This window comes from Sycon ciliatum, chromosome 3 (assembly GCF_964019385.1).
Source record: "Sycon ciliatum chromosome 3, ocSycCili1.1, whole genome shotgun sequence".
NCBI lineage: Eukaryota > Metazoa > Porifera > Calcarea > Leucosolenida > Sycettidae > Sycon > Sycon ciliatum.
In genome coordinates, this window is record NC_088645.1 from 45,656,183 (window position 1) to 45,728,271 (window position 72,089).

Genomic DNA, 72,089 nt, shown 5'->3' on the forward strand with positions numbered 1-72,089 from the left:
TTCTTCGATTGAAAATTGGCCAAAAAGTGTGTGAAATGTATGTGCGCAGATGCATTTCCACTGGCAAGCTAATCCCTCATTACGTCATCAGCGCTCGCTCGGCCGAAATTGAAAAGTCGTCTTCCTGCTCGACTCGATCGCTTCTGGAGACTCGTTCTTGTTCGAGGGGTCTTCTCTTTCACCAACCTTCGTCTTGGCATCGAAAACTCGGCGTCGAAAATGAAGCCGGAGTGCCCCTTTAACACTAGTCATATTGAACAGCGTTCTGCTATGCCAGGCGCGCACACAAAACGCCCGCGCGAGCGCGCATGCATGTACACACCTGGGTGACACACATTCATGCGACTTTACATAACCTGCACTGTCGTTCTATGCAGTCATAGGAGTGATCGTGAGTGCACACACTTATATACATGTATATGTACATGTAGATTGCCTAATTTTGCATACGTAATAAAATTGTATATGTATACACACATGTGCGTGCACATAAAGATAAACTCAACGGCATACGCATGAGTGTGTGCCAATGGGGCCACATGCCAATTATCGGATTAGTCCGTGAAAGTTGCACGGCACGACAAACTTTCGGACAGTCTAAAGATATGACACAATGAATATGGAATACTCTCCAGTGTGTAAGACCATTTCATATCTATTTCGCAGCGTTTGTGATTTTTGGAGCGTCCCTGTTGATATTGATGTCCTCACTTGCCTGATGACAGTCACAAATTATCAAATTCACCTCCAATGCCATCCAATCTGCGTGCCGCGATACATGTACAGTGAACGGTGTTGAGGAAAGCCATGCAGCAATAAAACAGTCAAGACTCCCAAGCAGAGGATACAATTCAACAGCGTATTGAAGTTCGAATTGTTCTAAACAATTTTCAAGACACAATTACAAAATTTGAAGTGCGTCTTGAAACGTGTTTGAAGTGCTTCGATGTATTTACCTTCGATCTCCCTGAATCGATCCATCCACATCTACCTGACGAATTTGCCAGTCAGTGCGGGAGATGATCGAGCAAGTTATATTTGAAGGTCGCGAGATGTCAGTGGCACTGGCAGGAAATCTATACAAGCGTATTCTGAAATAATTTTCTAAGACTCAGGCGTGATTCAAGAGCGGACTTTGATTTCTCCCTTCTTATAGTACGAGCACCAGTCGACATTGCATTCTTGGAAAATCTTCTGCGAGTGCTGCCTTCTCATTTCATAGACAGAATGAGTGAAGAGGGACGACACTAGCAGCAGGTTCTAGCTAGGTCGCCAGAATTGCAGAAATGCGAGAAGACGTTTCCTACAACGATTGATCGCTCAAAAATCATCGCTACCGAAATATTTACTGAAAATCTACACTTTTCAAACGATGCGCACGCAGAGGGTGCGAGCCACCTTATTAATTGCATTTATTGGCTCAGTATTCGAGTTAAGTCCATATATGACATTAGAAATGCATGTTGAGTACTATTTCCCACGCTACTGGTACCTTTTCTAAATACCTCTTCTTCACAAGCGTATACTCCGTGAGAGATCCATTGGTGATGTTGTAATGACCTCGGGTGATCATCAATGGATGTGTCCAGTTCCATTTGAGGACAGTGAGGATGGAAAGAAGGCGCACGGCCCGAATGCAGTTGTATCGATGTTCGATGAGTTCCTAACGTGCCACACCGATGGGAAACGGAACGTTCACTTTCACGCGGACAACTGTGTAGGCCAGAACAAGAATAAAACTGTACTGGCCTACATGGCATGGCGCATTATGTGTGGCATGTCAGATACCATCGAGCTCGAGCTCATGCGAGTGGACCATACTCGTTGTGCAGTGGATGGCTAATTTGGGCTCCTGAAGAAGAAGTTCTGTGCGTTAGAGATGGACACTATGCGAGATGTCATGGATTTCACTTCATCCTCATGTGCCGCAAACACCCGCTTGCATACAGCTGGTCATGGAGAGAATGGGCACTTACCTGAGCACCATCTTCAAGCCTCTGAAAGGGATCAGGCACTATCAGCACTTCAGGTTCGCTTCTCACAGCCCTGGTGTGGTGCACCATGAGGAAGGAATTCCACAGTGAAGAGAAGTCATTCACCCTGTTGAAAGATGAAACCTTCAAGGAGAAAGTTTGGGCCCTCGTGGAACAGGAAGTTCATTTGCCGCTGGCGGGCCTCTTCTGCAATGCCGAATAATTGAACCCTGGAGCGGACCTTGAAATACAGAGAACCGAACTGGCCAGTATGAAATGGCAGTTCAAGTTGCTGGGCAAAATCAAATGTATAGTGAACTTTGCCCTAAGCTTCATACAGTGACGCCTGCGCGCCGTCCACTAAATCTCGGTAGTACTGCCAGAGAGTTGCAGTTTTGATCTCAACGTCTTGTCATGGTTGGAACTGGTGCTGGGCTGGGGGCTGGGGAGTTTATGCTCCTGTGAATGTAATTGTAATCTCAGGCCAAGGTTACAGTTGCAGCTGCCGCAGACGTTGACAGATGTACGTCGTTTCCTTGGTACGGTGATATACCTTGGCAAATTCATACCGCAGCTCTCACAGACAACTGAGCCGCTGAGGAAACTGGCTGAGTACAACCGTTGGTTGTCGTTGTCGTTGATGATGAGCTGATAGCCGCATTCACCGATGCGAAGATAGCCGTGGCCTCGTTGCTAGAGTGCTTAGCGTACTTTAAGCCATCCTTGGGCGTCCAACCAAGGTAACATGTGACGCATCTCCACTTGGTCTGGGTGCTATTCTGTGGCAGCAGAAAAGAGTGGCACTTGGTTACCTGTTACCTGCGCCAGCCGTTCATTGTCCGATGTGGAATCCAGCTATTCCCAGTTGGAGCGCGAGATGCTTGGTATCGTATTCTCTCTGACTCGATTCCGACAGTACGTCCTGGGGAGATCTGTTCAAGTTGTGACCGACCACCAGCCCCTGATCTCAATCGTCAGAAGCCGTTTGACGAAGTACCACCCCAGCTGCAGCGCTGGATGGTCGCTCTCATGCCATATCAGTACACCTTGCTAGCCCGGTGGGTACCTATCTCCGGCCTTCGGCCAAGTGCCGATGGATAATAATAATAATAAGAAGAAGAAGAATAAGCGTCTAAGAGAGTTGCATGCAGAAGGACAAGGAGGTCATGATATTGTTGTAACTGGCTTTCGCTACCTGCTCCCAGTCCCGTGCCATCTCCACACTTGTACAAAGGGACGATGATAACTACATTTAGAAGACTATATTTGTGACAAGCCGACAGAACCACAACTATACATGACGAACTCAAGACGAAGACATGATGAACTCAAGACGAAGACAGCTTTTTGTTACATGCAACCAGGCACTACACAAGACCAAGACACACTTGTCAGATAGTGAAAACTCAAGACTTGTATATCACTCGTTCAGAGCAAGACAAGACAACAAAACAACAGGCATGCGCATATGCATGCAGGCAACGTAAGTAATAAGATAACAGCTTATGACGCGTTTGTACAACGCTTGCTCAGATATCACATCCTCCACCATCAGATGGAAACGACCAAGAATAACAGAAATACATAGACTGTGTCGTGGCAGCAATAATCTGATAAGACGAACTACAGATCAAGGCGGACAGGAGCCTTTACAGAACGAGAACAACTGCGCATAGACACGACAGGACTAGAATCACTAGACTGGTTAGAAGTAGATTCAGGAACAGATAAATCAGCAGTCTCACGGATCTCATCATGTACAATTGAGCCAGGCAGTGACATAGACTCATTCGGCAGAACACTAGGTAGAGCAGTTGAAGACGGTAGAGCTGTGGTAGAAGGTAAAGCTCTGGAATATGGAAGCTGTGGTGCTGACGTAGCAGTTGAAGCATCTTGCACCGACTCAGCAGGAAGGCGTTTCTTCAGTGGTCAGAGTGACGCTTCCAGACTCTGTTATCAACAAGACGAACCGTGAATGTTAGAGGACCAAGCTGTTCTTCCACGGTGCCAGCTATCCACTTCGGTGAGGAGTTGAAATTCATTGCCCAGACGGCATCACCACAATAGAACTGGTATGCATTTGCACCACCACGATCATGGGCAGTGCACTGTTTGTCCAAGACTTTCTTACCGCTGTCCGGGAACACGAGATCCAGACGTGAGCGGGGACGATGTTCCTTCCAAAGTAGCTCAAACGGAGAACGACCCGTTGTTGACTGCGGCGTCATTCTGTATTGGAACAGGAACCTAGCAAGGCGGGTTTCCAAATCAGGGCCAGACATCTTGGCTAAGCCAGACTTCACCGTCTGTACTGCGCGCTCGGCTAAGCCATTACTAGACGGATGATATGGTGAAACGAGAGTATGACGTATGCCATTAGATGAGCAAAGCTCACGAAATTCACTACTTGCAAAAGCAGGGCCATTGTCAGAAAAAATATTATAAGGTAAGCCAAGCAGAGCAAAGGTCTGCTCCAGCTTGCGAATTGCGACAGCAGCAGATGAGCCAGAGCAAACATGTGCTTCAATAAATTTACTATGACTATCGACAATAATGAAGAGCTTCTTACCAGCGATGGGTCCAGCAAAGTCGACATGGACACGTAACCAAGGCTTACCAGGCCATTCCCATGGGTGGACTTGCTGGCAATGCGGCGACTTGGTGACGGTCTGGCACTGCGTGCAACCACGGACGGTCTGTTCGATTTCTGCATCGAGAGACGGCCACCAGACATAGCTGCGTGCCAGGGCTTTCATTCTAGCGATACCAGGATGACCGGCGTGCAACTCGTCCAGCAATGGTGCACGACCCGGTGAAGCAATAACTACCCTGGAACCAATTAGAATGCAGTTATTCAAGACAGACAGCTCACTACGACGACGGGAATATGGCTCTAAACCCTCTGGAATGTCTTGGGGCCAGCCCTCAGACACGAACTTGTATACTAATGCCAGGGACGGATCTTTGCTGGTCCAGCGAGCAACCGATGCAGACGTAACCGGTGTAGTGTTCAAGACGGATAGCGATAGTACAGCCTCGGCTGGCTGTGGCGGTTCCGGTACCAGCGCCGGATTGGGGAGGCGACTCAACCCATCAGTGCAACCGTTCTGTTTCCCAGGCTTGTACTCCAGAACAAATTCATAATTGGCTAGTTTGAGTGCCCATCGCTGAATACGACCACTAGACTGAACAGGAATGGGTCTATCAGGATCAAACAATCCCAGCAGTGGCTTATGATCTGTTTGTAGTGTAAAGTTGAGACCGAAGATGTACTTGTGGAACTTGGAGACACCAAATACCATTGCCAAGGCCTCACGGTCAAGCTGCGAGTAATTCTTCTCACAAGACGACAGCGTTCTAGATGCAAAGGCTACTGGCCGATCAGACCCATCTGGCACAACATGCGACAGAACTGTGCCAACACCATACGGGGAAGCGTCACAGGACACGACAATAGGTAAACTAGGATCATAATGAATACTTATCGGCTCAGAAAGCAGCAGAGACTTGCCTGTATCAAACGCTTTCTGGTGACTATCAGACCAACACCACGACTTTGATGATAACAATTCATACAATGGAGCTAACACTGAGCTTAGATTCTCGATGAACTTGTGGTAATAGTTTATGAGTCCCAGAAAGCTTCTCAGTTCAGGGACATTCTTGGGCTGTTGGGCCTTCACAAGGTCATCCACTTTCTCAGCCGACGGCCTAATGTCGACTGAATCAATAACATGGCCCAGGAACTCAATAGACTGCTGAGCCACGAGACACTTCTCACGATTCAACCTGAGACCCGCGGACGCTAGACGATCCAGGACCAGCCTCAGATTCTCATCATGCTCCGCACGAGTCTTTCCAGAAACAACAATGTCGTCGAGATACACTACGACAAAGGACAGACCTGCTAACAATTGTTCCATCGTGCGCTGAAATATTGCCGGGCCCGCCGACACGCCAAAGGGTAGGCGGTTGTAGACGAACAATCCTTTGGAGGTGTTGATTGTCGTCAGCAGCTTAGACTCGTCGGCAAGCAACGGTTGTTGATAAGCATGTTTCAGGTCAAGCTTGGAGAAGAATGCGTCTTGCGATAACTTCTGATACAAGTCGTCGATGTTGGGCAAGGGGTACTTGTCTACTCTTGCCGACTGGTTGATAGTACATTTATAATCGCCACAGATTCGTATGCTACCGTTCCGCTTGAGAACGGGTACGACTGGAGCTGCCCACTCCGAATACTGGACAGGACTAATGATGTCAGCTTCCTCCAGTCGACTCAGCTCTTTTTTCCACTGCTGCTTGTAACGCATAAGGAACAGAGCGTGCCTTCAGGAACCGGGGTCTGGCGCTGTCTGCCACGGACAATTTGACTTTTCCATGTTGCCAGGTGCCCATGCTACGTTGGAAGAGCTGCGGGAACTCTGACAATATCGAGTGCTCGCGTGACACGTTGAACACGAAGTTCCAATTCAACCTCAGCAGTTGCAACGCGTCTCGACCCAGGAGATTTGGTCCGTTTCCTTGGACAACGACGATCGACAATTCTGCTGATTTACGAGAAGCATGGGTCGCAGAAGCACTAAAGCGACCGACGACATTCAGAATTCCGCCAGAGTAAGTACGCAGCTTCGGCAGATCACTTGTGTCGAGCGACAAATTGACCTTGGATGCCAGCCGATGAAATTCGTTTTCAGACATCACCGTCATGGCTGCACCCGTGTCGATTTCAAACACGACTGGCTGTTTACATAACTGGAGGGTACAACAGTACGGGTCCACGCGGTCCTTGTCACTCTGCGTGCGGTACAACGAATAGTACTCGTCCAGGCCGCTGCTGTACAGACTTGCAGTTGTAGGACCGGATGCAACACTCGCACCAGTACCAGCACTTGCACTATGACTTGGAGCAGGAGCAGGGTCGACTGGCGACATTCCATGTACTTCTTGAGACTGGCCAACCATGTGTACACTGCCACCAGTGCTGGACTGCTGTGAACGGCAAACTTTGGCGAAGTGGTTTGGCTTCCTACACTTCCGGCACGACTTGCCCCAAGCTGGGCATGACTCGCGCTTCTCATGCCACTGGTCTCCACATCCATCGCATTTACGTGACTGGCCACGCGATGACTGCACAAATCCACCCCGTCCAGCTTGCCTGTGACTCTGGTTTCGGTGGTGCACGGCATTTACAAGCATACTACTACTCCCAGTATAACCGGTACGAGACGAAGTAGAAGTGGTTGAGGACATTCCTTCCGACTGGGACTGGGCGTCCTCCCAAACTCTGCACATTTCCAACGCTAGTGGCAGAGTCAGGGCTAGTTCTGACAGGAGCTTCTTCTTCAGCGCTGTCGACTGTGGCTACGATCTGGTCGCGTATAGCTTCCGCAGTTTGTCCTTCATTCTCGAAAGAACAAAGCCGAGCTTGCTGCCGAAGCTTGGTGCAGTACTGCACTGTGGACTCTCCCTGCCGGCGAGTGAGTTGACGGAAGACGTGCCTTTCATACGTAGGGTTTGCAGGAGCACCGAAATGAGCTTGCAAGGTACGCTTGCACTTGAGGAACTCATTGTCATTCTGTGTTCTCTGATCTGGTGGAAGGCTGTCATCTGGGTCGGATAGGTCCTCGAATAAATCCTGAACTTCTAGACCCGCGAAGTGCAAGAGCAGTGCTTTTGAACGCTTCTTGTTCGGAATGTCCTTTCCCGTCAGATAATAGTCAAAGGCTCGAACCCATTTTGTCCACCTCAGAGCCACTTGAGATGGGGGTCCGGACGTGTCGAATGGTGGAAGACGGTCACGATCTCCCTCCATCGCGCAGGACGTTGTCTTCGTCGCCAAATTGTTACATGCAACCCAGGCACTACACAAGACCAAGACACACTTGTCAGATAGGGAAACTCAAGACTTGTATATCACTCGTTCAGAGCAAGACAAGACAACAAAACAACAGGCATGCGCATATGCATGCAGGCAACGTAAGTAATAAGATAACAACTTATGACGCGTTTGTATAACGCTTGCTCAGATATCACACTTTTCACACCACAGCAACACGCGCATGCACCAACATGACGTACACACGACGTACACAAAATATCGTACTAAAACATAACTCCCTCCCAAGAGTAGAATCGTCCTCGATTCTAATAATAAAACAGAGTAAAAAGAGGAAAAGATCACACAAATCACTCAATCATACCACACCAGTCACACCCAGAAATAAAATACCTGCACTGCAGATTACAAAAACTCTGTCCGCCCGACCAGAACAGCAGCCACCGAGTATGAGTGACTGGAACGTGTTTCCCGTATGCACCCAAGCCAAGGAGATCACTCACAATCTTTGACGTTTGAGTTTACATGAACCATTCTGTGACTCGAGTCCTGTATGAGGCTGTGATTTGACTCTGTGTGAGCTGAGTGAGAGTGACTTCGACAACCGTACACGGACTACAGTACATGACTTTTGCATGTACGTTCAGACCACAGAAGCTTGTCATTGAAATGGTAGACTCATGAGTTGATTCTATCCACTGCCCGTCGTCACTTGACGACGGGCAGTGGAACTAGTTCCATCACCATTCAGCAGGCAGGATTGCGCTTTCCAGCCCGCGTAATTTGATCTGTCATTGGCCGACTCCAAGGCGACAGTCATGTGACATACGGGAACTGATAACCTCAAAAACTCTAATTTGTCTAAACTGCTTCACTCAACACACCACCTCACGATCACGCAAAAATTCTAAAATGTGAGAGCACAAATCATAGGAATAACAAAAAGAACAAAATCCACTGGCTCTGTGGGGGCCTCTAGTTATCCTCATAGAAGAGCAAATCAAAAAACGAACAGAACACACGCGCTGTGCGGGCGCCTCTTTACCCTCGAGGAGAGCAAATAATAAAGAACAAAATGTTGGGAGAACAGAAATTACAAAACTCACTTACTCATCACGTTCACAACAACACACGTACCCTCTCACCAACGAAACTCCTCACGCCGTCTGCCATGTCGTCCACCATCTCCAGGAGCGCTGCTCAGCGTCGACATCCTCACTTCTGCAGCCTCTTCTTCTCTTCACCTTCCATCCTTCTTTTTTCTTTTCTTTTTCAGTTTTTCTTCTGGGCACAGTTTTACGTCGTGTCCTGGACCATCCATCCTTCTTTTTCCTTTCCTTTTCTTCTGGGCACAGTTTTACGTCGTGTCAGGGACCAACAGTGACGATGACTGACAAGAGACAGGAGAGACGAATGATGAAGGACGAGGACGACGGACGAACTTCTTGAAGATGGACAAAACTGTGACGATAGGACGACTGGAGATGACATCGGAAACTGGGAGCGAAGCCACGCAGGACGAATCCAGAAGTTGAAGTTTACAACAATTTCCATTACCGCTGCCACCAATGTTGTAACTGCCTTTCTACCTGCTCCCAGTCCCGTGCCATCTCCATACTTGTACAAAGGGACGACGATAACTACATTTAGAAGACTATATTTGTGACAAGCCGACGGAACCACAACTATACATGAGCCGCAGCCAGCAAAAATGGTACTATAGGGTGAATTTTTCGAAAACGGTTTTTTTTGCTCCAAAACACTTCTTCATATGTGAATTATCATTCCTGATAGTTTGAACGTATTCTAAGGTGCTGGGGGTGGTTAAATGCCACTATATGTACAAGGGTGTCCAGATTGGCAATTGTTGTCAGCTTACTTCTCCATTAGAGTTAGTTATAAGTCCTCTGCCATGCCCTCGGCCTCTTCTTGGCCTGTGACATTGCTCCAGGGTGCTTCTGAGTCTTGGCCCAGGTATTGCTTGATCTCCTTGTTCAGGTACAGCAGCCTTGTACAGCAGCCCTGATACCACCTGGTGGCAAGGTTGTGGGCAGGCCGCTTGCAGCGACAGCAGCAGAGTTGGTGGACGAGCGCATTTGCCTTATCTCAACCTCATCTGCTTGACAGTGCTTCTTCATGCAAACGACACCAGGAGATTCCCGTGCAAACTTGAAGTGCTGGAAAGTTGTTATGCGTGGAATCGGCGTGAACATCTTGTCCAGGTGTTTATCCCACGCGTACCAGGTCCAGCTGTAGCGTTCTGCTAGGTTGCCTTTGCAGGAGGACTCCACTGCTTGGACGACATCTGCCATCGAATCAACTTCGGAGGCTCGGAATTTCTGCATCAAACAGTACAGCCGAACGTGGCGTCAATACTACATCTAGTATGACCAACTCGCATGAAAGAAATTTGAATGCTGGTATTTAGGCCTGATAGCACACGCCAGCTGAAGTATGCCATGACTGATCGGTTCTTGTTCTGCCCAACGCAGTTATCAGCATGAAACATCAAGGATGGCTCCTTGGAACGATTCTCCAAATAATGGTGGAGCATGCTGATAACCGCGTTGGGACCATGAGCAAGCCGTCCATCACAGCCAATGCTCTCTGCTTCATTGAACAAGTAATTTACTTGCTGATTGCGTGCCTCATCACAAATTCCAAATAGTTGTATCTTAAATCTGGACTTGAAATACAATGGGCCCACCTGGCGAGTGTGCTGAGGTAGCTCAAGCTGTTGGGCGAAGTCGAAAGTGATGTGGGTAGAAGATGCCTGTGTATCTGTATCCGTTGTTTGGCTTAGCTCATCCCTGGCATCACTAATTGATTTGTTGTAGTACTGCCGTTCATCATCAGCCTCCTGCATGTGAGCTGAAAGTTGCTCCATGGCCAGGCGGGTGGTCTCCTCTGTCTTTGCATGCCTGACATTCTCACGCAGCCGCTCACAGCGTGCGCAAACATCAGATCTCTGCTTCATGATGCATATATCTGGAGTATTAGCTTTCCAAAGCCGTTTGAACGTGGTCAGACTAATAGGATGCGCACCTTCAGAATCACAGTATAGACAATGAATTTCTTTCTTTGTACAACTAGCAGGAAGATATGTGGGCGCCTTTGGTGCGCGTCCCCTGGGTGCTGCTGGTTGTGGCATTCCATAACGAGATGCATAGTTTTTGATAAACTGCACAGCATTGTCAGCCACTGCAGTAGGTAAGATATTGGGCGGGGGTTTGCCCTTACTCTTGCTGCTCTGTGGCGTTGTAAGTAGATGTTCAGCGTCTTCTTGTAATTTACGCAGTAGAGTATGCGACAATCCATGTGCATCTTGAAACACTTCACGGCAGACGACAACACCAAGCATTGCATATGTGAACGAAAATTTGCGAGAACTTGCAGTTGCAGCTCCAGCGCTGGGGCAAGATATTTTCATTATCGCTGCAAGTTTGCCTAGCACGTACCGCTTCAGCTCACTCCTCTTCATTGCTCTCAAGTTACATTCCAGTTCCTCGAGCTGGTCCGGAGGTAGCTTGGTCCAATGATTCACTTTGCATTTGCAACCGATGTCCAGTGCGTCGCGTATCATCGCCACTGCCGCTCCACTTGCTGCACTCGTTCCATCGTTAGTGGTATCCTCTGCATCGCTGAAATACTCGTCATCGCTGCTCTGCGACTCCAGCGGTAAACAGGTCCGCTTTTCTGCAGGTGTGTCCGAATCTGAGTCGTCGGAGCCAGACGATTCGGCGATCGTATCACTGCTGTTTAGGCCGTAAAAACTTTCGTCATGTTCCCGTAGCGCAGCGAGGTCGTCAACGCTCGCACCGCAAATTTCTAGGCTTCGTCTTCTACTCGTGCATGCCATGACACTCTGTGGCTTCTCTACTTTCAGTACGCGTCTTGCATGCACTCACACTTGTTGAAAGATGAAGTTGCGCCACTTGATACTGGACAGGAGACTGCACTCTTGAACATTATCCTTTCATGTTGTCACATGTTGCACGTTGATACTATTAGTGTATTGTAGTTACGAATTGTGTACAGAACTGTCACATGCTGCAAGGGCAGTATTGTCAAGACATGCTAGGTCGCTTGCAATATTTGGTGCGTTGCGTATTACTGCTATGTATTTCGCGAGTGTAATAATTATTTTGTTAGTCTGTTAGAATTACATCACGAGTGCATGTCTGTTACGTCTACGTCGAGACACATTTTATTATACAGTAATTGCTATGCGTGTTCGTACCACGCCATGTTCACGAGCGGAATATCTTGTGAATTGTTCTAATGTATTATAATTATAAGTAGAATTGTTGACACACTAATTGGTTGCAATGTACATGTACTTACTAGTACTTGATCCGTTGCATTATCGCCATCCGCGGCAACTCCGCTACAATCTACTTGGCGAAACTTACTCTCGCTGACAGGGTGTGCTGTCACCCTGTCGCTGGGTGCAAGCACCCCTTGACAGACACTGTTTTCACCTCCGTAACCAACAATTCTTTATTCTTTCACTCCAGCACATTGCAAGTCATTATTAGTTTCTGCTTGTTCTGCATTTCAAATTATTGCTTTTCTTTTCGTTGCATGCACTCGTACTCGTCCGCGCTGCACGCGGACTTTGGCAGTCGCCATATTTAGTATCTCTATGGCTACGATGATCATGCATTTTCTGTACGCTGCATTTTCTCTCTATGCCACGTCGTTGTGTGCATGCATGCAGCGCAAGCCAAATGCACGCACGTGTTGTAACTCGCTTTCTCTTCCTGCTCCCAGTCCCGTGCCATCTCCACACTTATACAAAGGGACGACGATAACTACATTTAGAAGACTATATTTGTGACAAGACGACGGAACCACAACTATACATGACGAACTGAAGACGAACACATGATGAACTCAAGAGGAAGACAGCTTTTCATACCACAGCAACATGCGCATGCACCAAGATGACGTACACACGACGTACACAAAATAACGTACTACAACATAACTCCCTCCCAAGAGTAGAATCTTCCTCGATTCTAATAATAAAACAGAGTAAAAAGAGGAAAAGATCACACAAATCACTCAATCATACCACACCAGTCACACCCAGAAATAAAATACCACTACAGATCATTAAAAAAACTCTGTCCGCCCACCCAGAACACCAGCCACGATCGCTGTCACACGTGTGGGAACTGATAACCTCAAAACTCTAACTAATGGTGTAATGCTTTACTCAACACACCACCTCACGATCACGCAAAAATTCTAAAATGTGAGAGCACAAATCATAAGAATAACAAAAAGAACAGAATCCACTGGCTCTGTGGGGGCCTCTAGTTATCCTCATAGAAGAGCAAATCAAAAAACAAACAGAACACACGCGCTGTGCGGGCGCCTCTTTACCCTCGAGGAGAGCAAATAATAAAGAACAAAATGTTGGGAGAACAGAAAATACACAACTCACATACTCATCACGTTCACAACACACGTACCCTCTCACCAACGAAACTCCTCACGCCGTCTGCCATGTCATCCGCCATCTCAAGGAGCGCTGCTCAGCGTCCACATCCTCACACTGCAGCCTTCACATTCCATCCTTCTTTTTTTCTGTTTCCGTTTTTCTTCTGGGCACAGTTTTACGTCGTGTCCGGGACCACCAGTGACGACGACTGACGACGACTGACAAGAGACGGGAGAGACGAATGATGAAGGACGAGGACGACGGACGAACTTCTTGAAGACGGACGAAACTGTGACGATAGGACGACTGGAGATGACATCGGAAACTGGGAGCGAAGGCCACGCAGGACGAATCCAGAAGTTGAGATTTACGAATTTCCATTACCGCTGCCACCAATGTTGTAACTCGCTTTCTCTTCCTGCTCCCAGTCCCGTGCCATCTCCACACTTATACAAAGGGACGACGATAACTACATTTAGAAGACTATATTTGTGACAAGACGACGGAACCACAACTATACATGACGAACTGAAGACGAACACATGATGAACTCAAGACGAAGACAGCTTTTCATACCACAGCAACATGCGCATGCACCAACATGACGTACACACGACGTACACAAAATAACGTACTACAACACACGCTGCACGTTTTGCTCAGGACAGCGATTTGGCGATCGTTGTTCGGTGTGTTTTTTGGTGTTCTTGTTGAAACGAGTGGTAATGTCGATTAAAGGAGTTTCTGGGTTTTTGTGGTCTGCCTGACGATGGTTAGTTGCGGGACCAAGTCGCACCGCAACATTTGGTAGCAGAGGATGGTTATCGAAGTAATAGTTGTAGTATAGTAGTCACGTCTAGGCAGTAGTACTAGAACTAGTAGTAAGAGTAAGACAGAGACTCAGTAACTGAAGCAAGAATGCCAGAAACCACGAAGAAGGAAAGAACACTGGCAAAGGCCCAGTTCACCAACAGCAGAAGAGCGCTGCTAGTAGAGATCAACAAGGATGAAGCGGACAAGAAGGAGATACTAAGGGCACTGGATGGCCTCAGTGCTCTTGCCACATCCACCATCGCCTGTTGTGTGGAAGGTGATGCCGCAGACTGGTATGAGGAAGTCCAGCTGTTGGAACAGCAATATGCCGAAGCGGTATCGAGAGCGGGGGATGTGCTGGAGCAGCTGAGAATAGAAAGGCCCAGCAAAGCCACCAGCATCAGCCACAGCCCCGCAACCAGAGAACGTGCGGCAAAAATCAGAGAAGTAAGGTCGTTGTTGAAAGAGAAACTGTACGACGAAGATGATGAAGAAGAGGAGGTACCAGGTGTGGATGTAAGTGAGAGTGCAGGTGTCTACCAGAGTAAAGTAAAAAACAACGCACCTGTAAAGCGTACATGTATGTCTGACACGCCCGCAACGTCAACCCAGGGAAGGGTCACGTCATCGTGGTCGGCGGTTACTATGGCAACGGTGTCGCCAGATCCGAAGGCATCTGAGCTTAGCCAAGCCAGAATGAAGCCAGAGCCATTAATAGCCAGAACTATGGCACCAAGCAGCACGGGTTCACAACGGGTACCCATGGCAACGGGTTTCGTGACTATGGCCACTGGCACAGCAGTCATACAGAGTACACCAAGTACATCAGCTACTACTAGGGACTTCACCCGGCGTACAGGTGCGCCATTGGCGTTCAGCCAGCAGTACCCCGCACCGAATCCGGCGTACACTGCACCGAATCCGGCGTACACAGCACCGAATCCGGCGTACACTGCACCGAATGCGGCGTACACTGCACCGAATCCGGCGTACACTGCACCGAATCCGGCACCGCAGCAGCAGGCTCAGTTGGCACCGCAGCAGCAGTCTCAGTCGGCATACACGTATACGCCTCTACAGTATGCACCGCAGCAGCAGTCCCAGGCAGCATACACGTACACTCCGCAACAGCAGCAGTTCCCGCCGTCATACACGTACACTCCGCAACAGCAGCAGTCTCAGCCGTCATACACGTCCACGTCGCAACAGTACCTACCGCAGCAGCAGCAACAGCTGCCATCGACGTAGACGCCACAATATCAGCCGCAGAACGTGCAACAGCCACAGTACCTGCGAACAAGTCAGCCACAGACAGACATCACCAAGCACATGAAGAAAGTTTCTATTGCCACGTTTGCCGGCGACAAACGGGAATACGAGGCTTGGAAGGCGGCTTTTGATGTATCCATTGATCAGCAGGCAACTTCAACAGAAATGAAGATGCTGCAACTTAGGCAGTACCTGTCTGGCGAAGCTCTGGCGGTCGTACAAAACCTGGGTTTCACGCCATCAGCATATAGTGCGGCACGCAGACGGCTTGAGAAGAGGTATGGCGGACAGCGGAGGTTGGTGGCCGTCCATATGCAAGAACTAGAGGACTTCCCTGCAGTAAAAAACAGAGCAGCAGACTTTGAGAAGTTTGCAGATTTGCTAGAGGTGGCGGCGGTAAAAATGACGGATGCCGGCATGACCAGTCAACTCGGTACGGGTACTTTGTATACACGTATGCAGAAGAAGCTTGTAACGGAAAACCTCGTCCAGTATCATCGCTGGGTGCAGGAGACCAATGCCAATGAATCTGTGACGACTCTTCTAGATTGGGTGAACCGAGAAGCCGAAATAATGGCTACAGCATCGGAAACCATTGACGGCATCGCCAGTACTGCCAGCAGCAGACAGCGACGTGGTGGTTTCAATGACCGGAAACCGAGAAACGCAGAGTCGTCCGGAAGAGTCTTCCTAGCAGAGAAGAAGAGCGAGAGCTGTGCCGCTTGCAGCGAGCAGCACCCCGTCTGGAAATGTCCGTCTTTCAAGGCAAAGACCATGGATGAACGATGGGACCTGGCAAAAGAGAAAAGGCTATGCTATCGATGCCTTGGGTCAGGTCACTGTGGAGCGCAGTGTCCCAGAACCAGACAATGCGGTGTGGATAAGTGCAGCGACACCCACAATTGGTTGCTGCATCGTAAACCGAAGTTCGACAAGGTACACAGCGAACCGGACCGCAGCACTGAAGGGGAGCGACCTTCAAGGCACAACGTCGGCAACGTTATGTCAGCGAGTATCGTCAGCGCAGCTCCAGGGTCACTGCGCACTGTGCCAGTGTTGTTGAGCAACAACGAGCGGACCACACGGGTCAACGCGTTCCTGGACGACGGCGCGACGCAGACGCTGATCAGCGCAAGTGCCGCAGGTGCACTTGGTCTCCGCGGGGAGACGAAGAGGATTACAATGTCTACTCTGAATGGGCACCAAGAAACTTTTCAGAGTATGCCAGTCACCGTCACACTGTCTGACTTGACCAACAAGACAAGCGTGGACATCTGTGCTAACACTGTACCAGCAGTATCTCGGTCGCTAACACCAGTAGACTGGGAGATTGTCAAGAAGAGCTGGCCACACTTGGAGAATGTCAAGTTCCCGAAGCTCAGTGATTGGTCGACAGTTGACCTTCTGATTGGTATTGACAACAGCAGCCTGCATGTATCGTTAGAAGAAGTCATCGGTGGTCCAGGTGAGCCAAGTGCCCGGAGAACACCACTCGGCTGGACATGTGTGGGTCCCATCAGTCAAACGGCGGGAGGCTCCCGGGTATCGGCCAGCGTGCACCATTGTCTGATGACTCAGTCAGACGCCGACCTCACTCAGCTGGTGAGGAAGTTCTGGGAAGTAGACAGTCAGCCCGCGGCAATTGGAGCGGCACTTCTAACCCCAGATGAGCGACATGCACAGGAGACGGTCGCAAAGTCGATCAAGCACATTGGAAGCCAATACAGTGTTGGCATTCCATGGAAGGATCACCCACGCGGAGCTAATGCTAGCTACCACACTGCTCTGAAGCGTTTGGCCAACACCGAGCAGCGGCTGAGGCGAGACGCAGCAGTCGGAGAAGTCTACGCCGCTACGATAGCGGAACACATCAGCCAGGGCTATGTGCGCCGGGTTGACGCCGCAGACGTCAATGACGGAAACGCGTGGTACTTGCCCCACTTCCCGATAGTCAAGCCGGACAAGACCACAACAAAAGTACGCATCGTGTTCGACGCCGCAGCGAAGTCGAACGGCAAGTCATTGAACGACTTCATCTTGCCCGGCCCCAAACTACAGCAAGACCTGGTGAATGTACTGGTTAGGTTCCGTCGTGAGCCGATAGCACTGGTCTGCGATATTGCCCAGATGTACCTCCGTATCAGCCTAAATCCAGACGACCGGCGCTACCATCGATTTCTGTGGCGCACAGACCCAAGTAAGCCACCGGAAGTTTACGAATTCTGCAGCGTGGTGTTCGGTGTCAATGCTTCGCCATTCCTAGCGCAGTACGTGTCGCAGCAGCATGCCAGATCGCTCAGCTCAGAGATGCCGCAAGCCGCTAGTGTCGTGCTGGACTCCACATACATGGATGATAGCATGACGTCAGCACCTGATGTTACAGCAGCCAAGTCCTTATATGCGGATTTGTCGGATCTCTGGGGCCAAGCGAACATGCACGCGCGGAAGTGGCTCTCTAACTCGGCGGAGGTTCTGGCGGAGATCCCACAAGCGGATCAGGCAAGTCAACTGGAGCTCACGGACGAACAGCTGCCGAACATCAAGACGCTCGGCGTCCTCTGGCAGGCCGAGATCGACATGTTTACATTTCAGTACAAGGTGCCAGATTTCACACGTCTGACGAAGCGGCAGTTTCTGCGTATTCTGGCAACCATATTTGATCCGCTCGGGTTTCTAGCTCCGTACATCGTCCGAGCCAAAGTCCTGTTCCAATCCATGTGGATCGAAGGCTTCGATTGGGACGCCGACTTGCCAGAGGATCTCGTCAGCGCAGCTGAAGCGTGGTGCGCCGAGCTACCGGATTTGAAAAGAGTTCAAATTCCGAGGTGCCTGCGACAATCAGCAGCGACAACAGCAACTAGCAGCGTGGAAGTGTTTGTGGATGCCTCCGAAAAGGCGTTCGGCGCAGTCGTCTACATCCGGCAGCAGTTCAGCGATGGCAGCGACTCAATGCGTCTCGTCGCGTCGAAGATGAAAGTCGCCCCGCTTGCTGTCCACAGTATTCCTAGGTTGGAATTGATGGCCGCAGTTCTGGGTTTGCAGCTAGTGAAGTCTCTTCTACCTCCGCTTGATCTCACAATGAGTACTGTCACGTTCTGGTCTGACAGTGCTGATGTCCTCTACTGGATTCGTGGACAGAGCCGAAAGTACAAGCCGTTCGTTGCCCACAGAGTCGGCACGATTCAGACAGCGAGTGATCCCGACCAGTGGAAGCATGTAGCTACTACCCGCAACCCAGCCGACCTGTTGACGCGTGGTATGTCTGCAAGTCAGCTCGCAGATTCCCAGTTCTGGTGGTGCGGTCCAGACATGTCCGGGTTACACACGCCGTCCCCAGGAAAGGCATTGTCAGCAACAGCGGCGGCAGAGCTGAAGAAGCCTGCAGTTGAGATAGCTCATTTCAGTTATCTGGCGATCGCCGCCTTGCCCGCATTGGATCCAGAGCGCTACAGCAGCCTCCTCAAGCTGGCCCGGGTCATTGCCTGGATCAATCGCTTCTCAAGCAACGCAAGACGCCTGAACACTGAGCGAGTGTCAGGCCCCCTGTCCGTAGATGAGATCCGCAGCGCCGAGTATGTCATCATACGTCAGTGCCAGCAGTCAGCCTTCCCAGAGGAAATCAGTGCTCTACAGCGGGGAAAGCCTATCTCTCCTAAGAGTGTGCTGAGCAGCTTACAGCCGCAGCTCGACGAAGATGGTATAATGAGGTGTGGTGGTCGGCTGCGCTATGCAGAGCATATTTCGGATGATGCCAGGTGCCCGATCATTCTGCCCCGCTCGAGCAGAGTAACCACTTTGATAGTGAAACGAGCACACGTCCGCCTGTTTCACGTCGGTGGAACCAACCAGACCTTGGCAGCGCTCAGCCAACGGTTTTGGATAGTTTCGGCCAGAGAAGCTATTCGTGAGTATGAGCAGCAGTGTCAAGCGTGTCGACGGCAGAAAGCAAAGACCCTGCAGCAGGTCATGGCTCCTCTACCGAGTCACCGTACGAAGCCGTCATTGAGTGCGTTCGCTACAACCGCGGTTGATTTCTGCAGACCATTCTTCACGAAGCAGGGTCGAGGACGAGCCCAGTGTAAGCGGTACATGGCTGTCTTTACTTGCACCGCTACGCGAGCAGTTCATCTCGAGCTGGTGAACGACCTCACCACCGATGGATTTCTCAACTGCTTGAGTCGGTTTGTCAGTCGTCGTGGAACGCCTACAGATATCATCTCGGATAACGGCACCAACTTCGTCGGCGCAGTCAATGAGCTGCAACAGTTGGTCGGCGAAGTCAACCACCAGCGAGTAGCCAACAAGTTGTCTGCTATTGGAGTGACTTGGCACTTTAACCCACCAGCAGCACCTCACTTCGGAGGAATTCATGAGTCCATGGTCAAGAGCGCCAAGAGAGCAGCCTACGCCATACTCACCCGAGCAGATATCACCGATGAAGAGCTAGCAACGTGCTTTGCCTCAGCTGAAAGCATGCTCAACTCGCGTCCCCTAACGTATCAGTCAGCTCACCCGTCGGACGACATTCCATTGACGCCAAACCACTTCCTCATCGGCCAAGTCGGTGGTCAGTTCGCACCAGCTTGCAGCGAAAGTAGCTTCAGCCCGCGCAGGCGCTGGCGCGCTGTGCAGGATCTGATTGGTCAAGTGTGGACTCGCTGGATGAGAGAGTGGGTACCTCTTCTCAACCCAGCCAAGAAATGGAGGCAAGAGTTGCCAGACCTGAAGGTCAACGACGTGGTGGTAGTGGCATCTAACGATACACCACGTGGGCAATGGCCGTTAGCACGCGTAATGGAAGTCTATCCCGGTAAGGATAACCATGTACGAGTGGTAAAGCTGCGTCTAGCAACCGGTAAGAGCCTAGTGCGGCCTATTGCTAAGCTATGTCCGTTGTGTTGAAGCCCCCCGCGGTTCAACAAGGTGGGGAGAATGGACAGGAGACTGCGCTCTTGAACATTATCCTTTCATGTTGTCACATGTTGCACGTTGATACTATTAGTGCATTGTAGTTACGAATTGTGTACAGAACTGTCACATGCTGCAAGGGCAGTATTGTCAAGACATGCTAGGTCGCTTGCAATATTTGGTGCGTTGCGTATTACTGCTATGTATTTCGCGAGTGTAATAATTATTTTGTTAGTCTGTTAGAATTACATCACGAGTGCATGTCTGTTACGTCTACGTCGAGACACATTTTATTATACAGTAATTGCTATGCGTGTTCGTACCACGCCATGTTCACGAGCGGAATATCTTGTGAATTGTTCTAATGTATTATAATTATAAGTAGAATTGTTGACACACTAATTGGTTGCAATGTACATGTACTTACTAGTACTTGATCCGTTGCATTATCGCCATCCGCGGCAACTCCGCTACAATCTACTTGGCGAAACTTACTCTCGCTGACAGGGTGTGCTGTCACCCTGTCGCTGGGTGCAAGCACCCCTTGACAGACACTGTTTTCACCTCCGTAACCAACAATTCTTTATTCTTTCAATTCAGCACATTGCAAGTAATATGACGGCTTTGAGCAGCAAAGCCAAGTAACGTTAGTTAGCCCACGCATGCACGTGTTTTGTCACGGGTTCGTCACGCGGCACATGAATAAAAATTATTTTTTCTGAAAATGGTGGATGAAAAAAAAATAATAACCTTGCGTGGCCGCTTTGCCCTGCCTTGTGTCAGCAAAGCAACTTCCTTGTCAACAATTTCTGTCATCCAGTTAGCCAAAGTGACTCAAGGTTGTGTTTTCTCCGTTTTCTCCTTTGTCTCTCCGCCAAGCTGTACAAGAGTATTAGTTGTGCTAGTCTGCGTAGACAAGCGCTGACTCGTGTGAGCTGGAAGCGCTTGAAAATTCACAACTTCAAACAGCGATCGATCGCGCTTGGTTGAAATATTTATTTGTTGCGTGGGCAGATAGAGTAGCTCATGGTCGCAGTAGTGAATTTCCTGGAGTTCATGAGGCCAAACAAGAACTACTCGAAGCAGAGGACCAGTTATTTAGGCCTCGACATGGCGAGTGGCGTTGACGCCAACTCAGAAATGGCTGTGATTACCTGTCAAAAAATATAGCCAAAGAAGTAGACAAGGAGCAGAGGCATTTACATGGGCAACGTACGATGGTGGTTTGCAACATGCTATTACTGCTTGAGCGACGTTGAGTGCAGGTGTAACGGATTTCGTCTCGTATTGATTTACGCATGTCGTTGTATTTGGTTCTTGTCTTGTGGAGTCCAGTGTCTGATGTCATTATATGGTCTAGGTGTACGCGCGAGTATGGTGTGATGTGTGACTTTTATGGTATGTGGTGCATGCAAGAGTACGCGTTGTCAGAGTGTGAGGATGTGCTTCCGTCTGTGTGAGAGTGACTGTCAAGTGAATGTTGTACATGCGCAGTGCTAGTTTGGTCTGGGAATGAGAGTCGTGTGTGATTCGTCCGTGGTCTGGTAGTCTTGGTCTTGGCCATGTGTTCTGTACGTATTAGTCCCTGATTGGTCGTCCCGATTTGTCGTCGCAATATTACTGCTTGTTCTTGTTGTTTTCTTGGAGTCTTTTCTGGAGTCTTTTCCCGGGAGTCTTCCCGTTGTCCTTTTTGTCCTCACCAAGTTTGTCTCTCTCCTCCTGCGCCCTCGTCATTTCTTGGTATAATATAAGAGTATTGAAGATACAATCAAGAGTTTGCGTGGTTGTGTGGCGGGGGCCAGGGGGAGAAGACTATTTCCATTACACAGGGACGATCGTTGATCATCTACGTATCAGGTGTGGTTGTCAAACGCTTGTGGCCTTTGATGTGGATATGAAGATGTTATGCCCACTGTGCATTCGTTATGCACCACATCTGCTGTGCACGTTACCCTATCTCAGGGAGAAATCATCAACCCAGTCATTCTGGGTAAAACTATTCCTGATAGCTGTGCAGGCCAGCGCAAGAACCAGTACGCTGCACTAAACAAGGTGCTGATGTTCGTGTGCTTGATGGTCAATGGAATGAGTTCAACTGAAAGCAACGCTTCCGCAGGTCTTTGACAACCTCAGCAAGGTGGTCAGCCCAGCAACAGTGGTGACGGTACTTGGCATAGAAGTCGACAGCGAGGACCAGGTGATGCGGCTACCTGACAAGAATTATTTGCCTTTCTAGCGGCTTTGAGTGAGTAGTCCACGCGCACTAGCTACACAACGCGGGAACTGCTGTCGCTGATCGGAACCTTGTCCTTGCCGCAAAGGTGGTTCCTCCTGGCAGGACCTTCATCCGTCAACTCCTGTATCTTAGCTGGACAACTCTCTCAGTCTCTTCTGTCAGTAGTCAACATCGACACAGAAGCTCACTTGGACATCGAATGGTCGCGCTCCTTTGCCGCAGACTGGAATGGCCAATCCTTCTTCTACGATGTCGAGTGTTCAAAGTCCCCTGACCTTGAGCTATTCACGGATGCCTCTGATGTTGGCTTCTGCGGTTTCTATCAAGGACAATCGTTTTTGGGGCAATGGGCCGCTGAGATGCAGCATGAACCTATTGTGATTACTCGCTTCCGAGGACTGGCTTCCACAGCCAACCAATGCCTGGTGCCAACTCCTCCGCTCTGATTGCTGCCAGCAATGATCTCATGAGCGACTCAGACCTTTAAGCCCGGTATTTGCGCACACATAATCTGATGTACCCAGGTCCCTGACCGCTACTGCCGGCAGCTCACGGCCAGTGTTTGTGTTCGTCGACGGCGGCTACTTCTCCCGAGTTTGCTCGACTAGGATCCTCAACTGCAACTGGGTGAGCTCCCATTCTGTGCGCATTGGCGGGGCCACACTCATGGCTCACCGGAGTACAAGTGTCTGTGAAGCAGCCATATGCCGTGCAGGCTGCTGGCGATGTGCAGCATCCGATCACTATGTCAGGCGTGCAGCCGGTATACCCTCTGTGCAATGGCTAGCAGCAAAGACTGGAACAGCCCACGCCCATGTGGTGTTGAGAACAGAAGTGAGGTACATTTTTAGTGTTGTACAGTGTTGTGCCGTCCGCTTGTTGTGCAGTCCTTGTGCCGGTGTGGCTCTGTGGGTATCACTTAGGGGTTTGCCATGGTTACTTGCAGGAAGTTATGCTAATGAGCGATGCCGTGAGAAATGCTTGGTCGTAAACACTGGTTTTTGGAAGGGTCAAATGCATTTGCCTCTCAGTGTTGTGCTGTACTGTCTCAGTGTTGTGACACCTGAATGTTGTTGTGTGGTTGACCCGCCGGTTTGAGGCATGGGTGGTCAACTGTGTATGTTGTATCGGTGTGTTCCCGTCTGAAGTTGCCGGGCCACCATGTGGTTGACCCGCCGGTTTGAGCCATGGGTGGTCAACTGTGTCTGTTGTATCGGTGTGTTCCTGTTTGAAGTTGCCGGGCCACCATGTGGTTGACCCGCCGAAAATGGAGGCATGGGTGGTCAACCGTGTATGTGTATCATTGAAGTTGCAATACGTTCATTGCTGTGACTCGCTCGATTGCTGTTGCCGGGCACCTACGCATTTATTTGCCTCCTTGTGAAGAGATATCTCTTCTGGTTTATTGCATAAATCTTGGCTCAATGTTATCCACAGTGTCGCTCGATGCAAAGTCTCGTAAATATTTATCAGACAAAATTGAAAGAAAAAAACCTATGGCAAACCCCACTTCCTTGTATTCTATCTGCTTGGTGTACATGTGTCCACGTTTTGTACGTTTGGCACGCACATGCATGCGTGTGTATGTGAGAGCGTGTCTGGATAAATGTGCATATTGATGTTTTGTTTGTTTTAAGTTTTATTGTGTGTATGCGTGCATGCATGTGGGTTAATATTAGTTTCTGCTTGTTCTGCATTCAAATTATTGCTTTTCTTTTCGTTGCATGCACCTGCACTCCGCGCTGCACGCGGACTTTGGCAGTCGCCATATTTAGTATCTCTATGGCTACGATGATCATGCATTTTCTGTACGCAGCATTTTCTCTCTATGCGCATATGCCACGTCGTTGTGTGCATGCATGCAGCGAAAGCCAAATGCACGCACGCTGCACGTTTTGCCCAGGACAGCGATTTGGCGATCGTTGTTCGGAGTGTTCTTTGGTGTTCTTGTTGGAAACGAGTGGTAATGTCGATTTTAAGGAGTTTCTGGGTTTTTGTGGTCTGCCTGACGATGGTTAGTTGCGGGACCAAGTCGCACCGCAACATTTGGTAGCAGAGGATGTTTGCCGAAGTTGTAGTATAGTAGTCACGTCTAGGCAGTAGTACTAGTACTAGTAGTAAGAGTAAGACTAAGAGACTCAGTAACTGAAGCAAGAATGCCAGAAACCACGAAGAAGGAAAGGACACTGGCAAAGGCCCAGTTCACCAACAGCAGAAGAGCGCTGCTAGTAGAGATAAACAAGGATGAAGCGGACGAGAAGGAGATACTAAGGGCACTGGATGGCCTCAGTGCTCTTGCCACATCCACCATCGCCTGTTGTGTGGAAGGTGATGCCGCAGACTGGTATGAGGAAGTCCAGCTGTTGGAACAGCAATATGCCGAAGCGGTATCGAGAGCAGGGGATGTGCTGGAGCAGCTGAGAATAGAAAGGCCCAGCAAAGCCACCAGCATCAGCCACAGCCCCGCAACCAGAGAACGTGCGGCAAAAATCAGAGAAGTAAGGTCGTTGCTGAAAGAGAAACTGTATGACGAAGAAGATGAGGAAGAAGAGGAGGTACCAAGTGTGGATGTAAGTGAGAGTGCAGGTGTCTACCAGAGTAAAGTAAAAAGCAATGCACCTGTAAAGCGTACATGTATTTCTGACACGCCCACAACGTCAACCCAGGGAAGGATCACGTCATCGTTGTCGGCGGTTACTATGGCAACGGCGTCGCCAGAGCCGAAGGCATCTGAGCTTAGCCAAGCCTGAATGAAGCCAGAGCCATTAATAGCCAGAACTGTGGCACCAAGCAGCACGGGTTCACAACGGGTACCCATGGCAACGGGTTTCATGACTATGGCGGGACTTCACCCGGCGTACAGGTGCGCCATTGGCGTTGAGCCAGCAGTGCCCCGCACCGAATCCGGCGTACACAGCACCGAATCCGGCACCGCAGCAGCAGTCTCAGTCGGCATACACGTATACGCCGCAACAGTATGCACTGTTATGAACCCTCTAAGATTCTCTAAATTGTCAGGATCGTACGACCACACGGCACGAGGACAACTCTTTTCCTTTACACAGTATATTTCACTTCATCTGATAATTAACAATGAACACTAATAACACCAGCTATTTATAGCATGCAGAAACAGCGTACATGCAAAACATAAGCATATAAAACTGGACATAACAGCGTATACAGCAAAACGCACACAACGCATATAGCGAATGCCATGCAGCAACATCAGCGGTACGGCGGAGTCGAAATACAACATTTCAACGAATACAATGCCATTAGCATCCCCCCACCTCACAACAGAGCAACCGAGTTTTGCATTAAGCTGGGAGTGCCGATTCGAGCAACTGGTATAATGGCTCGCAGCTGAGCCAGCAAATGACTCCGCTTGGAGCAGGCGAATGACTCCGCATGGAGCCGGCAAATGACTCCGCATGGAGCCGGCAAATGACTCCGCATGGAGCCGGCAAATGACTCCGCATGGAGCAGGCGAATGACTCCGCATGGAGCCGGCAAATGACTCCGCATGGAGCCGGCGAATGACTCCGCATGGAGCCGGCGAATGACTCCGCATGGAGCCGGCAATTGACTCCGCATGGAGCCAGCGAATGACTCCGCATGGAGTCGCCGAATTACTCCGCATGGAGCTGCCAATTACTCCGCATGGAGCCGCCGAATGACTCCGCATGGAGCCGCCAATGCCTCCGCATGGAGCCGCCAATGACTCTGAATAGAGCCGCCAAATGCTAGATATATAGAGATGCATAACCAGTTGAGAGCATATATTCTCATGGACTATACAGATACCGTCATGTGTGCGCCAGAAACATGAGTTGAGCTAGTGGGTGGGAGGGTGGGAAGGAAATTGTTTCGGGAACACCTGTTCCGCAAGTTGCACGCTCGAAAGTCCAAACAGCAATGACATGAAAGAGACATTGTACAGGATATTGAAGGGCGCGTGCCCACGTGACTCGCGCATGCGTGCAGGTTGGGCCAGCTCGCTGGGCTGGCTGCTAACTCGCGTTAGCATGCTAACGCTCATTTAGCATCCCCCCACCTCACAACAGAGCAACCGAGTTTTGCATTAAGCTGGGAGTGCCGATTCGAGCAACTGGTATAATGGCTCGCAGCTGAGCCAGCAAATGACTCCGCTTGGAGCAGGCGAATGACTCCGCATGGAGCCGGCAAATGACTCCGCATGGAGCCGGCAAATGACTCCGCATGGAGCCGGCAAATGACTCCGCATGGAGCAGGCGAATGACTCCGCATGGAGCCGGCAAATGACTCCGCATGGAGCCGGCGAATGACTCCGCATGGAGCCGGCGAATGACTCCGCATGGAGCCGGCAATTGACTCCGCATGGAGCCAGCGAATGACTCCGCATGGAGCCGCCGAATTACTCCGCATGGAGCTGCCAATTACTCCGCATGGAGCCGCCGAATGACTCCGCATGGAGCCGCCAATGCCTCCGCATGGAGCCGCCAATGACTCTGAATAGAGCCGCCAAATGCTAGATATATAGAGATGCATAACCAGTTGAGAGCATATATTCCATAAATCGGCACTCCCAGAGCGGATCACAAAGTGCAGCTACCTGTGATATTTGTAAGCAGTGCAAGCTCGGTAACGATTGACTAACAGGAACTCGATATCATGGGCTGAGGCCATTGCCACAGCCACCCATGCTTTGGCTGCTGGTGGCCTCTGAATGTTACTCGGGCAGACATGGCTTTCCACCTTCCCGCCTCTCTGAATATCGAGTCCGGCAGCTGATTCGAAACGAGTGGCCGGTGTATGACGCCAGGCCATAGCCACAACTGATGAGCAAGATTTTCGCAGTTGCTGCAAAGCCGATCGATTGGCATCTGCTGCTGGTGCCGCTAGCTTTTCCAGGTGCTGCCACAATTGCAAACCACTATTTGCGATTGGCTGGTCTGCTTGATTGACTGTCCATTGCCCTATCCCCGGTTGCAATTGTTTGCGCACCAGCCAAGTGCACCACTTGCATCAGTGAATAGCAGCAAGTTGGGGGACGGCGTCCACTTAGGGTGTAGGAAGAAGGACCGGCCGTTCTACTATTCCAGGAGCTAAGGCCATCAGCGAAGGTATTTGAGGCACTCTTCGGAGAGCTTGATCAGGTAATACGGCTGCCGGTACCAGTTGGCAAGTGACCACAATCTGCAATGTGCGTCCTGGGACTATCACTCTTGCAGCAAACGAGAGCTTTCCCAAAAGATACTCGAGTTGACATTGGGTAGTTGAAGCTGTGTTGAGAGTGGCCCGTAGGAGGTCGTGAAGCTTGGCAAGTTCGTCCATCGGCAGACTGATGTGAGCGCGCGGGTGTCCAGGATGACGCCGATAAACGTCAGGACGTGGGCTGGACCCTCCACTTTTGCTGATGCCAGAGAAACACCGAGGTATGTAAACGCACGGCGCCGAGTAGCGAGTTGCTGGCGAGCTAACACAGGTCCAGAGCATACATCGAGGAAGCACTTTTGCTGACGCCAGAGACACACCGAGGTATGTAAACGCACGGCGCCGAGTAGCGAGTTGCTGGCGAGCTAACACAAGTCCAGAGCATGCATGGAGACAGAAACGTTAGTCGAGGTATTTCCCGTAATGGGAAGATGCCAATAACGTCAGGAATTGAGCTGGACCCTCCACTTTTGCTGGGGCCAGAGAAACACCGAGGTATGTAAACGCTCGGAGCAGAATAGCGAGTTGCTGGTGAGGTAACACAAGTCCAGAGCATGCATTAAGGAAGTAACATTAATTGAGGTATTCCCCGTAATGCAACAGGCGTGGGAGTGCGAACTGCCCGCACACAATCCATTCACTGGCGGATGCGACAGAGTTCCATATAGCTGGCCTGGAGCGTAGTACAGTCTGAAGGGCAGGACGCTCTCATAACAGTATTGATCCTGCCAGCGGTTCAACAAGGGCCACTCCTCCGGGCAGACGGGAATTCGGCAGAATGCACTTTTAACATTGAGCTTAGCAAGATACAGCGGGGCGAGCAATTGTCTAATCATGTTTGCAGCATTGTCATCTTGACATTGTGGAGAGACACGGTCTGCTGGAATGTAATCGTTGACACTTCGACCCTCCAGGCTTTACAAAGGGTGTGTCGTGTGTAACTTCCCGTTCGTCTAGGAACCGCATCTACGCCGGAACAGCACAGAGGCGAGAAAGGGGGTGAAGAACACGGGCCAGCTGTTTCAAGCCTGCTGCAAGAAACGGATCGGCCAGCTGTTTCAAGCCTGCTGCAAGAAACGGATCGTTGCGCAGAAATATAGTCTGGGTTAGCATGTGACCGTGTTAAATTCAATGGATCCCAGTTAGTTGAGTGGTTGCCGATGAAACCTACCACAACCCCACAATTACGACCATGTGCAACATACCTCCGGAGCATAGGATCAGGATGTGAGTCCAGTAATTTTGAGAAGTGAGAAACTGAGTGCTTACACAGTTACTGATGAGGCCTTACACTTTGCCCTGGGATGCTCCTGTCGGCACTGGAGGTAGCACTGCCTGAGCTGACGCGTGCAAGCGCCGTACTCGTAGTAGCGGCATACGGTTGCGGTACGTGATGCGGATCTGTACTGGTGAGTAGGACGAAATGCGCACGGAAATGCTGGCGAGTGCACTGAGCTGCACTGCTGGCAGGCGGGTCGTGCTGTTCCAGTACACCGCGAGGCGCAGTTGCCACAAGTTGATATTGATAACCTGGCTTTGGAGATTTATTTTATTTTCCATTGCTATCAGGTTCGGCTTAATTCCCTCTGTGCTGCGCTGATGAGTCCACAAAGGACGAAACAGTTGTCCGCAGATTGAGTATTGATAACGTCCAGTTTCTAGGTGGCAAAAGCTGGCGATTGGCCGCGACGATCGTGGCCAAATACGTCCACAGGCACTCGTGAAACGCGGTGAGGAACAGTGGAACACAGACCATTCATGAACACTGTCCAGGTCTCAACTCAAGTGCTACCGTCATGCAGCCTACGAAGCGCAGTTCTGGGTTCGGATTCAAATAAATGCTAGTGCGCCAGAAGAGCAACATATGAGGGGCTACGGAGTTGGAACGTCGCCGGAGCTGGACTGACTGCAACTGTATCGGGCAGCAGGAAATCGAAGTCCACGAACTCGCCTCTCTGGACGCGATCGAGAAGGGCCCGTATAGGACAGTCAGGTTCACCTGCTGTTGGTGCTGCATGCGCATATGGCGGTCGTCACTGCACCGGGCTCCCAGTAGGGTCCGGCCTGCTGGCGGCGAGCGGCGATACGGATCCAAGTAGAGCGAGGAGAAGCTGGGTGGCGTTGGTGACGGCAGTGGACAACTCCCGTTATTACTTCCAACAGAAAATCAAAGTCCACGAACTCGCCTCTCTGGATACGAATTACGATCGTCAGGCTCGCGCCTGCTGTTGCAGTGGTGGTGCTGCGTGGCGGCCGTCGCTGCGTTCGCAGTAGGCGGGCGGCGGAGCCAGGTAGAGCGAGGCGATCCGGAGAGGCTGGACGCCGGTTGGTGACGACGACATTGCTTCAAGGCACAAACAAGGGTCGCTGAGATCGCGTGGAGGTACTTCATTTCAGGAAACCTGATGATGGCGCAAGCTAAAAAAAAAAAAAAAAAACCACAGTCGACGTTCCACTGTAGACGACGACATTGTTTCAGGCACCAACAGGCACCAACAGGCGTCAATGAAGTCTGAATTGAAACGCAGAGATACGAGAATGCAAGCTTGAAAGTCTAACGAAAGGAAATTGTTTCGGGAACACCTGTTCCGCAAGTTGCACGCTCGAAAGTCCAAACAGCAATGACATGAAAGAGACATTGTACAGGATATTGAAGGGCGCGTGCCCACGTGACTCGCGCATGCGTGCAGGTTGGGCCAGCTCGCTGGGCTGGCTGCTAACTCGCGTTAGCATGCTAACGCTCATTAAGCGCGAAGGCCTTTCCCAATTGAGAACTGGTGGTTTACAACATTCTCCCCACCAAAGGGCTTCTCACCGCCGTACAACAATGCACACAAGTCAAAAACGATCCGGGGCTCTGACTACGCGCCCAGAACGCGTCATCTCCTGCTACCGTGGTGGTGGTAACGGTGCTGGCGGTTCATACGCTGGCTGCTGAGGGACGATAGCAGGTTGAGCGGTATCGGCAAGCCCAGGAGCCACGTCCTGTGACGATACTTCTAATGGCACTAACCTTTGGATCGGCCTCAACAGGGTACTGGTACTCAACTTAACCTTGGCAACACGACGCTTGCCATCTCGACCAGGGAATAACTCGATGATCCGTCCCAAATGCCAGAACTGTTTGCGCTTGGTATCATCGAGAACAAAGACAACATCACCCACAGCTAAAGGGCACGACGTGGTCTGTTGGTGCTTGTTCAGCTGACTTAGGTACTCCACCTCCCAACGATTCTTGACATGCTTCAGTGTCTGACTGAGGTAACGCAATCTCGCTGACATATGCGTAGCGTCCGGGGTACCTGCTGGCTTCGCTGACGACATCCAAATGTTACCCATCATCATTGCAGGGGTTACTGGTGGCTCATCCAGGCTATCAGACACATAAGTTAACGGACGACTATTCACCACTGCTTCAACCTCATACAAGATGGTCTCAAGCTCCTGAACCTTCAGAAACGCTGTTCCCATTACCTTTTTCAAGGCACTCTTCACTGTACCAACCATTCGCTCATAGAAGCCTCCATGCCATGGTGCAGCTGGAAGATTGAACATCCATGGCACACTCAGTTTGTCAGATGCCGCCTTGAACGTTGTAGCGTTGTCAGACCTGATCCGAGACGGCAAACTACGTCTCGCGACAAACTTCCGAAATGCCATCAAGAATGACTCGGTACTTAAACTATCGACCACCTCCAAGTGAACTGCTCTGGTGGTGGCACACACAAACAATGCTATCCATACCTTCGGAGATGACTCACCACGGCGCACGTACAACGGACCAGCATAGTCGATGCCGGTAGTTGCGAACGGCCTCTCGTGAACAACTCGGTCTTCTGGCAGCGGCGGGCAGACTTCTGAGGCAGCCTTAGCCTTGTAGCGGCGGCATGTAACACATCGCTGAGTAATGTTGCGTAGCGCTCGTCGACCACCGATAATCCAGAATTTCTGACGGATAAACGACAAGACTCCTTCTACACCTTGGTGCATCCTTTCAACATGCATTTTCTCCAACAGCAAATCGGTCAGATGATGTTTGCTTAACAGGACTGGGTGCTTGGCTCCATACGCCAACTCGCTGTGCTGAAGTCGTCGCCCGGCTCTGAGCACTCCATGCTCATCCAGAAACGGTGCAAGCTGATACACCTTCGACCCGGGCTTCACTGGTTGACCTTGCTTGATCAGCTCAAGATCCTCAGCGAAACATGCGGCTTGAACGATGCGGTACAATACGTTGTCTGCTGCAAAATAGAGTTCAGCACGAGGCTCAGTGTGCTTCCACTGCAACATCCGAGTCACCATGCCCTGTGCCCTCGACCATTTACTGAATCGGAGCCACCATTCCTTATCAGATTCTCGACTACAGGTGGTGGCTGACACTCGTACTTCTACACTGGACTCATCTGTAGCTGCGGTTGAGGATGCGGTGGGCCAGTCATTGGGCTCCGTGATCCAGGTTGGTCCGCCCCTCCAGAACGGACTACGGATCTGCTGTGCACTACTCCCATGCGACGGTAAATCTGCTGGGTTGTGAAGGCCCGGGCAATGGTTCCACACAATGCCGACCTTCTTCGATATCTCTTGGACTTGACTGACGCGGTTAGCCACAAATGTTTTCCATTTGTACGATGGATTACTGATCCAATGAACGGTAGTGAGACTGTCAGTCCAGCCATAGACTTGCGTGACGGTAACACACAGCTCCTTCACCACAAACTCAGCGTAGCGAGCCGCTAAACATACTGCTTGTAACTCAAGGCGGGCTAACGTGGGCGGAGACACAGGTGACACTTTGGCCTTGGCAAATACCAAGTGCGACTGTCCATTGACGACTGCATACAAACAACATCCAAACGCTTTCTCACTGGCATCGGCGAAGGCATGAAGCGCAATCGGCGTGTCAAGATTGCAGCAAATCCAACGTGGTATGTCAATGCTCACCACTTCGGCCAACTCTCCCCACCATTGCGCACATGCGGCTGCGATGCCATCAGGCAACATATCATCCCAGTCGCCTCCGACTTTCCAGGCTTGCTGTAGCAGTATCTTTCCCGGCACAACTGCCGGTGCTGCTAGACCTAGCGGATCAAACACTGATGCAACACACTTGAGGAGGGATCGCCGGGTCCAAACAGACGGCCTATCGGACTCGCCTAGCGCTGCTAAGCTGAGCAAGTCATCAATGGTTTTCCATTTCAGACCGAGGACTTTATCTCCGGCCTCTGGATCGCACGGGATTTCGTTGCCTCGCCACTTGCGTAACTCCATGCCAGCATCCGTAAGCACACGCACGCTGAACTCTTGCATCTCCTTGGCTTCCGAGGCATTTGACACACTAGAGACCAAATCGTCAACGTAGAAACTCGTGAGCAAGAGATCAATACGATCTCGCTCTTTGGGTGCAGACAACGCCCGTAGCTCCTTCAAGTGATGCTGAATCACCGCAGTAAGCATGTACGGCGAGCAGTTTACGCCAAATGGCAGTTTCGTTAGCCTCCAGGTAAACAGTTCATCGCTGTCGCTTCGACCGGGCCACAAGAAACGCAGGTACGGACGGTCTTCGGGATTAACCGCGACCATGAAGAAAGCCTTGCGGATGTCCGCTTGCAGCGCGCTCTTATATTCACGGAACCGTAATAGCATACCTGCGAGACTCGGCAATAGCGACGGTCCAGGGTCAACCATGTCGTTCAACGACTTGCCATCTGGAGCCGTCGCCGAGGCATTGAACACCACTCTTAACTTCGTGGTTGCAGCGTGCTCGCGGAATACACCATGATGCGGTACATAGTACCCGGCATCGCTCTCACATGGCTCCAGCTCAATTGCTCCAAGCTCGCGGTACTCCCTGATCAGCACATCATCATAGAGCGCACGCTTCCCATTCCTCTTCAGCTTTTCAAGAAGCCGCGTTGCGATGACTCTAGCTTGAGCAAAGTTATCCGTTGGGCGACGCTCATTTCGCCACAAGAGACCCACTTGGTACCCGCTGCCCTGGCGACATAGCGGGAAAGATGGCAGGTGCTGATGTTGTTCTGGAGGTTCATCCAACTGCCATAGTTGTTCAATGTGGGCTGTGACACATGACACGGTCACCGGCTGACTGTTTCGACTTGGTGCAGACGCTGGACCAGATAATACATTACCAATCTCTGTGTTCCACACCGTCTCACCATTAACTTCCTTCTTGCTGTGCAGTACCGCGTTGATATAGTCTGCACCAATCAGCATATGTATTTCGTCTGATGTCCCTTGTTGAGGCTTGTCACTCAGCTCTACTCCCCAACTGTGCCACTGGGCAATGGTCTGCGGACTTGCGCACTTCAGGTCCATCTCAAGCGTTGGTTTCACGAACGCGCGTACCCGAATGCTAGCGGAGCTACCCTGGATCGTGATGGCGTACTTATCCATGCGCTGTTGGGTTGGTTCCGCGCCGAACGGCTTCACCTCTACATTTTCAACCCCAACGTGTTCTGCATCGATTGCTGACACCAACGCTGCAGTCACGAATGACGCCTCAGCACCCGAGTCCAGGAACACGCGAACCTTCGCGTTTCGAGTTCTTCCCTCAACTCGTGCCACTCCGGTCATCAGCCGCACACTTGTCGAGTGTAGACAGCACGACCCAACATTCTTCTCCGTAACTATCTCAGTCGGTTTCTCCCGGCTGTTACCTGCTCTATCCAACACCTCATGTATTAGCAGGTGGTGTTTCCTCTGGCATTTCGTGCATCTCGAGCCTGACCGACATTCTCTGGCCATATGGCCATACTTAAGGCAGTTCCAGCAGAGTCTCTCTCGCTGCAGAAAACCCTTTCTCCCTTCCAGTGGCAGCGACTTTAGCTGCTTCTCTGCATCTGCGACCGATATCGCCATGCACTGTGCCGACGCCGTGGGCCTTGGCACGGATCGTTCTACTGGCTTCCTGGCAGTATCACCCTGTCGTCCGTGCGCGACCTGGTAAGACGCGCGGTGCTCCTGTACCTGGCGCAGTGACATCCCGTAGCACTGCCGTTCGACCAGGTACGTCTTCATCTCAGGTCCGCATTGCTCCAAGATTACCTGCTTTGCCATTGCTTGCAGCACCGGGGACATTTTACCTATATCGGCGCTATACTTGGTGTCCACCTCGCCATCTTCTGTCATAGCGAGTGTGGCCCACACTTCTACTTCTCGGCAAACACGGACAACGTATTGGTGAAACGACTCATCTGACCGCTGCTTGCCTGTCAGCAATGTCTTCCACGCTTTATCCGGAGTCTTTCCGAGCGAGGCGAGCAACTCTCGCTTCGCTTCCTCGTAATTATTGCATCCAATACATATCCTCTCCGCTTTGCTACCCGCTAGCGCGATGCGCAGTCGCAGCAGCCATTCGCTTTCTTCGAACTCGTTCTTGGAGCAGATGTCCTCGAACAGGTCAAGATAACGCTCCAATGGCTGCGTTCCATCATATGAGGGGATTTTCATCAACGGTTGACGCCCCCCGCTGTTACTGGGAGCTTCCTCTGTACCTCCCATCGCGGCTTTACTATCACCCTCATACGCATTGGCGATGCGCTCGTTAATCTCCTTTAGTGTTTTGTCAAACTCGGTGCGGAGCGCCTCCTCTCGCCGTCTGGCACTGCGCTCCTCACGCTCCTCGTACTGTTGGAGCCTCTGCTCCACATGTTCCATCAACAACTCGCCTTCTAATCCTAACCGAACTCCATTGGCGATAAAGCTGGCTTCCAAATTGTGTAGTTGCTCTGCCATGCTCGCTCCTTTCCTGGCGTGGTCGCCAAATGTTATGAACCCTCTAAGATTCTCTAAATTGTCAGGATCGTACGACCACACGGCACGAGGACAACTCTTTTCCTTTACACAGTATATTTCACTTCATCTGATAATTAACAATGAACACTAATAACACCAGCTATTTATAGCATGCAGAAACAGCGTACATGCAAAACATAAGCATATAAAACTGGACATAACAGCGTATACAGCAAAACGCACACAACGCATATAGCGTATGCCATGCAGCAACATTAGCGGTACGGCGGAGTCGAAATACAACATTTCAACGAATACAATGCCATAAGCGCGAAGGCCTTTCCCAATTGAGAACTGGTGGTTTACAACATGCACCGCAGCAGCAGTCCCAGGCAGCATACACGTACACTCCGCAACAGCAGCAGTTCCAGCCGTCATACACGTACACTCCGCAACAGCAGCAGTCTCAGCCGTCATACACGTACACGTCGCAACAGTACCTACCGCAGCAGCAACAGCTGCCATCGACGTATACGCCACAATATCAGCCGCAGAACGTGCAACAGCCACAGTATCTGCGAACAAGTCAGCCACAGACAGACATCAACAAGCACATGAAGAAAGTTTCTATTGCCACGTTTGCCGGCGACAAACGGGAATACGAGGCTTGGAAGGCGGCTTTTGATGTATCCATTGATCAGCAGGCAACTTCAACAGAAATGAAGATGCTGCAACTTAGGCAGTACCTGTCTGGCGAAGCTCTGGCGGTCGTACAAAACCTGGGTTTCACGCCATCAGCATATAGTGCGGCACGCAGACGGCTTGAGAAGAGGTATGGCGGACAGCGGAGGTTGGTAGCCGTCCATATGCAAGAACTAGAGGACTTCCCTGCAGTAAAAAACAGAGCAGCAGACTTTGAGAAGTTTGCAGATTTGCTAGAGGTGGCGGTGGTAAAAATGACGGATACCGGCAGGACCAGTGAACTCTGTACGGGTACTTTGTATACACGTATGCAGAAGAAGCTTGCAACGGAAAACCTCGTCCAGTATCATCGCTGGGTGCAGGAGACCAATGCCAATGAATCTGTGACGACTCTTCTAGATTGGGTGAACCGAGAAGCCGAAATAATGGCTACAGCATCGGAAACCATTGACGGCATCGCCAGTACTGCCAGCAGCAGACAGCGACGTGGTGGTTTCAATGACCGGAAACCGAGAAACGCAGAGTCGTCCGGAAGAGTCTTCCTAGCAGAGAAGAAGAGCGAGAGCTGTGCCGCTTGCAGCGAGCAGCACCCCGTCTGGAAATGTCCGTCTTTCAAGGCAAAGACCATGGATGAACGATGGGACCTGGCAAAAGAGAAAAGGCTATGCTATCGATGCCTTGGGTCAGGTCACTGTGGAGCGCAGTGTCCCAGAACCAGACAATGCGGTGTGGATAAGTGCAGCGACACCCACAATTGGTTGCTGCATCGTTAACCGAAGTTCGACAAGGTACACAGCGAACCGGATTGCACCACTGAAGGGGAGCGACCTTCAAGGCACAACGTCGGCAACGTTATGTCAGCGAGTAACGTCAGCGCAGCACCAGGGTCACTGCGTACTGTGCCAGTGTTGTTGAGCAACAACGAGCGGACCATACGGGTCAACGCGTTCCTGGACGACGGCACGACGCAGACGCTGATCAGCGCAAGTGCCGCAGGTGCACTTGGTCTCCGCGGAGAGACGAAGAAGATTACAATGTCTACTCTGAATGGGCACCAAGAAACGTTTCAGAGTATGCCAGTCACTGTCACACTGTCTGACTTGACCAACAAGACAAGCGTGGACATCTGTGCTAACACTGTACCAGCAGTATCTCGGTCGCTAACACCAGTAGACTGGGAGATTGTCAAGAAGAGCTGGCCACACTTGGAGAATGTCCAGTTCCCGAAGCTCAGTGATTGGTCGACAGTTGACCTTCTGATTGGTATTGACAACAGCAGCCTGCATGTATCGCTAGAAGAAGTCATCGGTGGTCCAGGTGAGCCAAGTGCCCGGAGAACACCACTCGGCTGGACATGTGTGGGTCCCATCAGTCAAACGGCGGGAGACTCCCGGGTATCGGCCAGCGTGCACCATTGTCTGATGACTCAGTCAGACGCCGACCTCACTCAGCTGGTGAGGAAGTTCTGGGAAGTAGACAGTCAGCCCGCGGCAGATGGAGCGGCACTTCTAATCCCAGATGAGCGACATGCACAGGAGACGGTCGCAAAGTCGATCAAGCACATTGGAAGCCAATACAGTGTTGGCATTCCATGGAAGGATCACCCGCCCGGAGCTAATGCTAGCTACCACACTGCTCTGAAGCGGTTGGCCAACACCGAGCAGCGGCTGAGGCGAGACGCAGCAGTCGGAGAAGTCTACGCCGCTACGATAGCGGAACACATCAGCCAGGGCTATGTGCGCCGGGTTGACACCGCAGACGTCAACAACGGAAACTCGTGGTACTTGCCCCACTTCCCGATAGTCAAGCCGGACAAGACCACAACAAAAGTACGCATCGTGTTCGACGCCGCAGCGAAGTCGAACGGCAAGTCATTGAATGACTTCATCTTGCCCGGCCCCAAATTACAGCAAGACCTGGTGAACGTACTGGTTAGATTCCGTCGTGAGCCGATCGCACTGGTCTGCGATATTGCCCAGATGTACCTCCGTATCAGCCTAAATCCAGACGACCGGCGCTACCATCGATTTCTGTGGCGCACAGACCCAAGTAAGCCACCGGAAGTTTACGAATTCTGCACGTGGTGTTCGGAGTCAATGCCTCGCCATTCCTAGCGCAGTACGTGTCGCAGCAGTATGCCAGATCGCTCAGCTCAGATATGCCGCAAGCCGCTAGTGTCGTGCTGGACTCCACATACATGGATGATAGCATGACGTCAGCACCTGATGCTGCAGCAGCCAAGTCATTATACGCGGATTTGTCGGATCTCTGGGGCCAAGCGAACATGCACGCGCGGAAGTGGCTCTCTAACTCGGCGGAGGTTCTGGCTGAGATCCCACAAGCTGATCGGGCAAGTCAACTGGAGCTCACGGACGAACAGCTGCCAAACATCAAGACGCTCGGCGTCCTCTGGCAGGCCGAGATCGACATGTTTACATTTCAGTACAAGGTGCCAGATTTCACACGTCTGACAAAGCGGCAGTTTCTGCGTATTCTGGCAACCATATTTGATCCGCTCGGCTTTCTAGCCCCGTACATCGTCCAAGCCAAAGTCCTGTTCCAATCCATGTGGATCGAAGGCTTCGATTGGGATGCAGACTTGCCAGAGGATCTCGTCAGTGCAGCTGAAGCGTGGTGCGCCGAGCTACCGGATTTGAAAAGAGTTCAAATTCCGAGGTGCCTGCGACAATCAGCAGCGACAACAGCAACTAGCAGCGTGGAAGTGTTTGTGGATGCCTCCGAAAAGGCGTTCGGCGCAGTCGTCTACATCCGGCAGCAGTTCAGCGATGGCAGCGACTCAATGCGTCTCGTCGCGTCGAAGATGAAAGTCGCCCCGCTTGCTGTCCACAGTATTCCGAGGCTGGAATTGATGGCCGCAGTTCTTGGTTTGCAGCTAGTGAAGTCTCTTCTACCTCCGCTTGATCTCACGATGAGTACTGTCACGTTCTGGTCTGACAGTGCTGATGTCCTCTACTGGATTCGTGGACAGAGCCGAAAGTACAAGCCGTTCGTTGCCCACAGAGTCGGCACGATTCAGACAGCAAGTGATCCCGACCAGTGGAAGCATGTAGCTACTACCCGCAACCCAGCCGACCTGTTGACGTGTGGTATGTCTGCAAGTCAGCTCGCAGATTCCCAGTTCTGGTGGTGTGGTCCAGACATGTCCGGGTTACACACACCGTCCCCAGGAAAGGCATTGTCAGCAACAGCGGCGGCAGAGCTGAAGAAGCCTGCAGTTGAGATAGCTCATTTCAGTTATCTGGCGATCGCCGCCTTACCCGCATTGGATCCAGAGCGCTACAGCAGCCTCCTGAAGCTGGCCCGGGTCATTGCCTGGATCAATCGCTTCTCAAGCAACGCAAGACGCCTGAACACTGAGCGAGTGTCAGGCCCCCTGTCCGTAGATGAGATCCGCAGCGCCGAGTATGTCATCATACGTCAGTGCCAGCAGTCAGCCTTCCCAGAGGAAATCAGGGCTCTACAGCGGGGAAAGCCTATCTCCCCTAAGAGTGTGCTCAGCAGCTTACAGCCGCAGCTCGACGAAGATGGTATTCTGAGGTGTGGTGGTCGGTTACGCTATGCAGAGCATATTTCGGATGATGCCAGGTGCCCGATCATTCTGCCCCGCTCGAGCAGAGTAACCACTTTGATAGTGAAACAAGCACACGTCCTCCTGTTTCACTTCGGTGGAACCAATCAGACCTTGGCAGCGCTCAGCCAACGGTTTTGGATAGTTTCGGTCAGAGAAGCTATTCGTGAGTATGAGCAGCAGTGTCAAGCGTGTTGACGGCAGAAGGCAAAGACCCTGCAGCAGGTCATGGCTCCTCTACCGAGTCACCGTACGAAGCCGTCATTGAGTGTGTTCGCTACAATCGCGGTTGATTTCTGCGGACCATTCTTCACGAAGCAGGGTCGAGGACGAGCCCAGTGAAAGCGGTACATGGCTGTCTTTACTTGCACCGCTACGCGAGCAGTTCATCTCGAGCTGGTGAACGACCTCACCACCGATGGATTTCTCAACTGCTTGAGTCGGTTTGTCAGTCGTCGTGGAACCCCTACAGATATCATCTCGGATAACGGCACCAACTTCGTCGGCGCAGTCAATGAGCTGCAACAGTTGGTCGGCGAAGTCAACCAGCAGCGAGTAGCCAACAAGTTGTCTGCTATTGGAGTGACTTGGCACTTTAACCCACCAGCAGCACCTCACTTCGGAGGAATTCATGAGTCTATGGTCAAGAGCGCCAAGAGAGCAGCCTACGCCATACTCACCCGAGCAGATATCACCGATGAAGAGCTAGCAACGTGCTTCGCCTCAGCTGAAAGCATGCTCAACTCGCGTCCCCTAACGTATCAGTCAGCTCACCCGTCGGACGACATTCCATTGACGCCAAACCACTTCCTCATCGGCCAAGTCGGTGGTCAGTTCGCACCAGCTTGCAGCGAAAGTAGCTTCAGCCCGCGCAGGCGCTGGCGCGCTGTGCAGCATCTGATTGGTCAAGTGTGGACTAGCTGAATGAGAGAGTGGGTACCTCTTCTCAACCCGGCCAAGAAATGGAGGCAAGAGCTGCCAGACCTCAAGGTCAACGACGTGGTGGTAGTGGCATCTAACGATACACCACGTGGGCAATGGCCGTTAGCAAGAGTAATGGATGTCTATCCCGGCAAGGATAACCATGTACGAGTGGTGAAGCTGCGTCTAGCAACCGGTAAGAGCCTTGTGCGGCCTATTGCTAAGCTATGTCCGTTGTGTTGAAGCCCCCCGCGGTTCATCAAGGTGGGGAGAATGGACAGGAGACTGTGCTCTTGAACATTATCCTTTCATGTTGTCATATGTTGCACGTTGATACTATTAGTGTATTGTAGTTACGAATTGTGTACAGAACTGTCACATGCTGCAAGGGCAGTATTGTCAAGACATGCTAGGTCGCTTGCAATACTGGTGCGTTGCGTATTACTGCTATGTATTTCGCGAGTGTAATATTTATTTGTTAGTCTGTTAGAATTACATCACGAGTGCATATCTGTTACGTCTACGTCGAGACACATTTTATGATACAGTAATTGCTATGCGTGTTCGTACCACGACATGTTCACGAGCGGAATATCTTGTGAATTGTTCTAATGTATTATATAAGTAGAATTGTTGACACACTAATTGGTTGCAATGTACATGTACTTACTAGTACTTGATCCGTTGCATTATCGCCATCCGCGACAACTCCGCTACGATCTACTTGGCGAAACTTACTCTCGCTGACAGGGTGTGCTGTCACCCTGTCGCTGGGTGCAAGCACCCCTTGACAGACACTGTTTTCGCCTCCGTAATCAACAATTCTTTATTCTTTCAATTCAGCACATTGCAAGTAATTATTAGTTTCTGCTTGTTCTGCATTCAAATTATTGCTTTTCTTTTCGTTGCATGCACCTGCACTCCGCGCTGCACGCGGACTTTGGCAGTCGCCATATTTAGTATCTCTATAGCTACGATGATCATGCATTTTCTGTACGCTGCATTTTCTCTCTATGCGCATATGCCACGTCGTTGTGTGCATGCATGCAGCGCAAGCCAAATGCACGCACGCTGCACGTTTTGCCCAGGACAGCGATTTGGCGATCGTTGTTCGGAGTGTTCTTTGGTGTTCTTGTTGGAAACGAGTGGTAAACTCGATTAAAGGAGTTTCTGGGTTTTTGTGGTCTGCCTGACGATGGTTAGTTGCGGGACCAAGTCGCACCGCAACAGATACTGTGCTAACACCTTACAATACAATCTAGGCACAAAACTCATCCTGGGCAGAACCATGGTCATGATTATTAGAAATAAATTTCAACACGGGTTAGACAGAATTATACGATCACATTTGTTGTTGCACCAATGGTTTGTGTATTCTAGACCTTCATGATTATTCATACAAAGCAGACGGCTTCTTTCCCCCAAATTCTTAGGGCATGTTCGATTGGTAAGGATCGGGATCGGAATCCAGATCTCAGATCCCTCGGATCCTTCAGATTCAACTGAACACTTTATCTTGGACCTTGACTGTTGCCATGTTGAAAATGGCGCTCACAAGGCACCCAAAAGGGTGAACGTCGTACTCATCGCGTGCGTTGTACAAAAAGTCAACAAGCTCTATCTCCATCCACGTGTGCGTACCACAATGTGTACAAAAATGATTTTTACCCGCCATATACGCACAAAGGTCACATTTGGATCCGTTGGATCCGGTCAACTCTGCTCCCCGAGGTGGGTTGACCGGATCCAAATCCGAAGGATCCGGATCCGGATTCGACCAATCGAAAGGGTGCGAATCCAGTGGATCCGGTGGATCGGGATCCCGATCCTACCAATCGAACATGCCCTTAGGAACAGACCCGTAAATGATTGCAGGACTTAAGTGGGCCATTACCAAAGATGCATCCATAGAAACTCACCTGCTGTGCTTGTTGTATCCGTTACTTCCGTCGCCTCGTTAGACATGTCACCAAGACCATTCGTGACGTGTAGTCCAGTAAATTTGTACTCTGTATCCTGGTCCAAACTGTTCACAGTTACAGTCACAAGGTGCTGCTTCGGACCAGAAGACTGATCCACAGCTATAGTGTTAGAAGCAGTTCCTGTAGAGACTGAAGTAACACATTGTGCAGCACTCGTCATCCCTGGTGGACCCTGGCCAGATGTTGCAATGAGTTGGTAGGAATAACAAACCTGATGCAGATTATAATCACCTGTGTTCACTTTGAATTTCAAATCAATGCTGGTAGCAGTAACGGTTGATGTCACCGTTGGTGTAGGAGGACCTGTGAGCAAATATATGCAAAACAAACACCAACACAAACATTCTGAAACACATTATATGCGCATCACCGGAGGTGATGAAAGCTGAAATGCGTTCAAAGCTGAAGTGACTAGTGGCAGGACTGCACCATGAAACAAGTTGCGTTCTGAAGCACGCTCCCGAGACGCATGCTCCGCTCGGGCAGTCACAACGCAATGTATATGGGACACGTCCTCGTGAGATCGTGAGCAGGATGGTCTACATGTGCATCTACTACTGAACAAGGTATGCGTTCTCAGGGTTCTTACCAAAGCGACATAGCAGCAAAACAGTATTATATGAGTCATTGCATCCCATAATCATCGCTCAGTACCTCTGAAAATCATACTCATGGCGGGTTCCAGTGGGAGCTGAAGAAATACATGGAATGAAAGTTGGTCGGTGTTTTTTTTCTTTATTCTCACGATGGCACCATCGCCAACAAGGGCTGTGGGTTATGCAGTTGGAAAGTAATTTACATCACTTTGAATTCTACAAATATGGGAGAGAGTGAGAGCTGCAGGAGCAGATTGAGTTAACCAGTGTTATAATGTATGTGCATGGTCATTGAAGTAAAGAACTGCCCATCAGCTGTTACTGAAGATCTTTGGCAAACATGACCAACTTCCAGCCATCACCACCACCAGACTCCAGCGAAGGGCAGTCAATAGGAGTATTCTATACAACATAATAATGGTGTGGATAATGTTGTTGCCGATTGTGTGTCCCGTTTGCCTGCAAACCTCTCTAGTGTCCAGGAGAAGCAGCTGAACAACTACACCAAGTCCGTGAACCGTGAGCCATGTCACGATATTCCGCTGACTTGCGGATCGCAACCCAGGATGACCCGGTACTGAGTAAGGTGACCCGCTTTATTACAGTCCATTCATAAAAAGATGGGCCCTGGCTCTGGCGAGCTCCCGTATTTGGCGATTTGTCGTGATTTCATTGTACACAGTGTAGTGCTGCGAAATTTGAACTTTGAAAAAGAGTCCAAAAAGGGTACCTGAACTGGGGTTCGAACCCCACAATGCACTGTTGCAGGTGGGGTCAAACGGCCTGGATTTTGATTGTTTTTCCCAATTCAATGCTTTTGGGGCAAAACCTGGCCGATATCCTATTCTTGTTATGGCTTGCTTTTTAGACAAATAGACTTCAGAAACATAATTGGAAGAGGATTCCTTAGGGGATTGCAGAAAAAATTCTAAAAAAACTCAACGTTTGACCCATTTATGGCCAAAAGCTAGAAGTCCATCTTTTTCTGAATGGACTGTAAGAATGGTTGGCCGGCACAAGTGCCAGATGAATTCATGACGCATTATCATATCCGAGAGCAATTGTCAGTAGAACAAGGCTGCATTATCTGGGGCATGCGTGTTGTCATTCCACTTGTCTTCCGCACCAGTCTGTTGCAAGAATTACACACTGAGCATGCAGGCGTTTCTAGGATGAAAGCAGTAGCCAGGTCGTTCTTTTGGTGGATGCACCTTGACAGTAACATAGACACTTTAGCAGCCAGTTGCCAATTGTGTCAACAGCAGAGTCGCATGCCTGACAAAGCATCCATTCATCATTGGCTTTATCCTAATCGAGCATTTGAGGGAGATCACATTGACTCTGCGTAATATGCAGGACAGCAGTTCTTGTTGATTGTAGACACTTTCTCCAAGTGGGCTGATGTCTTTGTTCTTGGTAAATCTGCAACAACCGAGGAAACACTATCCTGCTTGCGTCGATTTGTCAGCTATGTGGGCATACCGCTCATGATGGTATCGCACAATGGTCCTCAATTCACCTCCTCCCTCTTTGCAGTGTTCTGCGAAAAGAACGGTATCCGGTGTAAGAAGACGCCACCATATCACCCAGCGTTGAACGGTCAGGTAGAACGACATGTTCTAGAAATGAAGAAGTAGTTGCGCAAGTCATCCGATCCTATTACTGACGTCATCTCCAAGTTTTTGTTTAGGTACAGGAATACGCCTCACTCAACTTCCCAAGTCACTCCTGCTAGCATCATAATGAAGTATGTGCCTGTGACTCGGTTTTCGTTTCTATTTCCCACCGGCACATGCAGAGTAAGCAAGAATCCGGCACTGCTGTTGTAGTAAGTTATTTTGTGTACGTCGTGTGTACGTCATGTTGGTGCATGTGCGTGTTGCTGTGGTGTGAAAATCAGTCTTCGTATCGAGTTCGTCATGTCTAGTTGTGTTTCCGTAGTCGTCTTGTAATAAACAGTCTTTCAAATGTAGTTATCTTCGTCCCTTTGTATAAGTGTGGAGATGGCACGGGACTGGGAGCAGTTAGAGAAAAGGCAGTTACAACACTGCTACCAGGTAATCGCTCCCAGTACACCCCCAATGTCCGGCACCCCTCCACATACAGGGACTGGGGCAGGCCACGACGACGGGGCCACCACCATTGCCTCTGACGATGCGGATTGGATACCCTACGGTCCTCGTCGTCGCCGACACAGCCACGGCCATTCGACCATGGAGGAGAAAGCCAAGGCCGATGAGACATGGCCCTCCCCTCAGAGGAAACACCTGAAATACTGAGTCCAGATAAGTTTCAACAACTAGCCAAAAGAAAAACATAAAAAATTCCCAAAAAAATCCATACCAATGTCAGTGAATTTGAACTTTCTCAGTACCAAAGTGCGTTGCTTATTGAACAAAATGGACGAGTTACTTACCTTTACCCGTTCGTGCTCTGAATCTCAGAGCGAACTATCAGTCATTGCAGTCCAGGAAACCTGGGCTGACACATCAGACCCTGACAGTCTCTATGCAATCCCAGGCTACAAGCTGACCAGACCTGACAGACAGGACTTTGGTGGTGGTGTTGCCTTGTACACAGAGGAACGTTTCACCCCAAGGGTACTGACAATACCAATGACAGCAACAGAATGCGTATGGACGAGAATTTCCACCGATAACCTTTCCCTCGTTGTTGCAAACATTTACCGACCATCCCGTAGCGATGGCACCCTCTTCTGTGCGGAGCTGGAAAAACATTAAAACCGCTAGAGCCGAAGGTGACTGTAGTATTATTCTCAATATGGACAAGGAGCCATGGACGAGTAAACTAATGAGGAGCAAGAAATGCACAACCAGTAGGTAAGTGAAAAACAAGAGAAGTCCTGAGCCAGTGAAGCACATCAAAGTTCTGGCCTACGGGAAACGGCCTGTGTGACGTACATACAGCATGCAACGCATACAGTCATAAGTGTACAGTAGTTTACGCATAATAGAGTCCAGATATTACATCTCCCCTTTCAGGGCGCGCAGCAAGAGAGCGATAAGTTAGCAAAACAGGAATAATGCTGAAGACGAAAGAGTAACGCTAAATGATTAACGGAATCTGATGGGAGTATGAACGGCACGTCCGGAACGGGTAACTCTACCGGAACGCTCAGGGATGGGAGTACCTGGAGATGGACGTTGGGCGGGTGACGCTGGCTCACCATTGTCCTCAGCGTTAGCAGGACCTGCAGGCGGATCGACGATGAGGGCACTGCGGTTTCGGCGGAGAACAGAACCGGACGGCGTCTCCACGATAAGCGACCTGGTGGAATGCTCGGCAGTGACAATACCAGGCTCTTTCCTATCCGAAACAAAGACAGCGGTACCCGGGACCAGTGGCGGAGCATCGAGAGCGCGATGGCGGGAGTTGAAATGCGACGCTTGCCGGGACTTCAGAGAGGCGTCTTTGGCGGCAAACGCTGTGCGATCTACGAGGTATGGCCGTCGAACGTCTGCCGACATGGGTAAACGCGTCTGGATGCGGCGGCCCATGAGGAGCTCCGCAGGACTGAAGCCATGTGCTAGTGGACTGGCATGATAGCTCTGCAGAGCAACATACGGATCACCTCCCCTCACCAGCAAATGCTTCAGGGTCTGCACTGCGCGTTCCACTAAGCCGTTGCCTTGCGGATGAAGAGGGCTGCTCGTGCGCTGGGTGGTTCCTTGCTCTTGAAGCCATGCTGAAACCTCTGCACTTGTGAATGGGGGACCATTGTCCGAAACAAACACATCTGGATTGCCGTGACGCGCAAACATGGACTTCAGTTGCGTGATGAGAGAAGCTGCAGAAGTACGGGACATCTGAGCAAGCTCGATCCATCGGGAGTAGTAGTCGACGACAACTAGGTACTGAGAGCCTTGGAACTGCATGAAATCGGCAGCGGCTTCCTGCCACGGGAACTCGGGAAGACGTGAGGACAGCAGGGGCTCCATTGGCGTTGGCTTGTCACGAGCGCATGCTTGGCAATTCGACACGATATCAGCCAACTGGGCGCTTAGACCTGGCCACCAAACTGACTGGCGAGCCCTTTCGCGGGTCTTCGTGATGCCGAGGTGACCAGCATGGAGCTGCTGGAGGACTTCTGGACGGAGCTGGTCCGGGATGACGATTCTGGAACCGTACAGGAGCAGGCCATCTGTGATACAGAATGACTGCCGGGATGCGTAGTAGGGCTTAACGGACACTGGAGCAGACTGTAAACTTGGCCGACCGGACAGAGTGTACTGCACAAGATGTTGACACACTGGGTCTTGAGCCTGCTGGTGTTGAATCTCACTCAGTCTTGCATCGGACGCAGAGAGATGAGAAACCACACTGTCGAGAAAAGCTTCTGCGTCGTCGAGGAGGCGGACGTCATCGGCGGACAGAGGACGCGACGCAGGTGACCTAGATAAGGCATCAGCAACGATTAGATCTTTGTCAGGGATGTGTACGATGTCGAAATCAAATCGCATCAGGTTGTGCCTGAACCGAAGTACACGTGGAGGGATAGAGTGGAGAGCACTAGTGCTGAACAGGGGCATCAGAGGCTTGTGATCGGTTTCCAGCGTGAATCTCTTACCGATGAGGTAATCTGAGAATCGGTTGCAAGCCCAGGTGAGGCCACGAGCTTCTTTTTCTTTTTGAGCATAGCGACGCTCTGCCGGCAGTAGTGCACGAGACTGGAACGATACGGGTTTCCAATCGCCGGACGGCTGTTGCTGCTTGATACCGGCACCGAGACCATAGCTCGATGCGTCTGCAGAGACAATAGTTGGGTACTCGGGAGAGAACAGAGCAAGAACAGGCGTACACGACAGAAGAGCCTTAATCTCTTCAAATGCCGATTGCTGAGGGTGTCCCCAGGACCAAGCATTGCCTTTCTTGAGAAGGTCGCGGATCGGCTGTGAGACGGAAGCAAGTGAGGTAGAGAACTTGCCAAGCTGGTTGACGAGGCCGAGAAAGCTTCTCACATCCGAGACATCCTGGCATGGCGTGAAGTCTTGAATGCCCTGCACCTTCTGGGGATCAGAGTGGATGCCGTCTTGGTCGATGATATGACCCAAGAACTTGGCAGAAGTGACTGTTCCTCTTCAGTGCTACCGAACACTAGAGCGTCGTCCATCTGACATGCGGTACCAACCACACCGTTCAAGATCCGTAATAGTAGTCCAGATATTACGACAGTGACGATCTCCTACTGCTTGGATACTTCAATACCAAGAACAGTGCGTGGCTCACCAAAGACAGAAGAGAATGATCGCCTTGGGGACGACATACCAACTCTTCTACAAACACACAGCCTCACACAACATGTCAGGTTCCCTACTTACATCCACCGACAAACACCTCTCTCATGTCTAGACATTGCTATCTCCTCATTCCACAGCAATGATGTTCATATCCAATCACTTCCACCGTTTGGCGCATCTGATCACACTACTATCGGTGGCCACATCAATAATCAACTGCCCCCCCCCCCATAATTAACAACTCCCCTCCACGATCCAGAAGCACCACATTCTGGTCATGGACAGACAGCACTATCCACCTTCTTCGAGAAGCCCTTTCACGCACAAATCTCAACCACCATCCACACCAACACGACCCATGCCCAGTTGACACCTTCTGGCGATCCTGGCGCGACAAAGTCCTGAGCATCGCCCAAGAACACTGCCAAGTTACTCGCACTCACCCCCTTGGGACAGGAAGAACGTACCAGCACGACCATGGATATCAAAGGGCCTCTTGAAAGACACCAAGGATAAGCACAGAAAACACAGAAAATACCTTCACTCACAATCTCCCGACGACTGGAACACGTTCACTGTCCAAAGAAACCGTGTCACCGCCCTCCTGCGTCTTGCAAAATCGGACTTCGTAAACAACTCAACAGCCTCCTCTACTTCCCTACACCGCCTCATGAAGCACCTAACTACAGCTACAAAACATCACATACCCGAACTCGTCAGCCAAGCAACTCCTGCAACGACACCAGCAAAAAAGCTGGTGCCCTCAACGAATTCTTCATTTCACAGAGCAAGCTGTCCGTGACCAATGCGGATGAGCAAACTCCAGCCATCAACACCACCCCTGACATCCTCAGTCCCCTTCAAAAATCTCGACTTCCCAAGCTGAGGTCGAAAAACTCCTCCGCGGAGTCCGCGATATTCATGTTAAAACAAAATGGCGTCACGATTTATTGAAAGTGGTATAGTTGGTGGTACGAGTGCTCAAACCCATCTGAACTTCATACTGTTCGTCTTCTTTTTGACATGCTCTCTTTCCATCGTCCTTAGCTTTTCTTTGTTGAGAGCTGTTTTGGCTTTCTTCTATACCTCTGGGGGATGCCAAGTGATGGTTTTGAGAGGCTGGTGATGGCTGTGAGCGAGAGTTTGCCGATCGGCGTCGTCCTCGCTATAGCGATGAAAATACTAGTTACTGCGCACCTGGCAGATATCACAACACGTCGGAGCGTCCAGGAGCAAAGAAATCTTGGGTTTTCACTGGAATCTAGTTCCTCCAGCATCGTGTAGCCCACCGTCGGTGAATGGCGGTCCAGAAAGGTCGAACCTGGTCTTCTGCAGCATCTCGCAGTCCTGCGAGGCACACTGAATACGCCTGTCATGTATTCTACAAATAAAAATCACGAAGTAGTGGACTTTACAGTGATGAGTCTATCCTGTATGCTGCAAAAGACGCAGGAAATGTGACTGGTGTCTGTACACTCAGTGACTGGACGCCAACACCCCAGTCTTCTCCTGCAGGATCTGTTTGACATTGACATTATGCAGTAGGTCGGCATTGACCTGGTTTGGCAGCTATCGTAATAGTATCTGCCTGGTTGGATGTAGCAGGTTGGTGTTTGCTCGTCGTCCAGTCCCGAATTTTCTTGTAACTCACGGTGGAGTACGCGCAGGGTTTGTGATCATCCCTGTTCACTTCAATATTATCAAACACAACGTTCCCTTTGTCACTCATCTTATCCTGAGTACTGAATTTGCTGACAATATTGCACCACACTTGTCACAACCTACCACCACTGCTGGCGGTGGCGACTGGTTCGTCAATGGCGGTGACCAGGCTGACTGACTAGCTTCGAGACAGCGGCATCGTCGTCAACCCCGCGGCAGCCTAAAGGTTGATTTTATCGATCCAGCCTCAGCGCCATGTTGACGATGCCCTAGTGACTGTGTGTCATGGGTTGCCTTGCCATCAGCGGTCATTGCCGTCCACCTTGGTGCAGCCCTCAACAACTGGCTCAGCCCATGGGAGTCTCAAGTGGACAAAGTTGTTGCCAAAGTAGCTCAGAAGATTGGTGTATCGTGGTGTAGGTGAGCACATAACTAGGACTTCCCAGCGCCTATTTGTCCAGGCTGCGATACTATGTGACATGCTGTACTGCACATTCTTTTCAGCACTGCAAGGCCGGCAGCTGGACCGACTGCAGGGGCCGCGCACATGCAGGCCGCCTGTTGCCAGTGCAGCATTCTGGATCGTTCCTTCCTTCTGAGATCCGTGGAATAATAACTTTCTTTGCTTCAAAGCAAGTTGCTTACCTTTCTGTTGTGCTCCCAGTGTCCTTACAACAATAACCTACAGCAATGTTTTATTTTCCTTTCCATTCCCCAACCAATGAGTACTACGATGTCGATTCTATTTCTGAATACTTTAGTGTGTGCCCGCGCACGCACGTGTGTGTGTGTGTGTGTGTGTGTGTGTATACCTCACTCGCCACTCGAAGTTCTGTTCCCCATCACTGGAACACTGCCTGTTCTTTCAGGACCTGCCATCATCTGCGGATGGGCATTCAATGATTGTATTGTGTGTGTGTTTCATTCAGAATCAGATCCGCTATCGTTGCTATAAGAGAAAATCTGTGGGTTCACATCCAGTGCATTTGTAGATTTGCGTGCTTTTCTCGCCACGGGCGCATACATGGGACATTGTGTGTGGGTGTGTGTGTGTGCGTCCTTGTGTATGGGGATATTGTCTGTATCGGCTTTTGGTACTAATGTTCAGGTCTGTGCTTGCATGTGTGAACATGAAATTGTTCGGTTCTGTGCATGCTATTGCTATGTTGTATATTATTGTATGTATGTGTGCATTTCCACGAACAGTGTAGATGAGCGTGGAGAGTGCATTCATCCCTCATCAACCACTTCCCCTTGGGCTTACGAGAGTTTTTTCTGCGTACCTCTCATTTTTGTTTGTTTCTCTCTGATACTGTATTGATGCCGGTACCTGTACCTCGATGTGTTCCTCTATCTGCAGTCGTCTTTAACCTTCGGTCAAGTTAACGTTTATTGTGCTCTATTTATCGTGCGAATCAAAAATAAACAATAATAACACAAGTCGTGCTAGAGTGACGACATGTGCGTGTAGTAGGGTTGATGCGATGGGACGTTGTAATTAGGTGGAACAGAACACACTTTGGGCAGATTGATTGGGCATCATTGATTGTGCTCAGTATAAACAGTGAACATAATAATTATCTCCAGTGACAGACTGTAGCGGCTAGCCTCCAATAGGTAGCTGGCACTAGTCGCTACTGCTTGTTTGACAGGTGCCGCCAGAACCCCTGTTGTGTCATGCTATAGATGCACATGCCCTATTCTGGGGCATACTGAGGTACTTTGATTTTGTTGACTGCATGTAGACAGCATCCAATAGTAGTACTCGTAGACCTTGGCTCTTTGTAGGTCAACCACCATCGCATGGATCGATCGGTGACTATGCACTTGGAGGTTGGAATAGCCCGCGCTGAACAGATCTTGCCATGGCCCAGGGAGTGAACTCGCTTACTCGACTATCCCGGTTTTAGTTAACCAGCATGAGTGGTGCAATTTGTCCATACCATGTTGCGAGCTCACAGTTGTTTGGGCAGGTTTTGAGCTGCACCACGAAACAAAGCGAAATAACGGCGTGACTGTAGAGCAAGGAAGCGGCGAGACCGCACTTCCAGGACGAGACAGGCAGTAGAGATGTGTTCACAGCACGAGCAACCTCTCAAACCCTGCCGGTACTCCACAGTTACAAGAAAATGTCGGACTGGACGACGCGCCAATGCAAACCTGCTACATCCACCCAGGCAGATAGCTGCCAAAACAGGCCAATGTCGACCCACTGCATACCGGTATGTCAATGTCAAACAGATCCTGCAGGAGAAGACTGGGATGATATTGGCGTCCAGTGTACGGACACCAGTCACATTTCCTGCGTCTTTTTCAGCATATAGGATAAACTCATCACTGTAAAGTCCACTACTTCGTGATTTTTATTTGTAGAATACATGACAGGCGTATTCAGTGTGCCTCGCAGGACTGCGAGATGCTGCAGAAGACCAGGTTCGACCTTTCTGGACCGCCATTCACCGACGGTGGGCTACACGATGCTGGAGGAACTAGATTCCAGTGAAAACCCAAGATTCCTTTGCTCCTGGACGTTCCGACGTGTTGTGATATCTGCCAGGTGCGCAGTAACTAGTATTTCCATCGCTATAGCGAGGCCGACGCCGATCAGCAAACTCTCGCTCACAGCCATCACCAGCCTCTCAAAACCATCACTTGGCATCCCCCAGAGGTATAGGAGAAAGCCAAAACAGCTCTCAACAAACAAAAGCTAAGGACGATGGAAAGAGAGCATGTCAAAAAGAAGACGAACAGTATGAAGTTCAAATGGGTTTGAACACTCGTACCACCAACTATACCACTTTCAATAAATCGTGACGCCATTTTGTTTTAACACGCATACGGTCCGTTGATACCAACAAAAGCCCCGGGTTCGACTCTATTCCAAACCGTTTACTCAAAGAAGCGGCTAAAGAACTTGTGTTGTCCCTGCCCTTTTGGAGGGTATGTGCCCCTCTTGGCACGTGTGTGCTGGTATGCGTGGTCGGTGTGCGGACTGCGCAGGTTGCTCATACCTGCATATTATTGTACGCATTCTTGTTGTTTGTGGCCTTCTTCTTGAGACTCTCTTTGGAGTAAGAGCAATAATCTGTCCTCTGAGTGTGGCGTACGTGTGATGTAAGACTAAGAGAGTAATCGGAAGGGCTATCGTCGAGGCATAAAAAACCCCGACGACAATTGGCGCCCAGCTAGTGGCATCGTTCCCCACGACCCTGAGATCGTTTTCGTTTTCGCCGTGGCTTCGAATCTTGCCTTCTCCACGCGTCCTCGCCATAGCTCCGCTTTGCTCCATCTCCTCAACCCTGACGTCGGAGCTCCTACTCAGGTGAGCCTGCTTTGTCTGCACTGCGTAATGTTTTGTACCTCGTAGATCTACGTAGTTCTCCTGGTACTAGTCTTCGATTTGGGATTTTTAATTGTTTCGCTTCGTGGCATTGAAGTCCCGTGTTGTTCCCTTGTGTGCGCTGTGTTTTCACACCTTCTGTTGTCCATGCTGTCGTGCATGCTCATCGTGTTGCTTGGTATGTCATCATGGTAGTCAGCATGGGTAGCTTTGCTCGTGTTTGCTTACATCCCCTGTGTTGTGCACTGGTGCACGTCGTTGCGTTGCCGTCGGATTGCTCCGATCCTGTGTGAATCGATTGGTTTGGAAGATGTCCCCATCGATTTTCTCGATTTGGTGAGTCTGGTGACACTCGTACTCTGTCGTTTCCAGTTTCAGGTACGTATGATTTACTGCACGAGTACAAACGAGTACAATGGCAATACCGGCTGATACATGACCGAACGGCGCCAGCCGTGAGGTCATGTCTCAAGCCGGTTTTGCCCGTGTACGAGTGCGTACGAGGCGCAGTAAATCATTTATTGCATGCTTGACTCAAACATTCCAGAAAATTGAGTGAAACCTTTCCGACTTTCTCAGTCTCCCGACACACTTGTTCAGTGGTAAACGTCGTTTGTGGTTTTGAAATTCTCTATTTCTTTACGATATCGATGGTGTTGTTGTTCGTGATTGAGCACTGCGTGTAGGAACAGGAACTGAAACTGGGTTGGGCTCCACAACTAACTTCGTCTCGAACGCATTCAGTTCGTCAAGTAGTTCGTCGGCTGCTCATCAACGCATCGACATCGATGTCAAGGTTGCATTCACCTGCTGAGGCGGCTGGTTCAGGTGGCTGGAACAAGTAAGTTATTGTCAGCTCAGTTACATGCGCGAGTGTGTGGTCTGTCATTCTCGTGCTTTGTAGTTTGTAGTCAGATCAAGTTGCTGTTTTGTGTTTCAAATTTGAAACTCCGAACAGTAAAAACTTGATCTGATCACGAACCACAAAGTACAAGAATGACAGTCCGCATGCGCGTACATGTAACTGAGCGGGCAATAACTTGCCGGGCAATACCGAGAAATACAGACCGCTGAGCAAGAGCGCTCATTGGCTGTAGTACAGACAACCCTCACGTGACATGCAATAAATGTCCTTTCTTTTCCATTTTACTCAAATCCATGTTTTGTGTCGAGAGTTTTAGTGCTCTGCCTGGTTGTCCCGCTCATGTGGAATGGCTGTCGCCCAGTGATGTTGTTGTAGTACGTTATTTTGTGTACGTCGTGTGTACGTCATGTTGGTGCATGCGCATGTTGCTGTGGTGTGAAAAGCAGTCTTCGTCTTGAGTTCAACATGTCTTCGTCTTGAGTTCGTCATGTCTAGTTGTGTTTCCGTCAACGTCTTGTCATAAACAGTCTTCCTAAATGTAGTTATCATCGTCCCTTTGTATAAGTGTGGAGATGGCACGGGACTGGGAGCAGGTAGAGAGAAAGCGAGTTACAACAGTGGTGGCAGCGGTGATAGAAATTTGTTGTCTTGATTCGTCCTGCGTGGCCTTCGCTCTCAGTTTCCGATGTCATCTCCAGTCGTCCTATCATCACAGTTTTGTCCGTCTTGAAGAAGTTCGTCCGTCGTCCTCGTCCTTCATCATTCGTCTCTCCCGTCTCTTGTCAGTCGTCGTCACTGGTGGTCCCGGACACGACGTAAAACTGTGCCCAGAAGAACAGCTAAAAAAAAGAAGAAGGACGGATGGTCCCGGACACGACGTAAAACTGTGCCCAGAAGAAAACCTGAAAAGGAAAAGAAAAAAGAAGGATGGAAGGTGAAGAGAAAAAAGAAGAGGCTGCAGAAGTGAGGATGTCGACGCTGAGCAGCACTCCTTGAGATGGCGGACGACATGGCAGACGGCGTGAGGAGTTTCGTTGGTGAGAGGGTACGTGTGTTATTGTGAACGTGATGAGTATGTCAGTTTTGTATTTTCTGTTCTCCCAACATTTTGTTCTTTATTATTTGCTTTTTTTTTAATAATCTGCAGTGCAGGCAGAGGTATTTTATTTCTGGGTGTGACTGGTATGGTATGATTTAGTGGTTTGTGTGATCTTTTCCTCTTTTTACTCTGTTCATTATTAGAATCGAGGACGATTCTACTCTTGGGAGGGAGTTATGTTGTAGTACGTTATTTTGTGTACGTCGTGTGTACGTCATGTTGGTGCATGCGCATGTTGCTGTGGTGTGAAAAGCAGTCTTCAACTTGAGTTCATCATGTCTTCGTCTTGAGTTCGTCATGTCTAGTTGTGTTTCCGTTGTCGTCTTGTAGTAAACAGTCTTCCTGAATGTAGTTATCGTCGTCCCTTTGTATAAGTGTGGAGATGGCACGGGACTGGGAGCAGGTAGAGAGAAAGCGAGTTGCAACAGTGTAACATGCTTCTGAGATTCTCGTTGACGGTCCGGGTGGCAATATTTCTGTGAGCGTGTTGTTTGGTCTTTGTGTTTTGGCATGTGGGTCTCTCCATTTCACCTAGGGGGCGTCCGATCATGGTGAGCTACGGTCTGCCTGGTGGGCTGGTGGGATCCGGCGCTTATTTGTATCAGTTTCACCTTGCAGGTGTTCGGTTTCCGTGTTTTGCTGGCTGGCCTTTGTGCGTCCCATTGGGGTTCAGGACGGTGTTTTTTTTGTGTTTCGTGAACGGATGTGTTTCACACGTGATATTCAGGTTCAATCCCACTGTTTTTTTCAGGTTAGAAGCCTGTGGTTTTTTTCAGGTTAGAGGCCTGTGGTTATTCAGGGTAGTGCCGTGTGGTTTTTCTATGTTAATTTTTTTTGCGTATTGGTGACCGATTTGTTTGTGTGCTATCTGGTGTCCTCATGGATAGACTGCCCCTGTATCCATAGGCGTGTTCAATGTTGCTGTTCTGCCATTCCTTCTTGTGGTTTTTCTTGTCTGAATTTTGGCTCCTAGTATTGCTGAGATGTTTGCGTCAGTCCGTGTTTCTTTCTTTCTGTGTGTGTCTCTGTGAGTTTTCGTAGCCCCATCGGCTGCTTGATGGTTTTCCGGACAACTCCTGTGCTGTCAGATGACTGGTCACCCGGTTCAGCTGCTGCGGTCTTCGCAGTACCGTCGGTTTGCCTTGGCTTCGCACCTGGGCGAAGTGGTTGTTTTCCGGGGGCCCACGCCTGAAAGTATGGCGGTTCCCTCTATGGGTGGGCCCAGTCTGTTTTCTTTCCACCCCTTTGCTTTGGCTTTTCCCCCATTGTCCGGAGTTACTAATGTATCCTACTGTTTTGGCCCGGCGTATCCGCATGTGTATGTTGTTCACATTTGATTTCTTTTTCTCCTGTCTTTCTTCTCATGTTTTTTTCTCTCCCATCCTCAGGAGAGGATGCATTTTTTCATGTGGCCGTATGTTGTCCCTGCCCTTGTCCCTGCCCTTTTGGCACGTGTGTGCTGGGTACGCGTGGTCGGTGTGCGGGCTGCGCAGGTTGCGCATGCCTGCATATTATTGTACGCATTCTTGTTGTTTATGGCATTCTTGTTCTTTGTGGCCTTCTTCTTGAGACTCTCTTTGGAGCAACAACAATAATCTGTTCTCTGAGTGTGGCGTACGTGTGATATTTATAAAAGATATCGAGAGTAATCGGAAGGGCTATCGTCAAGGCATAACACCACCCCCCCCCCCTCCCCCCCCCCCCGACGACACTTGCACCGTCATTATCGTCCCTCTTTAATCTATCATTCCTAACCGGAGAAATCTCACAGGAGTGGAAAGATGCCACCATTACCCCAGTGCCCAAGCCTGGTGACCCAACCCAACCAACCAACAAACTATAGACCCATCTCTCTCTTGAGCACTACATCAAAAATCCAAGAAAAAATTGAACATCAACTTCTCTACAAGCACATCACACCCCACCTACCCAACCAGCAGTCCGGATTCCGTGAGAAAGATGGCACTGAGCAGCAGCTTGCCCGTCTCGTCCATTCCCTCTCCACTGCGAGAGACAACGGGAAACACGTCAATGTCTCCTTTTTTGATCTAAGCAAGGCCTTCGATCGTGTGTGGCGTGCAGGCCTTCTAGCAAAACTCTCCCACTATGGTGTCCAGGGCAACCCCCTGGAGTGGTTCCGACGGTACCTGTTGGGGCGTCGGCAAAGGGTCCAGGTGGATGGCGACCTATCGCCTTTTCTCGAGATCCCTGCCGGTGTCCCTCAGGGATCTGTTCTTGGCCGCTTCTATTCCTCATCTACACCATAGACCTTCCACACGCATGTGAGAATCCCGGCACCACGTGTAGCCAATTTGCAGATGACACCGCTCTAGTTAAAAATCACTCAAGTCTTTCAATTCTTTTTAGACTAAGGTCTACACTCACCAGTGATTCGTCAGGCGAAATAGCACGTCATCGTACATTTGAGATCAGCGGGAAGAAGATGACGACGTCCACTAATTAAGTATCTGTGCACACAAATCTGCTGTGTGTGTGACTCTGTGTGTCAGCTATGATATCATCTTCTGTGGTTCCATGCCTAGCATGTACATCTGAACCATCCTGCAAAGTTTGAATGACGTAGGTTGAGCGATCGCTCCGCGAAACATACTTTTTGAAATTCTCTTCATAGTATATCTTCCACCATTGAAATTTCGAATTTTTTCAAAATTTCTTCTCGATATGGCTTGTTCCAGGCATGTTCCAGGCATTCTTTGGAGCCATCTTCTGTTGAAGTAGTGGCGGGAATCTGCCCTGCAACTGCTACAACAAAACATGATTCGATCTGAGAAAGGGTGAGACCGCGAATCTCGGTTGAATATTGAGTATTTCAAGCCTTTTCACGACGAAGATGGAGTTCTTTTTGGAGATAGACGTCGCGGCAAAGGATATGGTGTCCGACTTCTGGCGTCTGGTGAAGCCAGGGATCATTTGTCCAGTCAGGTCGGCAGCCTAACTGTTGTAATTGTTAATCTAACATTACTTCTCCATCACTGCCTCAGCTCAACCGTCACCACTGGACTGCCTTTTTACACTCTTTATATTACACTCTTTTTATTGGCGTATAACCAAGAACCCGGAAAACGACTACATCTTGACAAGACGACAGACCAAAGACAAGCTCACACAGTTTCTCACATGCGCACAACACCACCAACCAATGACGCGTGTCCACAGCGACCAACACGAAACAAACACGTGACAACAAATCTACCACAATATCCCGACCAAAAAAACACATACCGTCCTCGGTATGACCAAATAGAACACAATACGCAGAGAGACGCAACCGCAAACAGCAAAGTAGCCACAGGACCAACGCATGTAGCTCCCCAGAAAAAAAACAAGGATACCAAAGCCAGAAGAAAGAAAGAGAGGTGAATGTTTTAAAGAGAAGAGAAGAAACACTGCATTGCTGTCTAGCCACGCACACACAAAAAAAACACAGGCTAAACCTAAGCCTAAAAACCGATGAGCCCTGCCCATCCACACAACGCCAGCCAAACCCATGACTGTCACCGAAAAAACAAAAAAATTAATAAAATATAAGGACAACGACAAACAAGCAGCGAGTCTAGCTCCCAGCAATGAACCGGGGCTCACCCTGATCGGACGTTCGTTGCCTTCGATGTGGACTGCCACAAGGAGAACCAACCGTGGTTAGCCATGATCAGACGCCAGTTCCCAAGACAAGTAGCAATTCAAACAAACTCCCGCATGCACGCACGCATGCACACACACAAACACTCACCGGAAAACAAAGAAAAGAAGAGAGATATGGAGAGAAGAAAGGCGGCGCATTCCCAGCCATCACACGACTTCGGAGCAGCAAGAAGCTCACGGCGAAGCTGATACTCTACTTGTATCAGGACAACGAAACGGCGGACGCACAGCGACACTTGAACACAGCTCAGCGGAGGGCGTCAGCTTGATCGAATTGAGTAGACGACGACGGGACACCGGACGACGACACAGTGGACTCAAGTGGATGACGACATTGCGCGACGACACAGCACGACGACACAGCTCCACGACGAACGTTCAAACACAGACAGGGTTGACGAATAAACAAGGACAGTCCAGCAGTGACGGGAGCAACACACATCTCAGGGTCGTGAGCTGCGGAGGCAGAACTCCGCGTCGAGAGATAGTTGGGCGCCAAATGTTGTAGTTGAACTCAGTCGGTAGAGCATGAGACTCTTAATCTCAGGGTCATGGGTTCGAGCCCCACGTTGGGCGCCAAATGTTGTAGTTGTTAATCTAACATTACTTCTCCATCACTGCCTCAGCTCAATCGCCACCACTGGACTGCCTTTTTACACTCTTTATATTACACTCTTTTTATTGGCGTATAACCAAGAACCCGGAAAACGACTACATCTTGACAAGACGACAGACCAAAGACTAGCTCACATAGTTTCGCGCATGCGCACAACACCACCAACCAATGACGCGTGTCCACAGCGACCAAGACGAAAGAAACACGTTACAACAAATCTACCACATAACCGTCAGTAAGCTTGTGTTTGGATCCCGTTCTGCTCGATGTGGTAGATCACAAACTTTGATATCGCACAAATTGATCTCAGCATCGTGCGTACGGTATTTTATATTCAGAAAATCCCAAAGTGTCTCTGTGTGGCCGTCCTATGCCACGAGAAACTCCAATCAGACTCTTATGTCCTCTGCCTTCATGATTGAATGTCCACTTCGTTTGAACAACGAACACAACAATCGAGGACGGCTTTGCAATGAAAAATACAGCTATACTGGAGCTGAAAAAAAGAAGAAGAAAACGTGCTCAGGATGAGACTCGAGTACATGCATACTCTCCCAGCAGGTGAAACGCATTTTTTGTGATAAATGCGTGTCGCCGACTGACCAGTAAATTCGCCTGACGCTTTATCTCACGTCTATCAGACATACATACTACCTATATTCTTATATGCGAGCAACGCTCTCACACCGTTGTCACACACTTCCCTTGACAGGCTAGAACAACTCCAGCGGAAAGCCGTCAGAATATGTCTCCACCTTCCCCTTTACACACACTTAGAACACTCCCACCTTTTGCATCGCATCAAATGGCCAACATTATTTTCACGCTTTAAAGACATATGAGCCCGAGCGCGCTGAAACATGACCACAGCTTTTTTTGAAAAAGTCGAGATAATCGCGATTTGAATTCCGCGGCAAAAAATACGAAGTGGAGTGCAACGCGAGTTGCTGTTGTTGTTCTCCTCGGTCGACTGGACTGTTCCGGATGCAATTTTCTGTTGCAAGTAAGTTTATTTGTTAGAGTTTGTATTCCACGTTGCGCTGAGTCGCCTAAAACTTATCGTCCTCAATGTATCGACAGAAGAGCGTAGTAGTAGTAGTAGTAATGTACTGCGGAGCGGAAGAAGACGACATCATCGCACTCCATGCGCAGGATAAAATATTTTGGGGATTCGAGTCGGAAACAGAAGGAAGACGATGATGGATACAGCGATGAGTCATTTGAGGGCGACACTTTCATCGAGCGTAAAAAGAATTGATGCTGGTAGTCCCACGATCTGCTGTGACGAGGAATTCTACTCTGATGACAACCTGGCAAGCGATTGGCATCGACACTGACTTGGGAGGTGAGTCGGCCGATGATTTGGCCAGAATGGACATCGCTGCACATATCCGGGACAATGCCAGTATTGGTTGCAAGTGCAAAAACTATCACTGGACTCTGCTGCTCCCTCAACTTGCTCAAGTCGATAATTTAAGTGCCCTTATGCGGAACATCGCTAGCATGAGCAGTATGCAGCGAAAGCAGTACTCTCTGGCGAGCGGAGAAAACCGTGTGCAGATGGGCTTTAGTGTGGGGGAATATGAGTGCGACGTCTAGTATGTTGACGAACAATGTGTGCAGCAGTGTATACTGTATATCTGAAAGTACAGGTGGAGTGTGATGGAGAGGACATGGAGTGCCAACTTCTTCGGCCATCTCACAGATGTTGACCGTGTTTTCGCTGGCGGTTCTCCAGTGGTGCTCCAAACAGGAGGTATTTCGGACACCCAGCTCAGCTGCCTATAGACAATTTGGATGTGGCTGAGTACCTGTCAGCTCATGCTATAAGACCCTGGACAGAGGAACTGACCCGGAAAGGATGAACCAAGGGGCATATCAATTGTGTGCAAAAATGACAATCCCATTGCTGTACATAGAATTTCACCATTTCAACAGTGCTGCATATAATACCATTGTAGCAACACCTAGACATTTCGGATCAATCCAAAACTTTCAGACAGTGAACATTAGGTGTGTTGGATCATTTTTTAACAAAAAACTGAAAATCGAATTTCTGGTCTGTGGTCATATTTTGGCGTGCTCTGGCTCATATACTCTTCGCGCATTCCCTGCGCCACAATTATGCCCCACAACATATACTCTCGCTGCATACTGCTAGCAGCGTGCAACCTTCGTATACTTTACCTCGCTCTTGTACTTGGCACTTGCCAACTCTGCGGACTGACCGCTGTCTCCATTCTCCCCTGTACACGGCCCTTCATTACTTTAATTGCTTGCCCACCAAGCTTCGCGAAATCCCTTCTCGTACTCTCTGGCTGGTCCCACTGCGTGCCGACGTTCTGCGGGTCGATAACTCGGCATTGCAAGTTTCGCCCACTTCTTTGTTTCTCTTGTTGTTCGTACCACAAACTGGTAAAACCTCTCATCGCTCTTTTGCACCATGGACACCAATACCTGCCGTGAGAATGCCCCAGTAAAATATTAAAATACAACAACAAAATACAACAACCTGCCAAGCCTTGTCGGCGGTCTCTCCATGTGTGAAGTCAGCAGCTCACGCTTGGCGTCCGCAAACATGCTGCATCCATAGCATGCGCTCTCTAGCTTGCCGCCTGACACAGCGACGCGCAATCTGATCAGGTACTCGTCTTCACTAAACTTGTTCTGTGCCGCCACGTGCTCGAATAACTCAAGGTAGGACTCTACCGTTTGCTTACCATCAAACTTAGGCATCTTGATGGCTGGCTTCCTCGTGATGGCACTACTATTCAGGATTCTGCTGTCGTCTCTAGAGGGTCTGGTCTGCGTGATCGGCTCCTCTAACTCCGCAACCCTCAGCCGCAGCTCCGCATTGGGTCTAGCCATACTACGCCTGACCGTTCAAAGTCAGCTTAGCCTCTAACTGAGCCATGCGTCTCAGATCCTGGCGTGGTCGCCAAAACGCGTGGTCAAGAAAATTTAATAATTCAAACAAACCAGCATGGCATAGCCTAGCATAGCAGCACCTAGCCAGGGAATCAAGTAGGAGTTACAGTCATGACGAGATTTAACAAACATGCCCTGAAGACCTTTCCCATGACAAGGCCATACTCACACACGCGCACACACACGCATGCACGCACGCACGGATGCACGCACGCAAGCACACACACACAAACACACACACACACACACATACACCCACCCCCACACACACACAAACTCACACAAACACGTACATTTGTTATCGCAATTTAAAAATTCAAACAAATTGAGTGTCATGATACACACAATGTCATAACAAACATTTCTATAATAATAACTTTACCATTTGCATGTCTTTATCTCTATACATTTCCTCATATAATTTCCTTCATCTTTCTGTGGGAACCGGACCTGTGGGCCGGTAAGAAGGCAATCATGCCTGTGCAATTGGTGAAGTAAAATAAAAGTCAACAACAACAGCAACAACACACACACACACACACACACTTACACACTGCGATAGTGTGTTATATATAAGCAAAGAGAACATAACTACGTAGCCAGATATTTTGGAGATTGACTCATAGCCACCCAAATCGTGAATCTTATAACAGCATGAGAATGCTGATTATGAGTGAGGTACAGCAAACACCCACATTATGCTGTAATGGCATGTGCGCATCATGTGTACTTACTAGCTTCAGTGGTTTTAGCCAAAACACTAGACCCTTTGCTCTCCCCCAAAGTGTGTTTGGCTTTTAAAGTACAATTATAATCAGTAGCATGCTGCAGCATAATAACTGTTGCAGTGGCAGTGGTACCATCCCACATTCCAGTTGATGCAGGGCTCGTTGTCTTAGGAGAGCAAGTAACAACATACTCTCTTTTGGTACGGCCATTCCATTGGGTGTTAGTCAGACCAGTCCATTGTATAACTAGCCTCTTCGGGCCTGGAGTCACCGAAGATTGAGTAATAATTGGTTGAACTGGAACTGTGCAAACGCAGGAGCAGGACATTTGTGGTGTCGTCAGGCAAAATAGCACGTCCTAGTACATTAAAACCCGCGGGAAGAAGATGACGGCATCCACTAATTTAGTATCTGTCTAGCCCGTAGGTCAGAAAAATCCTGCAACGTTTGAGCGATCACCCTTGAAATTCTCTTCATAGTACCGCAAAATCCCGCCAGAGCGCCCCGTCTCCCCCATCCGCCCCCCCCCCCCTGACTTCTTGTCAGCGACGTGACTGATTGTATCCTCGTATGACTCTGTCGCAGTCTGTGATGCCGTACAGTACTGCAGACGCGTGCTCGACTCCGTTGGAAATGTACGCAACAGTGCCCACCCTCTTGACCATGGATCGCACAAACCCTCCAAACCCTGCGTTTTGTCAGGTCTGTGCGACTCCTGGCTCGTGACCTTTGGTCGGTGTACGAGATGCACGAACAGTTTTCGAAGGGTGAGTAGTTTTTAATGCAGCACTGAATGCGGCAAGTAGGACTCACCCATCCGCCCCTCCCCACCTGAACTCAGGCTGAAGCGTCGAGGAGGTAGGGGCTCTCTGGCGGGATTTTACGGTATATCTTCCACCATTGAAATTTCGAATTTCTTGATGAGAGGGGTGGCTTGGAACCTCGATATGGCTTGTTCCAGGCATGCTTTGGAGCCAAACCCTGTTGAAGTAGTGGCGGGGATCTGCCCTGCAACTGCTACAACACAAAATGATTCAATCTGAGAAAGCGTGAGACCGCATGGATTGTGCAGTAGGAGTTGCATTTTGATATAAAATGACGGCTTTGAGCAGCAAAGCCAAGTTAGCCCACGCATGCACGTGTTTTGTCACGGGTTCGTCACGCGGCACATGAATAAAAATTATTTTTTCCGAAAATGGTGGATGAATAAAATAATAATAATCTTGCGTGGCCGCTTTGCCCTGCCTCGTGTCAGCAAAGCAACTTCCTTGTCAACAATTTCTGTCATCCAGTTAGTCAAAGTGACTCAAGGTCGTGTTTTCTCCGTTTTCTCCTTTGTCTCTCCGCCAAGCTGTACAAGAGTATCAGTTGTGCTAGTCTGCGTAGACAGGCGCTGACTCGTGTCAGCTGGAAGCGCTTGAAAATTCACAACTTCAAACAGCGATCGATCGCGCTTGGTTGAAATATTTATTTTTTGCGTGGGCAGACAAAGTAGCTCATGGTCGCAGTAGTGAATTTCCTGGAGCTCATGAGGCCAAGCAAGAACTACTCGAAGCAGAGAACCAGTTATTTAGGCCTCGACATGGCTAGTGTCGTTGACGCCAACTCAGAAATGGCTGTGATTACCTGTCAAAAAATCTAGCCAAAGAAGTAGACAAGGACCAGAGGCATTTACATGGACAGCGTACGATGGTGGTTTGCAACGTGCTACTACTGCTGGAGCGACGTTGAGTGCAGAGACGATCGTTGATCATCTACGTATCAGGTGTGGTTTTCAAACGCTTGTGGCCCTTGATGTGGATATGAAGATTTTATGCCCACTGTGCGTTCGTTATGCACCACATCTGCTGTGCACGTGGCATTACTCTATCTACCTGACCAGAAGTTATTTGCCTTTCTAGCGGCTTTGAGTAGTCCACGCGCACTAGCTACACAACGCGGTAACTGCTGTCACTGATCGGAACCTTGTCCTTGCCGCCAAGGTGGTTCCTCCTGGCAGAACCTTCATCCGCCAACTTCTGTATCTTAGCTGGACAACTCCGTCTCTTCAGTCAGTAGTCAACATCGACACAGAAGCTCGCTTGGACATCGAATGGTCGCGCTCCTTTGTCGCAAACTGGAATAGCCAATCCTTCTTCTACGATGTCGAGCGTTCAAAGTCCCTGACCTTGAGCTATTCACGGATGCCTCTGATGTTGGCTTCTGCGGTTTCTATCAAGGACAATCGTTTTTGGGGCAATGGGCCGCTGAGATGCAGCATGAACCTATTATGATTACTCCCTTCCGAGAACTGGCATCCACAGCCAACCAATGCCTGGTGCCAACTTCTCCGCTCAACTCGCCACTCTGATTGTTGCCAGCAATGATCTCATGAGCGACTCAGACCTTTAAATTTGAAGAAGGGCTGAGGCTTCCTGCAGCTTCATCTGTGAAAAGAATTCGGGTGGACACACCCATTCCCATAGCGCTGCATATCGGATGTGATATGCAGCGCTATGGGAATGGGTGTGTCCACCCGAATTCTTTTCTCAGACCTTTAAGCCCGGTATTTGCGCACACATAATCTGATGTACCTGTAGTGGATGCACATCCCACTGTTTGTCATTGCATCCTTTTATGTAACATGTATGCATTCATCCAGCCGTGCTGTATGACATGCCAGTTGTACCGTACGCACTTTAGCTGTACCTGCCTGCCTGGCTTTTCCTTTGATCTCTCTGTCGTTCTCTGTATTCCCACACACTTGTGATTTGTAGTAACGAAGCTAGTTACAAGATGTCTTTGGTGCGTTTGTAGAACCACTACAGTACCCAGGTTCGGCTATGGCCAAGTTCCGGTCCCTGACCACTACTGCCGGCAGCTCACGGCCAGTGTTTGTGTTCGTCGATGGCAGCTACTTCTCCCGAGTTTGCTCGACTAAGATCCTCAACTGCAACCGGCTGAGCTCCCATTCTGTGCGCATTGGCGGGGCCACGCTCATGGCTCACCAGAGTACAAGTGTCTGTAAAGCAGCCATATGCCGTGCAGGCTGCTGGCGATGTGCATCATCCGATCACTATGTCAGGCGTGCAGCCGGTATGCCCTCTGTGCAATGGCTAGCAGCAAAGACTGGAACAGCCCACGCCCATGTGATGTTGAGAACAGAGGTGAGGTACATTTGTAGTGTTGTACAGTGTCGTGCAGTCCGCTTGTTGTGCAGTCTTTGTGCCGGTGTGGCTCTGTGGGTATCACATAGGGGTTTGCTATGGTTACTTGTAGGAAGTTATGCTAATGAGCGATGCCGTGAGAAATGCTTGGTCGTGAACACTGGTTTTTGGGAGGGTCAAATGCATTTGCCTCTCAGTGTTGTGCTGTACTGTCTCAGTGTTGTGACACCCGTATGTTGTTGTGTGGTTGACCCGCCGGTTTGAGGCATGGGTGGTCAACTGTGTATGTTGTATCGGTGTGTTCCCGTTTGAAGTTGCCGGGCCAGCATGTGGTTGACCTGCCGGTTTGAGGCATGGGTGGTCAACTGTGTATGTTGTATCGGTGTGTTCCCGTTTGAAGTTGCCGGGCCACCATGTGGTTGACCCACTGGTTTGAGGCATGGGTGGTCAACTGTGTCTGTTGTATCGGTGTGTTCCCGTTTAAAGTTGCCGGGCCACCATGTGGTTGACCCGCCGAAAATGGAGGCATGGGTGGTCAACCGTGTATGTGTATCATTGAAGTTGCAATACCGTAATGTCGCGTGCATTAGCCGGGGCTTATATGCCTATAAGCCGGTGATGGAGTCAGGCTTGTACACAAGACAGGCATATACACGAGACAGGCTTATATGACAAGCACCACTCAATGACCAGGCTTGTATGCGCAAACTGCTGCGCAAGCTGGTGTTGATTTCCGCATCTTCCCACGTTTTCCGCGTGTGCAAGTGTACGGTACCATGCAAACATGAACATGTAAAAGGCGCGCTCACCAGTCTTGCGTAGTAGCCCGGCTTACGCACGCGACACGTGGCGCGTCTCGTGTACTGGCCCGGCTTATGCATGCGACAGGCTTGTACGCGAAAAGCTGTTGCAGATTTCATGCTTCTACACGAGACAGGCTTATGCACAAATCCGGCTTATGCACGCGACATTACGGTACGTACATTGCTGTGACTCGCCCGATTGCTGTTGCCGGGCACCTACGCATTTATTTGCCTACTTGTGAAGAGATATCTCTTCTGATTTATTGCATAATTCTTGGCTCAATGTTATCCACAGTGTCGCTCGATGCAAAGTCTCGTAAATATTTATCAGACAAAATTGAAAAAAAAACTATGGCAAACCCCACTTCCTTGTATTCTATCTGCTTGGTGTACATGTGTCCACGTTTTGTACGTTTGGCACGCACATGCGTGCGTGTGTATGTGAGAGCGTGTCTGGATAAATGTGCATATTGATGTTTTGTTTGTTTTAAGTTTTATTGTGTGTATGCGTGCATGCATGTGGGTTAATGTGGGTTTCTGCTTGTTCTGCATTCAAATTATTGCTTTTCTTTTCGTTACATGCACCTGCACTCCGCGCTGCACGCATATGCCACGTCGTTGTGTGCATGCATGCAGCGCAAGCCAAATGCACGCACGCTGCACGTTTTGCCCAGGACAGCAATTTGGCGATCGTTGTTCGGAGTGTTCTTTGGTGTTCTTGTTGGAAACGAGTGGTAATGTCGATTAAAGGAGTTTCTGGGTTTTTGTGGTCTGCCTGACGATGGTTAGTTGCGGGACCAAGTCGCACCGCAACATTTGGTAGCAGAGGATGGTTGCCGAATATGTAGTATAGTAGTCACGTCTAGGCAGTAGTACTAGTACTAGTAGTAAGAGTAAGACTAAGAGACTCAGTAACTGAAGCAAGAATGCCAGAAACCACGAAGAAGGAAAGGACACTGGCAAAGGCCCAGTTCACCAACAGCAGAAGAGCGCTGCTAGTAGAGATAAACAAGGATGAAGCGGACAAGAAGGAGATACTAAGGGCACTGGATGGCCTCAGTGCTCTTGCCACATCCACAATCGCCTGTTGTGTGGAAGGTGATGCCGCAGACTCGTATGAGGAAGTCCAGCTGTTGGAACAGCAATATGCCGAAGCGGTATCGAGAGCAGGGATGTGCTGGAGCAGCTGAGAATAGAAAGGCCTAGCAAAGCCACCAGCATCAGCCACAGCCCCGCAACCAGAGAACGTGCGGCAAAAATCAGAGAAGTAAGGTCGTTGCTGAAAGAGAAACTGTATGACGAAGAAGATGAGGAAGAAGAGGACGTACCAAGTGTGGATGTAAGTGAGAGTGCAGGTGTCTACCAGAGTAAAGTAAAAAGCAATGCACCTGTAAAGCGTACATGTATTTCTGACACGCCCACAACGTCAACCCAGGAAAGGGTCACGTCATCGTTGTCGGCGGTTACTATGGCAACGGCGTCGCCAGAGCCGAAGGTATCTGAGCTTAGCCAAGCCAGAATGAAGCCAGAGCCATTAATAGCCAGAACTGTGGCACCAAGCAGCACGGGTTCACAACGGGTACCCATGGCAACGGGTTTCATGACTATGGCGGGACTTCACCCGGCGTACAGGTGCGCCATTGGCGTTGAGCCCAGCAGTGCCCCGCACCGAATCCGGCACCGCAGCAGCAGTCTCAGTCGGCATACACGTATACGCCGCAACAGTATGCACCGCAGCAGCAGTCCCAGGCAGCATACACGTACACTCCGCAACAGCAGCAGTTCCAGCCGTCATACACGTACACTCCGCAACAGCAGCAGTCTCAGCCGTCATACACGTCCACGTCGCAACAGTACCTACCGCAGCAGCAGCAACAGCTGCCATCGACGTATACGCCACAATATCAGCCGCAGAACGTGCAACAGCCACAGTATCTGCGAACAAGTCAGCCACAGACAGACATCAACAAGCACATGAAGAAAGTTTCTATTGCCACGTTTGCCGGCGGACAAACGGGAATACGAGGCTTGGAAGGCGCCTTTTGATGTATCCATTGATCAGCAGGCAACTTCAACAGAAATGAAGATGCTGCAACTTAGGCAGTACCTGTCTGGCGAAGCTCTGGCGGTCGTACAAAACCTGGGTTTCACGCCATCAGCATATAGTGCGGCACGCAGACGGCTTGAGAAGAGGTATGGCGGACAGCGGAGGTTGGTGGCCGTCCATATGCAAGAACTAGAGGACTTCCCTGCAGTAAAACAGAGCAGCAGCTTTGAGAAGTTTGCAGATTTGCTAGAGGTGGCGGTGGTAAAAATGACGGATACCGGCAGGACCAGTGAACTCGGTACAGGTACTTTGTATACACGTATGCAGAAGAAGCTTGCAACGGAAAACCTCGTCCAGTATCATCGCTGGGTGCAGGAGACCAATGCCAATGAATCTGTGACGACTCTTCTAGATTGGGTGAACCGAGAAGCCGAAATAATGGCTACAGCATCGGAAACCATTGACGGCATCGCCAGTACTGCCAGCAGCAGACAGCGATGTGGTGGTTTCAATGACCGGAAACCGAGAAACGCAGATCGTCCGGAAGAGTCTTCCTAGCAGAGAAGAAGAGCGAGAGCTGTGCCGCTTGCAGCGAGCAGCACCCCGTCTGGAAGTGTCCGTCTTTCAAGGCAAAGACCATGGATGAACGATGGAGGACTCAATGGAGCTCTCTTTCTCACGACATTACACGACATATTTCGGATGATGCCAGGTGCCCGATCATTCTGCCCCGCTCGAGCAGAGTAACCACTTTGATAGTGAAACAAGCACACGTCCTCCTGTTTCACGTCGGTGGAACCAATCAGACCTTGGCAGCGCTCAGCCAACGGTTTTGGATAGTTTCGGTCAGAGAAGCTATTCGTGAGTATGAGCAGCAGTGTCAAGCGTGTCGACGGCAGAAGGCAAAGACCCTGCAGCAGGTCATGGCTCCTCTACCGAGTCACCGTACGAAGCCGTCATTGAGTGTGTTCGCTACAATCGCGGTTGATTTCTGCGGACCATTCTTCACGAAGCAGGGTCGAGGACGAGCCCAGTGAAAGCGGTACATGGCTGTCTTTACTTGCACCGCCTACGCGAGCAGTTCATCTCGAGCTGGTAAACGACCTCACCACCGATGGATTTCTCAACTGCTTGAGTCGGTTTGTTAGTCGTCGTGGAACCCCTACAGATATCATCTCGGATAACGGCACCAACTTCGTCGGCGCAGTCAATGAGCTGCAACAGTTGGTCGGCGAAGTCAACCAGCAGCGAGTAGCCAACAAGTTGTCTGCTATTGGAGTGACTTGGCACTTTAACCCACCAGCAGCACCTCACTTCGGAGGAATTCATGAGTCTATGGTCAAGAGCGCCAAGAGAGCAGCCTACGCCATACTCACCCGAGCAGCTATCACCGATGAAGAGCTAGCAACGTGCTTCACCTCAGCTGAAAGCATGCTCAACTCGCGTCCCCTAACGTATCAGTCAGCTCACCCGTCGGACGACATTCCATTGACGCCAAACCACTTCCTCATCGGCCAAGTCGGTGGTCAGTTCGCACCAGCTTGCAGCGAAAGTAGCTTCAGCCCGCGCAGGCGCTGGCGCGCTGTGCAGCATCTGATTGGTCAAGTGCGGACCTCGCTGGATGAGAGAGTGGGTACCTCTTCTCACCCGGCCCAAGAAATGGAGGCAAGAGCTGCCAGGACCTCAAGGTCAACGACGTGGTGGTAGTGGCATCTAACGATACACCACGTGGGCAATGGCCGTTAGCAAGAGTAATGGAAGTCTATCCCGGCAAGGATAACCATGTACGAGTGGTGAAGCTGCGTCTAGCAACCGGTAAGAGCCTTGTGCGGCCTATTGCTAAGCTATGTCCGTTGTGTTGAAGCCCCCGCGGTTCATCAAGGTGGGGAGAATGGACAGGAGACTGCGCTCTTGAACATTATCCTTTCATGTTGTCATATGTTGCACGTTGATACTTTTAGTGTATTGTAGTTACGAATTGTGTACAGAACTGTCACATGCTGCAAGGGCAGTATTGTCAAGACATGCTAGGTCGCTTGCAATACTGGTGCGTTGCGTATTACTGCTATGTATTTCGCGAGTGTAATATTTATTTGTTAGTCTGTTAGAATTACATCACGAGTGCATATCTGTTACGTCTACGTCGAGACACATTTTATGATACAGTAATTGCTATGCGTGTTCGTACCACGCCATGTTCACGAGCGGAATATCTTGTGAATTGTTCTAATGTATTATATAAGTAGAATTGTTGACACACTAATTGGTTGCAATGTACATGTACTTACTAGTACTTGATCCGTTGCATTATCGCCATCCGCGGCAACTCCGCTACGATCTACTTGGCGAAACTTACTCTCGCTGACAGGGTGTGCTGTCACCCTGTCGCTGGGTGCAAGCACCCCTTGACAGACACTGTTTTCACCTCCGTAATCAACAATTCTTTATTCTTTCAATTCAGCACATTGCAAGTAATTATTAGTTTCTGCTTGTTCTGCATTCAAATTATTGCTTTTCTTTTCGTTGCATGCACCTGCACTCCGCGCTGCACGCGGACTTTGGCAGTCGCCATATTTAGTATCTCTATAGCTACGATGATCATGCATTTTCTGTACGCTGCATTTTCTCTCTATGCGCATATGCCACGTCGTTGTGTGCATGCATGCAGCGCAAGCCAAATGCACGCACGCTGCACGTTTTGCCCAGGACAGC

At 50.0% G+C, this 72,089-nt stretch overlaps 4 protein-coding genes across 4 annotated transcripts; all 4 read left to right on the top strand.

The window, feature by feature from the left end:
- The first annotated feature begins 14,176 nt into the window (after nt 1-14,176).
- On the top strand, nt 14,177-15,319 carry LOC135813151 (DNA-directed RNA polymerase II subunit RPB1-like). The gene has a single exon (XM_065326368.1). The coding sequence runs from the start codon at nt 14,177-14,179 to the stop codon at nt 15,317-15,319; it is 1,143 nt and encodes a 380-aa protein (XP_065182440.1).
- Nucleotides 15,320-15,400: 81 nt separating this feature from the next.
- LOC135813152 (uncharacterized) lies at nt 15,401-20,242 on the top strand. The gene has a single exon (XM_065326369.1). It carries the CDS (start codon nt 15,401-15,403, stop codon nt 20,240-20,242), a length of 4,842 nt encoding a protein of 1,613 aa, XP_065182441.1.
- Nucleotides 20,243-36,988: 16,746 nt separating this feature from the next.
- On the top strand, nt 36,989-38,248 carry LOC135813153 (uncharacterized). The gene has a single exon (XM_065326371.1). It carries the CDS (start codon nt 36,989-36,991, stop codon nt 38,246-38,248), a length of 1,260 nt encoding a protein of 419 aa, XP_065182443.1.
- Nucleotides 38,249-38,292: 44 nt separating this feature from the next.
- On the top strand, nt 38,293-39,921 carry LOC135813154 (uncharacterized). Its single transcript, XM_065326372.1, has one exon. The coding sequence runs from the start codon at nt 38,293-38,295 to the stop codon at nt 39,919-39,921; it is 1,629 nt and encodes a 542-aa protein (XP_065182444.1).
- The last annotated feature ends 32,168 nt before the right edge of the window (nt 39,922-72,089 follow it).

Excerpts from the sequence above, each read along its gene's own strand:
- LOC135813151 (XM_065326368.1), top strand. The coding sequence starts at position 14,177 with ATGCCAGAAACCACGAAGAAGGAAAGAACACTGGCAAAGGCCCAGTTC.
- LOC135813154 (XM_065326372.1), top strand. The coding sequence starts at position 38,293 with ATGCCGCAAGCCGCTAGTGTCGTGCTGGACTCCACATACATGGATGAT.
- LOC135813153 (XM_065326371.1), top strand. The coding sequence starts at position 36,989 with ATGTCAGCGAGTAACGTCAGCGCAGCACCAGGGTCACTGCGTACTGTG.
- LOC135813152 (XM_065326369.1), top strand. The coding sequence starts at position 15,401 with ATGAAGAAAGTTTCTATTGCCACGTTTGCCGGCGACAAACGGGAATAC.